Below are 72089 nucleotides of genomic sequence, written 5' to 3' on the forward strand. Positions count from 1 at the left end.
GTAATTTTCAAGTCATTGTTTTATAAATTCTTTATTTCTGTCATTTTCCTACCTGCTTTCATGCATAGATCTTTTTCCTGGTCATGGATGATGTTTATCTATGTTTTCACATGTCTAGGAATTTTTAATCAGATGCTGGCCATTGTGATGCTTATGTTATGCACACACACATACACATATGAAAATCTTTTTTTAAAAAATTGTTGAAATTTATTTTGGCAAAAAGTTACTTACCAATCAACTTGATTCTTCTGGCTAGTTTCAACATTTGTTAGGATGGTTTTATCTTAGTATATTTTTCCAGGATTGGTTTAGCATTAATTACTACTAAGGTCTGACTTTACAAAGTCTCCAATAAATACCCTGACTCTTTACTGAGGATTTTACTCTCTGGCTGATTGAAAGATGAATATCTTGAAAGAAATGGAGCCATGAGGAGCATGACTGACAAATCTCCCCAAAATTTCAAAAAGTTCATCAACCAGAGACAGAAAAATCTATCGTTGGAGCATATGGAAGTTCCACACACTGAAGGCGAAGGTAGGGTCGAGCAAAACATTGACTAAATATATAATCAACCCTGAAGGAAATAAGTCAGACAAAGAAACGTTCTGCCTTCCTCACTAACCTGAGCAATGGCTGCTTTCACTTGGAACTGAGAGTCGGGAGAGAGGGGGAGCTAAGGGTGTGGAGATAGCTAGCCTGCAGCACGGACGTTTGTTCAAGCCAAAGAAAGAGTGTGCCTATGGTGAATCAGCCTACGTGAGCAACCACCCGCATGCCACGAGCAACCACGAGCAGTGGCTGCCAGCGGCGCGTGGGGAGTGTGCCAAAGCGAACTTCCCTACGCCCGAGCTTCTCTAGGTGGGCGGGGTGCCTCACCCAGCCATTCAAACTAACAATCAAGAGTCGGAGAAGGGGAGCGTGGGCTGCTTGCAATCCTTTCTGGAGCAATTCAGTGATCCAATTGCTGAAATTAGCTTAACCCACAGGCTACTCACCTCCCAACTGACCTATGCTGTTCTAATTGACAAGATCTCTCTCAGTTCAGCGATCCAGGACAAGAGGCATGATATTTTTTAGTGCCTCTTGCTAAAGGGGTGGGGGCAACTTCTGATTGGCAGAGCTTTCATACTCAGAGATATACACTAAAAAGAGGGACTTGGCAGATGTTAAGACCTCCTGTACTGCAGGCAGTGACTAGGGCATCTTCTTCCCAGCCAAAATGGGTTACAAAGTGTGGAAAGCCTGGGGAGAGTGGTCCCACAGTGTACTAGGCATGCTGAACAGGCCTGGAGGCTCATAGAAAGTCACCTTGAGAGCAATTGGTTCCCAGTCTCTCTTGATTACGCTGATGGCTTTGACTGCCAGAGCTTTACCCAGAGCCCTGCATTGACTGGGGATTTGCCAGCTCTTTGAGCCTCTTACTCCCAGGCAGAGGCAGCAGGAGCCGCATAGCTGGATCATCAGGCTGCTAATTCCAGAAGGAGAGACTAGGAGAGAGGCTCCAGGAAAATGAACTCTCTCATTGTCGGAGCCTGCAAACGCTAACAAGCCTTGACTACCAATGAGACTGAAGCCAAATATATGACATTGCCGTAGAGTCTCATCAACTGCAAAACCCTACTTAAGCGTGCCACAGGGGCAGAGCCTGGGGTACAGAGTCACCGACCAGGAAGAGGGACAGGAAAGAAAAAGGAAGAAGAAGTTAACTTCTCAAATCAAGAAAAATCCATAGACTTTATAATTTGTTTTACTATTTTTTTTGTTTCTTTCATCTTCTTGCCTTTATTATTATTATTTCTATTTCCTCAACCTTGGTCCTTTTATTCTCTGCCTGTCTTACTCTTTCCTTTTCTTGAACTACACTACCCATAAGTGTTACATTTTATTTCTTTTCTTCTTCCTTACTCTCCATGAGGGTTACATTCCAAAACCCTTAACACTCTCCCTCTCTCTCTCTCTTTTTTTTCTTTTTAGTTCTTTTCCTTTTCCCCTTTTTCTTATTTCTCCCTTTCTATTAGTTTCTTCTTTTCTCCTTTTACTTTTCCTCTAACTCAGTTCTCAACCACGAACAAATTATTTAATTTGGATCCAAGTTTTTTTTTGTGTGTGTGGCATTTTGGGTGCTTTATACTTCACTTTTTAATTCATTAGCATTCCTCCCAACCCAGGATCTTCATTCTATTCAGTATTTGCTCCATTAATACAATAGTTTTTCTTTTTCTTTTCTTTTTTCTGATTCCCTCTTATCCGTCTCATTATATCTCTTAGTTGACCATCACTTACAAGCAAATCAATTTACACTTGACCAAATTTTTTCCATTTTTGCATTTTGTGGGTCCCTACTTCCTTTTTTGCCCCTTGAACACTTTCCCCCCTCTTCAGGCCCTCCGTTATAGGAAGTTTTTGTTCCATTTAGCATAATATAATTCACAATTCATCACAATATTTTCCTAAGGAGGAGGGGATAGGAGGGAAAGAGAAGAAAGAAAAGGGGAGGAAAATAATAAATTATCATTGGGTTTTTTTTTCCTTTTTTTTATTTTTTTACCTTTTTTTTACTTTTTACTCTTTATTAATTCTCATTAGTGCTATCAACAAGACCACCCTCAGATGCCATCAAGAAAAAGGAAATCAAATATCATGGATACAAAAGATAGATAAGTAACACGGATGTGAAAATATCTATGGAGAAAAAATTTAATATATTGGAAACCTGGGTGCTACATGACAGAGAATTTGAAATAGAAATCCTAAAAATACTCAGAGATATACAAGAAAACACAGAAAGGCAATTTAGGGAGCTCAGAAAACAACTCAACGAACACAAAGAATATATTACCAAGGAAATTGAAACTATAAAAACAAATGAAACAGAGATAAAAAAAAAACTCAATTCATGAACGGAGAAACGAGGTAACAAGCTTAGCTAATAGAACAGGCCAGATAGAAGGTAGGATTAGTGAAATAGAAGACAAGCAACTTGAGGAACAACAGAGAGAAGAAGAGAGAGACTCAAAAATTTAAAAAGCGAAAACCCTACAGGAATTGTCTGACTCCATCAAAAAGAATAACATAAGAATGATAGGTATACCAGAGGGAGAAGAGAGAGAAAATGGAATGGAAAATATATTCAAACAAATAATAGACGAGAACTTCCCAAGCCTATGGAAAGAACTAAAGCCTCAAATTCAAGAAGCAAACAGAACACCGAGTTTTCTTAACCACAACAAACCTACTCCAAGGCACATCATAATGAAAATGGCACAAACCAACGACAAAGAAAAAAATCTCAAGGCAGCCAGGGAAAAGAAGAATACAACATATAAAGAAGGCCTATTAGATTATCATCAGATTTTACAGCAGAAATTCTACAAGCTAGAAAAGAGTGGACCCCAATATTTAAAGCCCTGAAAGAGAGGAACTTTCAGCTAAGAATACTATACCCATCAAAGATATCCTTCAAATATGAAGGAGAAAAGGAACGTTCACAAATACAGAAAAGATGAGGCAATTTATCATCAGAAAACCCCCACTTCAGGAAATACTAAAGGGGGTTTTCCAACCAGATTCAAAGAACAAATCACAACAAAACCACAAGTAAAATGTCCAACAAGAACAAAATAAAACCAAATTTAAACTGTGACAACAAAAGCAGGAAAAAAAAGGGGGAGAGGATGGAGAATAACAGTAGCAAAGGACGATGAAGTGCAGAACCACTCATAAGATAGTGTACTACAATGAATACGGTAGGTACCCTTTTCATTACTTAATGATAATCACCATTGAAAAAAACACCACAGAAGCACATGACTTAAAAAAGGTAGGAACAGAGAAAAGGAGTATGGAATACACACAAACAAAAGCAAATGATAGAAAAACAAAAGAGAAGACTCAAACAAGATATAAAACTAACAGAAAGCAATTTATAAAATGGCAATAGGGAACCCACAAGTGTCAATAATTACACTAAATGTAAATGGATTAAACTCATCAATAAAAAGACACAGAGTAGCAGAATGTATTAAAAAAGAAAATCCAACTGTATGCTGCCTACAAGAAACACATCTAAGCAACAAGGATAAAAACAAATTCAAAGTGAAAGGCTGGAAAACAATACTCCAAGCAAATAACATCCAAAAAAAAGCAGGTGTAGCAATACTCATATCTCATAATGCTGACTACAAGACAGAAAAAGTACTCAGAGACAAAAATGGTCATTTCATAATGATTAAGGGGATGCTGAATCAAGAAGACATAACAATCTTTAATATATATGCACCAAACCAAGGAGCACCAAAATATATAAGACAGCTACTTATTGACCTAAAAATAAAAACTGACAAAAATACAATCATATTTGGAGACCTCAATACACTTTAGATCGGTCATCCAAAAAGAGAATCAATAAAGATATATTGGCCTTAAACGAAACACTAGAGCACCTGGATATGATAGACATTTACAGGACAATTCATCCCAAAGCGACAGAGTATACATTTTTCACTAGTGTAAATAGAACATTCTCAAGAATTGACCATATGTTGGGCCACTAAAATAAATCAGCAAATTCAAAAAAATTGAAATTGTACCAAGCATATTTTCTTATCATAAAGCCTTGAAATTAGAATTCAACTGCAAAATGAGGGGAAAAACCACACAAAAATGTGGAAACTAAACAACATACTTTTAAAAAATGAATGGGTCAACGAGGAAATAAGCACAGAGATCAAAAGATATATACAGACTAATGAGAATGACAATACGACATATCAGAATCTCTGGGATGCAGAAAAAGCAGTAATAAGAGGAAAGTTCACATCACTTCAGGCCTATATGAACAAACAAGAGAGCCCAAGAGAACCACTTAACTTCACACCTTAAGGAACTAGAAAAAGAAGAACAAAGACAACCCAAAACCAGCCGAAGAAAGAAATAATAAAATTCAGAGCGGAAATAAATGAAATCGAGAATAGAAAAACTATAGAAAAAATTAATAAAACAAGGAGCTGGTTCTTTGAAAAGATCAACAAAATTGACAAACCCTTGGCAAGACTCACCAAGGAAAAAAGAAAGGACACATATAAACAAAATCCAAAAAGAAAGAGGAGAAATCACCACAGACATCATAGATATACAAAGAATTATTGTAGAATACTAAGAAAAACTATATGCCATCATTTTTAACAATCGAGAAGAAATGATTAATTCCTAGAACAATACAACCTTCCTAGACTGAGTCATGAAGAAGCAGAAAGCCTAAACACACCAATTAGCAGGGAGGAAATAAAAAAAACTATTAAAAACCTCCCCAAAAATAAAAGTACAGGCCCAGACGGTTACACTAGTGAATTCTATCAAACATTGAAAGAAGACTTGGTTCCTATTCTAATCAAAGTCTTCCAAAAAATTGAAGAAGAAGCAATACTTTCAAACACATTTTATGAGGCCAACATAACCCTCATACCAAAACCTGGCAAGGATGGCACAAAAAAAGAAAACTACAGACCAATATCTCTAATGAATACAGATGCTAAAATACTAAACAAAATACTAGCAAATCGAATACAACAACATATTAAAAAAATAATACATCATGATCAAGTGGGATTCATCTCAGAATGTCAAGAATGGTTCAACATACTTAAAACAGTTAACGTAATACACCATATCAACAAAACAAAGAACAAAAACCACATGATCTTATCAATAGATGCAGAAAAGGCATTCGATAAAATACAACACAACTTTATGTTTAAAACACTCAACAAAATGGGTATAGAAGGAAAATATCTTAACATGATAAAGGCCATATATGATAAACCATCAGTCAACATCATATTAAATGGCATAAAACTGAGGACTTTCCACCTTAAATCAGGAACAAGACAGGGTTGTCTACTCTCTGCACTCTTATTTAACGTGGTGCTAGAAGTTCTGGCCAGAGCAATCAGACAAGACAAAGAAATAAAAGGCATCCATATCAGAAAAGAAGAAGTAAAGGTATCACTTTCTGCAGATGATATGATCCTATACATTGAAAACCCCAAAGACTCCACAAAAAGATTACTAGAAACAATAAACCAATACAGTAAGGTCGCAGGATACAAAATTAACATACAAAAGTCCATAGCCTTTCTATATGCCAACAATGAAACATTTGAGAACGAACTAAAAAAATAATCCCCTTCACGACTGCAACAAAAAAATAAAATTCCTAAGACTAAACATAACAAAGAATGTAAAGGACCTATATAATAAAAACTACAAAGCATTGTTAAGGGAAATCAAAAAAGATACAGTAAGATGGAAAAATATTCCTTGTTTGTGGATAAGAAGAATAAATATAATCAAAATCAAAATGGTCATACTTCTCAAAGCAATTTATAAATTTAATGCAATTCCCATCAAAATTCCTATGACATTCTTTAAAGAAATGGAACGAAAAAATCATCATATTTATATGGAACTATAAAAAACCCCAAATAGCCAAAGCAATCCTAAGGAAAAAGAATGAAGCTGGGGGCATTACAATATCTGACTTCAAACTATATTATAGGGCCACGTCAATCAAAACAGCATGGTATTGACAGAAAAATAGATACTCAGACCAATGGAACAGAATAGAAAGTCCAGAAATAAAACCACATATATATGGTCAAATAATTTTTGATAAAGGGGCCAACAACACACAATGGAGAAAAGAAAGCCTCTTCAACAAATGGTGCTGGGAAAACTGGAAAGCCACATGCAAAAGAATGAAACTCGACTACAGCTTGTCCCCTGTACTAAAATTAATTCAAAAGGGATCAAAGACCTAAATATAAGATATGAAACAATAAAGTACATAGAAGAAGACATAGGTACTAAACTCATGGACCTGGGTTTTAAAGAGCATTTTATGAATTTGACTCCAAAGGCAAGAGAAGTGAAGGCAAAGATAAATGAATGGGACTACATCAGACTAAAAAGTTTTTGCTCAGCAAGAGAAATTGACAACAAAATAAACAGCCAACTAAATGGGAAATGATAATTTCAAACAACAGCTTAGATAAGGGCCTAATATCCAAAATTTACAAAGAACTCATAAAACTCAACAACAAACAAACAAACAATCCAATAAAAAAATGGGAAGAGGACATGAACAGACACTTCTCCCAGGAAGAAATACAAATGGCCAACAGATATATGAAAAGATGCTCAGCTTCATTAGTTATTAGAGAAATGCAAATCAAAACTGCAGTGAGATACCACCTCACCCCTGTTAGATTAGCTATTATCAACAGGACAAATAATAGCAAATGCTGGAGAGGCTGTGGAGAAAAAAGAACCCTCATTCACTGTTGGTGGGAATGTAAAGTAGTACAACCATTATGGAAGAAAGTATGGTGGTTCCTCAAAAAACTGAAAATAGAACTACCTTATGACCCAGCAATCCTTCTACTGGGTATATACCCCCAAAACTCAGAAACATCGATATGTAAAGACAGATGTAGCCCCATGTTCATTGCAGCATTGTTCACAGTGGCCAAGACTTGGAAACAACCAAAAAGCCCTTCAATAGAAGACTGGATAAAGAAGATGTGGCACATATACACTATGGAATACTACTCAGCCATAAGAAATGATGACATCAGATCATTTACAACAAAATGGTGGGATCTTGATAACATTATACGGAGTGAAATAAGTAAATCAGAAAAAACCAAGAACTACATTACTCCATATATTGGTGGGACATAAAAATGAGACTCAGGGACATGGACAAGAGTGTGGTAGTTACCGGGGGTGGGGTGGGGTGGGGGGAATGGGGGCCGCGGAAGTTAAGGAGGGAGAGGGGAATGGGGAGGGGGAGGGGCACAAAGAAAACTAGATAGAGGGTTACGGAGGACAATCTGACTTTGGGTGATGGGTATGCAACATAATTGAATAACACGATATCCTGGACATATTTTCTTTGAATATATGTACCCTGATTTATTGATGTCACCCCATTAACATTAATAAAAAATTATTAAAATAAAGAAAGAAAGAAAGAAAGAAAAGATAGAAAGATGAATATTTCCTATCTTTGTATAAACTAGGGAATTATGAGCTTACTACTTTCTGATAGTGTTTTATTTGTTTTTTGCTTACTATCACAGAGTTTTATTTGTGAATATGCAGCTTGGTATTCAAAACAGACCCAGGTAGATTCCTCTACAGATTTTTGGAGAACTTCTTCAGCCTAATTCACTCCTTTCAGTTCACTGGCCTGACAATTCTTCCAGCCTCGACCATTACCACATAAACCACCATTTGCTCAACTCAACAAAACTAACTTGCTCTGCCTCAGTCCCTCCTCTCAACATTGAGGTCTTATAATCACCTACTGAAGTAAAGCCAGGAAAATTATAGGGCTCACCTCATTGGTGCTCTTTCTTTGAGAAATAAGAGTCTCTTGGCTCTTTTTTTTTTCCAGTGCTTGATAATTGTTTCATATATCTATATCATTTTTTTGTGAATAACATAATTTTTTTTAATTTTAAGTTGAGTGTAATATTTGTGGTGCCAATTAAGAAAAGATAAATTTTTTGCATATTTGATTCAAAATTAAAAATTGTATTTGGTCTTAAGGAATTAATAATGCAATATTTTAATAAATCAGTGAAATGCCAAAAATCATGAACAAAGTAAAATATAAAGATTATGCAATTTTTTTCTAATTTTTATGCTCTTTGACTATTAAATCTAGTGTCAGAACAGAATCCCTAAATCACTAGTTCTAATATTTGATAGTGTACAAGAATCAGCTAGAATATTTGCCAAGTAACAGATTTCTGAGTCCCACCTCCAGATAGTTGATTAAATGTTGAGTAAAGTCAAAGTTACACTGTTTTTTACTAACACTTTTGTTGAAAATGATGTAGACAATCAAAGAGAAAATTCAGATAAAATGTCTTTGTGCTGTTATTTTTCTTCTGAGTGACTCTGTAATGACAAGTGACCATATTGTTTCTGAAAGATAAAAGCATAATTTACATTTTTCATTTCTTAGAGGTTATGTGGGTCTTGTGTTCAATCATTCTAAATAAGAGAAAATGAAAAGTGAGAGTTGTGCTTTCCTTCTTATTTGAACTTTTTGCCTCTCAATTAAGAAAACTAAAGAAGATGATATTTAAATTCGGAATGAATTAAATATGATCACATAAGTATCTTGGAAAATGTTTTAAGTGTCTTATAATCACAATAAAGACATACCCTGTGAGTCTTCCAAATCTGGTGTTGACCTGCACTAGAGTTTCTACCTTGATTTTTCTTCCTCATTTTATGTGTTGCTCTAACTAGGCTTCATTTTGACTAAAATCCTACTCTTAATTCCAGGCTGTCATAAGGCTCTGCTTAGATTTTATATTTTAACTTGCTAGGACTAGACTGCTTTTACATTGTCTTTCTCTGAGCTGGATATCTTCCACATATAGACAAACTGTTTAAATGATGACCACTACCTGGATTTCCTGTTAACACTTGATTAGATACCCTTGAACAAATATATATAAACCATTTTCTCTGTGTTGGGCCCTCAAATATATGAAAAGGTATATTTCCTCTCATTGTTGGTCCATAATCCAATGATTCTGTTCTATGTTAGAACTGAGCCAACAATTTACACTGGTCAATTAACCTTATTCAATTTTTCTCTAAAACTGTCTTCCTTTAGTCTTACCTTGCTAGGAATGTCTCTGCTTTATCTGTAATACTGCTTTCTGACCCATATTTACTGAAGACTCACTGTGGCACATGTAAGAGAATCAGGACAATGGTACCTCCTGTTTCTGCTCTTCTCTTTTCTCTTCTAGGTCACTACTGAGACATGACCTGAAGATGACCATTCCATTTGCTTGCTTTCCTCTTCTTAGATACATGCTGCCGTGGTCACCTTGCTCACTCTATATACCATTTGAGATTAAGCAACTTTGAAGTGCCTAGAAAGTGCCTTTGAAAGAAATCTTGGGAGTTAAAGTTGTAGGGAAACAGTTGAAACCTTCTAAGACAAGGATTGCTAAATTGTATCTCATAAACCAAATCCAGCCCACCACCTGTTTTTTTAAATAAAGTTTTATTTGAACAGAGCTATGATCATTCATTTAGTACTTGTCTATGGCTGCTTGCGCAACATGGCACAAAAAGATGAATAGTTGCCAAAGAGAAACAATGGTTCACAAAGCTTAAAGTATTTATTATTTAATAGTTTACAGAACAGTTTACCAACACATTCTGAATCTCCTTAGGAAGCACATTAAATAATAATACATGATTATCTTAAGTGCTTTTATGGTTAAGAGTAAATTGAAGATGGATATATAATGAAAAGGATACACTCTTCAATATACAGATGATATATTATATAATTACATCCTTTTTAATTTTAATTTTAATATTTTATTTTAAAATTAAGTTTAATGGGGTGACATTGATGAATAAGAGTACACAGATTTCAGGTGAACATCTCTATATCATTTGAACTGTTGATTGTGTTGTGTGCCCATCACCTAAATTCAAATCATTTTCCATCACTGTATATTTGTCCTCTTTGCTCCCTCTCATTCCCTACCCCAGGCAACCATTTTGCCTTTATCTATGTCCATGAGTCTCAGTTTTACATCCCACTTATGTGGGATATATATTTGTTTCTCTTTACTTCCCTCTCCCCTGATCCCCCCTCCCTGTTTTTCACTTAACTTTTATCTAAGTCCATAAGTCTCAGTTTTATATCCCGCCTATGTATGAAATCATAATAGTTCTTAGCTTTTTCTGATTTACTTAGTTTGCTTAGCATAATGTTCTCAAGTTTCATCCATGTTGTTGTGAATGACAATATGTCATTTTTTCTTATGGCTAAGTAGTATTTCATTATATATATATATATGATTAGATACCCTTGAACAAATATATATAAACCATTTTCTCTGTGTTGGGCCCTCAAATATATGAAAAGGTATATTTCCTCTCATTGTTGGTCCATAATCCAATGATTCTGCTCTATGTTAGAACTGAGCCAACAATTTACACTGGTCAATTAGCCTTATTCAATTTTTCTCTAAAACTGTCTTCCTCCAGTCTTACCTTGCTAGGAATATATATATATATCTCACATCTTCTTTATCCAATCCTTGATTTAGGCATACTTTGGTTGTTTCCATGTCTTGGTAGAATTATATCTTTGAAACCTATATAATTTTATTAGCAACTGTCACTCCAATCAATTCAATTAAAGAACAAAATGAATAAAATGGATACATTTTTATAATTCTGGTTTCATTGACCACACACACAATAATCTGACTAATAATCAAAGAGGATTTGGCTTGAGCTCTTAGTCATATTTATCAAGTCTCTGGCCACATAAATTATCCTTTATCCTACATTTGATCTTGAATGATTTTTTTATATAGTTTTATGGTCTTTGAAAAGATGGACTTGTTCCTTTAGGTTTGTAACTCCTTCATTTATTAAGCCCACTAAGACTAAGCCAAATTTCTAATGATGATAATAACAATAGCTTTGAATGCTTATTATGGTACAATAGTAATTATTACAATAAGCATTATATTAATATGCTATAATCATTTTGAATGATTATTATATATGTGGAAAATGGTTCCAAGTTCTAATCTAAATTAGCTCATTTATTCTCACAACATTTCAGTCAGTCTGGCACCATAGCCAATGTTTTTAATCACTATGCAAAAGACATATTTCCAGGGACCTTTGTTGGTTCTTCAGTATTAGTGGAACATAAGAAAGTGGCATTACTAGTTGAATATCTTTGAGAAGTTTACTTAACAAAATAAGATATATACACATTGACATAAGAACATCCAAACCTAACCTATAGAAAAATTTCATAAGAGTTTATTTGAGTCAAACCGAGGACATGCCCAGAAGTTAGCTCTCAACAGATTGAGAAAATGTTCAGGAACATGGCAATTTTATAGTTCTTTTTATGCTTTTGGAATCAAATGAGGAAACATAAGGAAGATTATGAGAAATCATTGATGGTTGATTAAGAGAATGGAGGAAAGCAAAACAAGAAAATGTCTATGATTGGATAAAAAGTACAAGGAAAATATACTTCTTTTAAATTGGTGGGTACAGAATAGTTAAAATTTAACATTTTCAACAAATAAGGATGGTATATGGACAACAAAATAATGTGCTCAATGAACATTTATTGCTAGAAGCAGAGAAAATTAAATTTATATATCACAAATACTATTAAATATTATATGGCAGACATTGTTGTAGTTGAGAAGTTCTTCAGTTACTTACCAGATGTATGCATCTCTCTCTTTTTTCTTCTCTAAGTGAGAGGAGGGTAGATAGAGAGAGTGACTCCTGTATGTGGCCTGACCGGGATCTACCTGGCAATTCCCATCTGGGGCCAATGCTCTGTCCATTAGGGGCCGTTTTTAGCACCTCAGGCGGAGGCTCCATGGAGCCATCCTCAGTGCCTGGGCTGATGCTCTTGAGTCAATTGAGCCATGGCTGCAGGAAGAGAAGAGTGAGAGAGAGAGAGAGAAAGAGAGAGAGAGAGAAGGGGGGAAGGGTAGAGAAGCATATGGTCGCTTCTCCTGAGTGCCCTGACTGGGAATCAAACTTGGGACATCCACACTCCAGGCCTATGTTATACCATTAAGCCAATCGGCCAGGGCCACATAAGTGTCATTTTTGTTGAAAGTAACAAACTCGTGTATTGTATTAAAGTAAAGAAGCTCCTCAAAAAATAAATAATTATACTATTACGCTAAGGGTAACTTATGAAAGTTAAGTGCAAGAAGTACAAGCAGAGAGCAGTTTAAAGTCCAATTAATCTTCATCAGTCTCTCTCAGTCTCCCTTTCTCACTCTTCCTTCTCCATCCTGTTCACAAGCACATCTACCATCTAGTCCTTGCCAGCATCTTTCTGATATCTGTCTCCTTTACTTTGCTTTTCTGCAGACAGCCTCTTTCTGTCTCTGAGTGAACATGAAAGGCAGCACACTTTAAGTTCTTATGACACTAACTAAAACTTTTGGATCCAAATCTTGAACCCAATGTTCTTTTCTAAGCCCAATTAACAGTGCCTGGCAGCAGGGTTGGGTGTGTTCAGATAATCAGATAAGGAAACAGAATACCTAAGAGTGGGTCTAGATTAAAGCTTGAAAGCTGAGTAACAAGTTTGCTGTGTATAAAACATGCATTTTTCTGTATCCCTATGTTTGCTTGTAATGCCAATAAAAGTTGCAGTGAAAACAACAAATGCCAGACTTTCTGTTCTGATCTATAGGCTCATCAGTTGCACTTCATCTGTCTTTCCAAATTGCCAGTGGTGTACAATCTTCAAGGGTTAGTCAACAATGTGGAAGGGGAAACTGGAGATATTGTGAGTGGTATTCTCTAGACGTGCAGAAATCATAACACTGGGCAATCCAAGTCAGGTTAGGGACCAGACAATTTGCCACTTCACTGGCGGAATTCCAGCCTTTCATCACAATTCTCCATAGGCAAATGCTGTTTGAAAACTCTATGCAGTGACTACTGAAGGGGAAGCACTGGGAGATGCTCACACAGCCAATTGAAGAGCTAGTCTTTCCAGTGTCAGCTCTCCTGATGTAACATTTAAAAAATAAATAAAAATGCCTCTTTTACTTTTTATAATAATGAGTGACTGGTAGCTACAATTGTTTTTCTGTTTTTACCATATCTATATTGAGAAGATTTATGAATATTGTGGAGATTGAAAATGAGACAGGTGCTACAATTGAGATGTAATTCCTTTAAAAAGTAACAGAAATTAGTCCCTGGCAGGCTGGCTCAGCAGTAGAGGGTCAGCCCGGCTTGTGGAAGTCCCGGGTTTGATTCTCAGCCAGGGCACACAGGAGAAGCGCTCCTCTGCTTCTCCACCCTCTCCTCTCTCTTTTCTCTCTCTCTCTCTCTTCTCTTCCCACAGCCAAGGCTCCACTGGAGCAAAAGTTTGCCCAGGCACTGAGGATGGCTCCATGGCCTCCACCTCAGGCACTAGAATGGCTCCTGTTGCAATGGAGGAACACCCTGGATGGGCAGAACATCGCCCCTTAGTGAGCATGTCGGATGGATCCTGGTCAGGTGCATGCAAGAGCCTGTCTTCCTCCTTGGTTCTTACTTTGGAAAAATACACACACAAAAAAAGTAACAAATTAGAAGAAAAGTTTATGTTTTCAGATATAGACTTTTTAGAAGTATCACAGAGATTTAAATACCCCTCACTTCCACAGGACTTTCCAGGAACAGAGGGCTGTAATGTAATTACCTAAGTTGCCTAACTTCTGTTTGTCACAAAATTCTCCCTGGTCCCACACAACTTTCTCCTACAGAAATTTCAAAAATGATGTAACAGAATTGATGAGATGTGAATGGACCTCAGGGTATGCTCTGGGATGTAATTTTAAAAAGCCATTATATGAATTTATTTCTACCTTTTTAAAAAATTTTTAAGTAGCTAGTACTAACATTTTGCATTTACTTAACCCAAACTGAAAGAGTTGTTTTCTCTAGAAATACAGAAATGGGCAAATTGTTTTAGTACTAACTATTATGCTGACAAAAGTGAAAGTTGGGTTTAGTGGGGAGGTCATTAATTTAGTTCTATCTAAACAAGTGGGCCCTGGCCGGTTGGCTCAGTGGTAGAGCGTCGGCCTGGCGTGCAGAAGTCCCGGGTTCGATTCCCAGCCAGGGCACACAGGAGAGGTGCCCATCTGCTTCTCCACCCCTCCTCTTCTCCTTCCTCTCTGTCTCTCTCTTCCCCTCCCGCAGCTAAGGCTTCATTGGAGCAAAGATGACCCGGGCGCTGGGGATGGCTCTGTGGCCTCTGCCTCAGGCGCTAGTGTGGCTCTGGTCGCAACATAGCGACATCCAGGATGGGCAGAGCATCACCCCCTGGTGGGCAGAGCATCGCCCCTGGTGGGCGTGCCGGGTAGATCCTGGTCGGGCGCATGTGGGAGTCTGTCTGACTGTCTCTCCCCATTTCCAGCTTCAGAAAATTACAAAAAAAAAAGAAAAAAAAACAAAAACCAAGTGGTGCCCAACTATGAGTACACATGAGAAACACTTGGGTACTTAATATGAAAACCCAGGTCACACCCCAGAGAGTAGGATTTAATTTGTCTGCTGTGTTCTCTGGGCATCCACATTTTTACAATAAAGTTAAATTTTTAAATATTTTCAGATTTACAGAAAACTTGCCAAGATATTACAGGGAGATCCTGTATGCCGCTCACCCAGTTTACCCTCTTATTAACATTTTATGTGACCATGACCCATTTGTTACAACTAAGAAACCAGCACTGGTACATTACCATTAATTAAACTCCAGACTTCATTAAGTTTCATTATATTTTTAACTCATGTCTATTTCCAGTTTCAGAATCCTATCCAGAATGCATTACATTTTGTCATCATGTCTCCTTTGCTGTATCTGGCTGTGACAGTTTCTTAGTCTTTTCTTGTTTTTCATGATGTGGAAACTGTTGCTGAGTATCAGCCAAGTATGTTGAAGAATGTTCCTCCGCTGGAGCTTTTCTGATGGTTTTATCAGAGTTGCATTGGGGTTATGGTTTTGAGAAAGAAAACACAGAGGTGAAATGCCTCTTTATGCCATGAACATGTCTTCTCACCTAAGATTAAACGTGTCCAAAGTGGTGTTTGCCAGTTTCTCCCTTGTAAAGTTATTCTCTACCCCCTTGACCTCCCCATACTCTAGTTTTGGAGGCAATTTATTAAATGCGAGTTTGGATTTACGTTTTTCAAGGGAGGGGATATCAACATCAATTATTGGCAATTATTTTATGAGGAATATTTATGTCTTCTCCCACGTCATTTGCTTATTTAATCTTTTCTCTATATCAATACAGATCCATGGATACAAGTTTTATACTTTGGGTTATAACCAAAAACTCTACCATCTATTTTGTTACTCAGATTGTTCCAGCTTTGGTCATGGGGACCTCTTTCAGGTTGGTTGCATAAATATTTTAAAAGCCCACCATGTGCGTTTGAAGTGCAGTTATGATAGGAAACTGATTTATATGCATCAGATGCATATTTCTCAAAGTGTAGTTCCTGAACAAAAAGCATCACCTGGGAATTTGTTAGAAATATGAGTTTGGGGGCCTGTAAAGCCGGTAGCCACGGCCACTATTACAGCTGCCTGGCCCATACAGGTTTGTATTGGATTCAGACAGATGGTAATAAAACAATGGAGCCACAAACTGGTGGGCCATCATCTTTAATTCTATCTTGCAACCAGCGGGCAAGAAATACCCACACTGGGCTCCAAAACCCACTCATTTAGTGCTCACAAAGCTACTGACTTGTCTGAGTTTCCTAGAATCAAAGGTTTCTAGCTCACCACACTTATTCACCTCTGTTCCCCATCTCCTTCCTTCTCCCTGCACAAACTCTGCACAAACTGGCTTCTCACTCAGCACTCCGCCATCTTGGCTGCTTCTCCTGGCCTCCTCCATGTGGCCTTTCTCTGCTCTCTGCTCTCCTCTCTAATGCTAATCTCAGGAACCAAGAGAGAGCAAGCCCCACTTTATAGTGTAGATTCAAAACCTTTAATCCAATATACAAACAAGGAATTCTCTTATACAAAGTCACTTATCTGAGGCATAATGGGATTCCTCGTGAGAGTGCACCACCCCACATCAAAAAGAGTGGGAAAGGCTTAGTCTCGAAACCAAGCCCCAGGCTACAAGGATCCTGTCTGCCCACAGCCAGCCCCTAACACACATTAATATAATCACGCCCATCCCAAGCAAGAAGGGCAACCAATACCATCACCTGGGCAACGGGCTTCCACGTGGGCAGCACCATCTTTAACAAAGTGAGCATAATAATAGATTTTATCTGCCCAACAGGGCCCTACCCCAAAACTACTGAATGAATACCAGTTGGTTGAGTCCAGGTGAATCTGATACGTGCTTACGCTCAAAACTGCTGAAGTCGATAATATCAGGAATACCTTCTCTTCTTTAATGATGTGCTTAAAAAGTCACTACAGCCTCACCCCATAAAATGCCCACATAGTTTAAGATGAGCATCACATTTTAGGTCTAGGGTTGCAAGGCTAGCACTTAGAAGTGGCCTCATTTCTCCCAAGCAATAGGCACTGATTTAGAAAGCCTTGACACAAAATGTCCCTGCCCTGACAGAGCTCTCTCTAATCATGGACAACTGTGAACAAAATATGCACATGATCGAATATTTTCCCCAAATATGCCCCTTTATTGTGATGCTATAAATATCGATGGACTACTAATTACTGTATTAAAATGTGAAAAATACTGTGAAGAAAGGGACCTCATCTCATCCCGGGCTTTTCTTATTATTCTCAAAGCAGAGCCATTAACTTTCTCTAACTTATGCTTCAGGTGTTGAAAAGCTAATTCACAGCTCCCCAGCCGCCTACTTGTGAGGACAGCTTTCTTCTGCTAAGGCAGCTAATTGCCTTACTGCATGTCTAAATTGCCCCAGAGAAGAAAGCATAGCTTTGCTTGCTTTATCTTGTGGATTCAAAGCAGTGCCTATACTTGCTTTGCACAGAAGCGAACTTTTCCTACAGGTATTTTTACTTTAATCCATGTGACTCCTTCCAGTTGGAACATGAGAAACAAAGTTATGAAGACATGCACTAACATACAATTTGTTTGCACTGGTAATGTTTTGAAAACAAGTCAGGGATTATCTTGCTGGGAAAAGGGGGCAGAAAACTGGACCAGGTTTATGGAGATAGCTTTACTGTGGATAAAAAAAAATTCACATTTAATTGGATAGATCACTTGGAAATATTTGAATGAATAAGAGCATTTGATTTGTCACAAAGGCTTGACAAAAAATCAGGAAATTTAAGTACAACCTTTTTTCCCCCAGAACAAGCCATGTTGTAGGTAAAACTAGGTATGTAATAAGATTAGTATAGTAACTAGTGCTTCACTAGTTCTACTCTGGTATAATATAGAGCGGAATGATGAAATTAGACATAAATCTTACCTGATGCCAAACTTTACCATTAATTTAAAAAATATACAGAACACAAAGGCACACAGGAAACAAGGAATGACCTGGGACATCGGGGACAGACAGCCAGGTCTTTTTTTCTTTTCTCTGCATCACACATGTGCCTCTCGATCAGAATAGTAAGTGTGGTCTCTAATTGAAATTCCTGGGGTTACCTCACACAGCAGGGAGCATTTAAATTTTGAAATATCACCATTTTATCTGCCAAGGGAGTTGAGATTCTTGGAAATTCTGTAGAGAGCCATGTCTTACAAATCCACAGACTCTGTTTTGTACATCAGAGATACATCCTTCTCTGGGGATGTCTTACTGAGGACACGTGGAAGTCAAGGGCTCCCTAGTAAAGATAGTAAATGAGTGTAAGACCAGTTGTTATAAACCTCTCTTTCCCATGCCTCAACCTGTTGTTGCAGGAACTCCAACAGCATTCATTAATCTCTACATCACACACACACACACACACACACACACACACACACACACACACACACTCACACTTACAACTGACTCAGTTCTTCAGGTAGACCTAGGAATACAAAGTAGTTTGGCTCCTGTGTAGGGTTTACAATGTTTTTTCCTTTTCTCTGGTTTTCCACAGTGAAGTCTGCTGCTGAACTTCCACGAGGCCAGGCCACTGGCACTGACAGCCAAAGCAGAGCTTCTGCAGTTAGTGATGCCTGAGGCTTGAGACCACTGCTGCCCATATGAAGGCACCTCTCCCTCTGCTGCTCTGAGGGAGCAACGCCTTTGTTCACCCTGTTGTCTTTCTTGGGCTGGGTTCCTGCAAGTTTATTAGCTGGCTTTCCTCTTAGTTCAAGCCCCTAGCTCTATCTCCCACACTGCATGCAGATATTCTTTCTCAAGTGCAAATGTGACTGCCCCCTCCCCACGATGAGAAACTTTCAATGGCTCCTCAGTGACATCAGCATAAAAACCCTAACCTCTTTTCTGTGTCATATTTTGGCACCTGATTAAGAAGTATTTGTCCTGCTTCACAGTTTTCCCCTCCACCTGGATAACTCAGCTTTAGCTCAGCACTTCCTCGCTGTCATGATTCTGAGCCATTGCAATTGCTGCTCGCACTGCACAGGATGGCCTCCCCTCTCCTTTTTATCCGGGTTAGTCTTCCCATCCTGCATGATTTTCTCAGGTATCATCTTCTCTGGAACATTTCTGGCCATAGTATTCTAAATACTCTTCTACCAAAAAGAGGAAAATGACATATATGGTGGTACTTACATATGTCTGTTCTTTGTCTCTTACTATCCTTTGAGCAAGCATCCTGTGCTTTATTTGGTTGCAACTTCAGTGCCTGGCATACAGAAGGAATACAGGGATGGATGCCATGGAGAACAAAGATGGGAGCTTCACCACGATAAAGGGCAAGTTTTCCCTAGGCTGAAGGGAGAGGTGTGTCCACAGAGATTTCTGGGAATGGGGAAGGGAACTTCAAGTGGCTCAGGCTTGATGTTGATGTGGAGGTGGTTATTTGATGAGAGTGAGTATTAGGATAAGGACTTGCAGAGAAATAATGGATGAGCATGGGATATTGCTGACCAATGATAAACAAGAAGGGCTTAAGATAAATAGTATTCCCTTGAGACAAATTGCAGGTGGTAGTTTTGTGGAGCAGCAGGAAAGTTGAGTGACTCTTGGGGTGATATTCAGTTGCCTTTATGGAAACAGGTGACAGTCCCTGGAACTGAAGGGTAGGAATCTGTGGAGTTTGCATGGTGAGAACAAAGGGCTGAGAGAACTGAGGAAGTTGGTAGGACAGTGGTTGAAAGCATGGCCTATGAAGGTTAGCCCTGAGGAGGAAGGGTGGGAGGTCAAGAGAAGGCTGAGAAATTATGAGAAAAGTGCGGACCCACTTTTACATCCTTGGTTTTTACTGTGTTTACACCAAATAAACTTTCACTGCCAACAGGAATGATAAGACTCCCCAATACAGAACATGTGTCCTTAACAGCAGTGTTAGAGGTTGGCCTTGAATGGTATGACAATAGTCCAAGCAGAAGGAATAATAAGACTTTATTCCATGAGCAGCAGTAATGAGGGAGCTGAAACTAAATTAGTTCTCACTAAGAAAATTAGTAACATCCTTAAAACTGAGTTGCTCTTTAGTTCTTTAGGTATTATCTGGAACAGAGAGGTAAGAAAATAATGAAGCTTTTTCTGTTCAGAGTTACCTTTTCTTATTTCAAATATTTTCGGTTCTTTCATCTCTTAGGTTAATTGACATTACAGACAAGGGCTCTAGTTGCTATATTGCTTGCCCAACACACTGTGTAGCAAAAGATTAAAAGATAATTGGATCAAAAATTTCGCAGGAAAAAACACCAAGATGAAACATCTCTCTGTTAGGCATATCCCCGGAAGGAACACTCGGATTAAGTGAGCTGCAAATAGTACATGACGACCTCACCAAATGCCACGTTACCGAGTCTGACTAAGGCAGTTATATAATAAGGAGAAGCTGCTTTACTTGTAATGAAAGAAAAAAAAAAGGAACTGTTCAGACTCTCCCATCTCAGATACCAGACAATCTGAGTTGTTTTGATCATCCTAAATAGGTTGGTTTTGATGTCATCAGTGCTTTTTGTAGGATCTTTATTCATCCATGGTGTTTTTACTGTTGGAGACACCTTTTAACCATTCCACATTACAATAAATAAATTCAAATTTAGAGAGATCCCAGATACATTTAAATTTGCATATTTATTTCTGTAATAATTATTGTAGTTACTAAGTTAATGTATTATATATTATCACAGATTAATCAAGATAGCTATTGCTTTTAGTTTTGCAGCATTCTTTTATTATTTTGTAGCTGGTAATATTTTTCCAGGTTGCAAATATTTTGTTGGCCTATATGAAGCTCATCAATCATAGGTACTGTGCCTGATGTTCCTAATGGATTCGAGACTCTGAGCATAGCGGGAAAGGCTGGATACTTTGAGGAGATACTGTAAAATAAAGTCAATGTTGCTAAGAATGTGTTACAGCCCAAACTTTGCATTTAACCCATATGACCCATGCAAGACTGTCTCTTTTCCAATCTCATTCACCCGTGCCACCACCAATGCTGTTTTTCTCAGTTTTTAGTAGAAAAAGATAAATAACAGAGCAAATAAAATAAAGTGGTAATAGTTATGAAATATCAGATTGTTATGGGAACAAATAGAAAAGGCAGAAAGTTCAAGAAAGTCATTCTCCTCCCATATGTAAAACTATAGATAATGCCTTTTTTAAAGAAAAAAAAAGTTTTATGTGGATAACAAATAAAGCTACATCAGATGCCTTTCATACTTCATGGTACCATAGAAACAACACAGAACTGGGGTCAGAAGACTTGGTTTTAAATTCTAGTTTGCCCCTCTGAATGATATGGGGAAATTGCTTAGCCTATATGAACCTCAGTCTCCACATCTGTAAAAGAGGGATATGCTGAATTAAATAATGCCTGCCTCCAATTCATATCTATTCAGTACCTGTGGATGTGACCTTATTAGGGAATAGGGTCTTTGCAGTGTAATCAAGTTAAGATGAGGTCATACTGGAATAGAGTGAACTTTCATTCAAGAATTGATGTTTTTCTAAGATGAGGAAAATTTGCATGTGGACATACAGGAGAAAAGGAAGAAGACATTGGAATGATACATTTATAAGACCCAGAATGCCGAAGATTGCCAGCAACCAACAGAAACAAGAAGAGGCAAAGGGAGAATTCTTCTTGGAGACTTTGGAGGGAGCATGGCCCTGTCACACGATAAACTGCTAGCCTCTGGAACAGTGAGAAAATCACTGTTGTTGTTTTAGGTCACCTGGGTTTTGGTCATTTATTTTGGCAGCTCTAGGAAACTGATACAATGGTAATAATAGAGCTTAGCTACCTCGCTGTGGTGCATATTATGGTCACATGGTGGTCTGACCGGGTAGAGTAGGAATTAAAAAGGGTTCAGCCACTAGAATCCAACATCCAGGAGATTCATTTTGGAGCAATCAAACCGCATTATAGCACCCTGTCTGCCTTCGTTGCTGTATGTCATCCTCCTCACTTCTAATTTTTTGCTACCAGTTTCCAATCACCTTCTATTCACTGACTCTTGATTTAACTTCCTTTTCTAGCTTAATATTGCATAGGCTAAGATTCAGTGATTTTATTTCTCTGAATTGGCCTTCAGAGTCTCTGCTTATATCTTCCTTCATAGTCCCAGTAGGCAGGATAGTCATCCTAGGTGAGATCATAAGGATGAAAACACAGATGATATTGTGAAGCCCTTTGTAAATGTTATTTGGATAAAAAGTTAGCCACATCTACAGTGGAAAAAGGAAGTGACATGCATCATATACACCCATGCAGAGACACAGTAGAACAGGTACTGGCTTGGATTCTGGCCCCAACAGTGCAAATTGCTAACACCGCCACATTGTATTATCAGTTGCTGCCTGAACTTCCAGGTCTGCACAATAAAGGGAGAAAGGGAAGTTAGAGTATACCAAGGCATTTAAAAAAAGACTATTTAGTAGCTTTCTTGGTCATGTCAACAGGGATTTTTTTCATATTATTTCTCTTTGATTATATCCTGCTTGTATTAATTATTTTGTATAATCATTTTTTGAAGACTTCTTCATTGTATTTATAGTTTAAATGTGATGTTGTTGAATGTGAAATGTGATATATTATTATTCATAATTATCTCTAATAGAGAAGACCTTGAAATCAACTAAAAATACCTTGATTTCAATCTCAAACCTAGCTTTGCTATTTACTGACTTATCTTAGGCTTCTATAAAATGGTAATAAAACACAGTTCCCACATAACCTTATTCAGTATTTATTAATATCCAATAAGCTAATATTTAATGGAATGACTTGCTAACTGTGAATAGCTATGTCTGTATTTCATGGCCAAAAGGTTTACTTCATGCTTGATTCTAGGATAATAATGACAATAATAATTACAGTGGATATGATTTGTCAAATAGCACTTTAGATTCATTTACTTATTTAATGTTCATTGTAGCATGAGGTCATTGTATTTGATAGACAAAGAAACTGAGGCACAGTGGCTTTACAAAGGGCACACACAGCTAGAAAGTGGGCCTTAATGGAGAATGAACCTGGCTCAAGTCAGCACTCTTAATCAGTGCACCAAAGCTGGAGAACTCAAATATCTCTCAACTGTAATTTTATGTGTTTTAAAAACAAATGTGGGATGTCACAGTAATGGTGTCATGAAAGATACTCCTGATCTCTCCCCTTGAAATTTTAACAGATTGAACAACTGTAACACAGTAAAGGGACCCCAGCTGAGTTTGCAGGCATGCCTGAAAGATCCACATACCAAAAGGATGAAAGGTGGGATGGGTTGAAAAGGAGGGGAGAAGATAAAATGCACTCACAGTCAGCTTTGAGGAGGAGACAAACCCAGTGTAATGGTTTTTTTTTTCTCTCTTTTGGACTAGGGGAGAGAGAGAAGCTCAGGAGTTTAGATTCTATCTGAGAGATACAGAGAGGGAAACTTGAAGTGACTAGGTCTTCTTTCAGGAGTAGCAGTGAGACAGAGGGTCAGAGGAAGAAACAAACCAAAGTTGCCAGAGTGTGGGTTCACAGCCAGTGTTCCTACAGTCTGCCTGCAGCCTGCACTTGGCAGAGACTGAGAAAACTAAAGTGCAGCCCCCAGCCTTCCAGATCCTACCTCCCTCACCTTGTGGTACAGACACTGGCAGAAACAAACCCCATAGCTAGCTCTTCAGAGCCACTCTCTCCCCTGAAGAACAGAGATGCTCCATGTTTGGTCCCTAGGTCTGTTGAGACATGAGGAGGAGCTCCCAGAGGTCTGATATCACCATTTCTAGAGCTGGAAAGCTGGAAAGCTGAAGCTGTAAATCCCTCACAACACATTCTACCCACCAATAATACTGCAGCCTTGCTTACATCATTGTGACAGCAACATCTCAGGAGAAGACAGTCCAGAAACTTCCCAGAGCTAAAAGTTGCAATGCAACAACACCTACTGGAAGAAACCTCTCAAAACCAAAATTTATTTTTCCTTTCTTCCCCTTTTTTCTTCTTATTGATTTTTTTCCTCTTTTTCTCTTTTGAATTTCATTTTCTTTAAGTTTTATAATTTTTTTTTGCGTGTGACAGAGAGAGAGAGACAGAGAGGGACAGATAGGGACAGACAGGCAGGAAGGGAGAGAGAAGAGAAACATCAATTCTTCATTGTGACACCTTAGTTGTTCATTGATTGCTTTCTCATATGTGCCTTGACTGAGGGTTACAGCAGACCAAGAGACCCCTTGCTCAAGCCAGCAACCTTGGGTTCAAGCTGGTAAGCCTTGCTCAAACAAGATGTACCCATGTTCAAGCTGGCAACCTTGAGGTGTTGCACCTGGGTCCTCTGCATCCCAGTCTGATGCTCTATCCACTGTACCACCACCTGGTTAGGTTAGGTTTTATAATTTTCATTCTTATTTTTGGTTGGTGTATTATTTTTAATTTATTTGATTTTATCTTTTATCCTATGTTTTTCTTCTTGTTATAATTTTTAAAATTTTTATGTGTTGTATTTTTATTTTCATTTTTTAGTAGTTTTTTGTTGGGGTTCTTAACAATACCAGTCTCAAATGTCTTAAAGGAAGAAGAAATAGAATATCATGGCTACACAAGACAGAGACATAGTTCAGAAAGAAAATGAAAAAAATCTCCGGGAAAAAAATTTCAATCAGATGGAAACCTTGAAGTTAAATGATAAAGAATTCAAAACTGAAGTTCTGAAAATACTCAATGAAAAGACACTACTAGGCAACTTAATGAGCTCAGAAAACAAATTAATGACCAAAACAAATACCTCACCAAGGAGATTAAAACTTTAAAAACAGAGATAAATAACTCAATATGTGAATTGAAGACTGAAGTAGCAAGTTTAGCTAATAAAACAAGCCAGATAGAGGAAAGAATTAGTGACATGCTATAGAGAGAAGAGGAGAGAGACTCACAAATTTAAAAAACTGAGAGCTCTACAAAAATTGTCTGACTCCTTCAGAGAGAGCAATATAAGAACAACAGGTATATCAGGAGAAGAAGAGAAGAAAAAGGCAATGGAAAAGTATTTAAACAAATAACTGATGAGAACTTGCCAAGCCTGTGGAAAGAGGTAGAACCTTGAATCTAGGATGCTAACAAAACACCAAGTTACTGCAACCCAGTCAGACCTACTCCAAGGCACATCATAATAAAATTGTCAAAAATCAATGACAAAGAAAGAAACCTCAAGACAGCTAGAGAAAAGAGAAATATAACATATAAAGGAAAGTCCATTAGGTTGACATCAGACTTCTCAGTAGAAACTCAACAAGCCAGAAGAGAGTGGATCCAAATATTAAAAGCACTAAAAGAGAGGAATTACCAGCCAAAAATACTATACCCATCAAAATTATCCTTCAAATATAAAAGAGAAGGCCCTGGCCAGTTGGCTCAGTGGTAGAGTGTTGGCCTGGTGTGCAGGAGACCCAGGTTTGATTCCTGGCCAGGGCACACAGGAGAGGTGCCCATCTGCTTCTCCACCCCTCCCCCTCTCCTTCCTCTCTGTCTCTCTCTTCCTCTCTCGCAGCCAAGGCTCCATTGGAGCAAAGTTGGCCTGGGCACTGAGGATGGCTCCATGGCCTCTGCCTCAGGCACTAGAATGGCTCTGATCACAACAGAGTAATGCTCCAGATGGGCAGAGCATCGCCCCCTGGTGGGCATGCTGAGTGGATCCTGGTCAGGTGCATGCGGGTGTCTGTCTGACTGCCTCCCCGTTTCCAACTTCAGAAAAATACTAAAAAATATATTAAAAGGAGAAATAAAAACTTTTATAGACATACAGAAGCTGAGAGAATTTATCACCAGAAACTCACCGCAGGAAATACTCAATAGGGTTATTTGACCAGACACAAAGAACAAAACAAATCAAAACTACAAGTGAAAGCTACAACAAGGTCACAATAAAAACAAGGATAATCTGTGACAACAATAACATAAAAAGGAAGAGGATAAAGATCAGCAGTAGCAAAGGAGGATGGAGTGCAGAAACACTCATAAGACTGAAGAGACTTGCAATCTGACAGAGTCCTTGCAATTTAAATTTGTGGGAGACAGAGGTGTGGGAGACAGCAGTAAACTGACAGGGTTCTTGCTGCCTACCCCCTACCTCACTTGCTTGATTAAGTTGCTACAGGCAACTTAACCTCTGATTGTTTAAGTTGGTAAAGGCAACTTACATGCCCTTGTTAGCTGTGATACTATTTGTTTCTACTCCTTCCATCTCCCATGTTCCTTGAAGAGACTGGAGGCAGTTTTCCTTTTACCTTTTGTTTTATGAAGTTAAAATGTTATTCATGGTGGGGGGTTTTCTGCACTTGAGAGAATTCTTGATTTGCCTTGGAAAAGTGACTGTATCAGAGATCTCTTTGATTTGCTAATGGCTTTGCTCTCTTCCCTATAAATAAAGCTTCTGGGGGGGTGAAGACTCACTCTTGCAAGCCAGCAGCTTAGCAATGGGTCCTCCCAATCCTATCTTTTTTCTTTCTGTGTTTATTTTCTAATCCTCCACCTATCCCACCCAAGACCTGCAAAATTATGAGTTGTGCTGGTTTGAGACATAAGACAAAAAACTCTTCTACATATGAACATTTTTCTCTTAATAACCTAATGTCATCCACCAACAAAAAAGCTACTAATGAAATACACAGCTTAAAAAAAGAAAAACAAGGGAAAGAAGTATGGAATACCACCAAACAAAAACAACTGACAGAAATGGAAAAGAGAAGAACTAAACAAGACACAGAACTACCAGAAAACAAAACATAAAATGGCTATAGGAAATCCTCAGGTGTCAATAACTATGATAAATGTAAATGGACTGAACTCACTAATAAAGAGACACAGTGTAGCAGACTGGATCAAAAAGCAAAACCTAACCCTATGCTGCCTTCAGGAGACATATCTAAGCAGCAAAGACAAAAGTAGATTCAAAATGAAAGGTTGGAAAACAATTCTCCAAGAAAATAATACCCAAAGAAAAGTAGGTGTAGCCATACTCATATCTGACAACATGGATTTCAAGAAAACAAAGGTAACCAGGACAAAGATGAACATTTCATAATGATAAAGGGAACATTGCATAAAAAGACATAACACTTCTTAATATATATGCACCTAACCAGGGAGCACCAAAATATATAAGACATCTACTAACTGACCTAAAAATAGAAGCAGACAAAATCACAATGAGACTTGGAGATTTCAACACACAATTGATGGCTTTAGATAGATGATCGAAACAGAAAATCAATATAGAACTATCAGCTTTAAAAGACACACTGGACCAAATGAACATAATAAACATTTATAGGACATTTCATCTTAAAGTGTCAGATTATATATTCTTCTCCAGTGTGCATGAAACATTCTCAAAGATAGCCCATATGTTCAGCCACAAAACTAACATCAACAAATTCAAGAAGCCTAAAATGGTACCAACCATATTTTCTAACCATAAGGCTTTGAAATTAGAATTCAACTCTAAAAAAAGTAAATAAACCCACAAAAATGTGGAAATTAACATACTTCTAAAAAATGACTGGGTCAAAGAATAAATAAAAGCAGAGATCAAAAGATATATACAGATGAATGAAAATGACAACACAACATATCAAAATTTCTGGGGTGCAGCAAAAGCAGTAATAAGTCGGAAGCTTATATCATTACAGGCTTATATCAACAAACAAGAGAGATTCCAAGTAAACAACCTAACATCACATCTTAAGAAACTAGAAAAAGGAGAACAAAGGCAACTCAAAGTCAGCAGAAGGAAGGAAGGAAATTGTAAAAATTACAGCAGAATTAAATGAGAGAGAGAACAAAAATATATAGAAAAAATTAATACAACAAAGAGCTAATTCTTTGAAAAATATTAATAAAGTCAACGAACCATTGGCTAGACTCACTAAGGAAAAAAGAGAAAGAATTCAAGTAAGCAAAATATAAAATAAAAAATGAGAAATTAGCAAAGACATCATAGATATACAAAGGATCATAGTAGATTATTATGAAAGATTATATGCCACCAAATTCAACAACCTACAGGAAATGAATAAATTCCTAGCACTATACAATCTTCTTAGACTGAGTCATGAAGAAGTGGAAAACCTGAATAGATTTATGAGCAGGAAGGAAATAAAAACAATTATCAAAAACATCCCCCAGCCTGACCTGTGGTGGCACAGTGGATAAAGCGTTGACCTGGAAATGCTGAGGTCGCCAGTTCAAAACCTTGGGCTTGCCTGGTCAAGGCACATATGGGTGTTGATGCTTCCAGCTCCTCCTCCCTGTATTTCCTCTCTCTCTCTCTCCTCTCTAAAATGAATAAATAAAATAAAACAAAAAACAAAAAACAAAAAACATTCCCCAAACATCTGTTCCAAGACCAGATGGCTACACTGGTGAATTATACTAAACATTCAAAGATTTGGTACCTGTCCTTCTCAAAGTCTCCCCAAGAATAAAAGAAGCAATACTCCCTAACACATTTTATGAGGCCAACATAAGCCTCAAACCAAAATGTGACAAGGACAACACACAAAAAAGAAAACTACAAATCAATATCTCTAATGAATACAGATTCAAAAATTCTAATCAAAATACTAGCAAATTGAAGACCACAACACATTAAAAATATTAATACATCATGATCAAGTGGGATTTATTTCAGGAACACAAGAATGATTCAATATATGGAAATCAATCAACGTAATACACCACATGAACAAAACAAAGAATGAAACCATACTATTTTATCAATAGATGCAGAAAATGCATTTGCTAAGATGCAATATCCCTTTATGTTTAAAACACTCAATAAAATTGAAATAGAGGGAAAGTACCTCAACATAATAAAGGCTATATATGACAAACTATCAGCTAATATAATAATAAATGGTGAAAAAACAAAGGCTTTTCCTCTAAAATCAGAAACAGGACAAGTCTGCCCACTATTTTCTCTCCTATTCAACATAGTTCTGGAAATTTTAGCCAGACCGATCAGGCAAGAGAAAGAAATAAAAGGCATCCATATTTGGAATGAAGAACTAATGGTATCATTTTTTGCAGATAAAATAGTCCTGTATTAGAAAACCCCAAAGAGTCGACCAAAAAACTCTTAGAAACAATAAAACAATACAGTAAAGTAGCAGGATACAAAGTCAATATACAAAAGTCTACTGCTTTTCTATATGCCAACAATGAAACTTTGGAAAATGAACTCATAAAAACAATTCCTTTTACAATTCCAACAACAATGAAAATCAAATATCATACTTAGGAATATATACTGAAAACTATAGAACATTATTGAAAGAAATTGAAAAAGACACAATGGAATGAAAAAAATATTCCATGTTCATGGATTGGAGGAAGCAACATCATTAAAATGGTCATATTACCCAAAGCAATATACAAATTTCATTCAATCCCCATTAGAATCCTTATGTCATTTTTTAAAGAAAAAAAAATTACCAGGTTTGTATAGAACCTTAAGAAATTCTGAATAGCCAAAGCAATCCTGAGGGAAAAAAATGAACTGGAGTTATCACACTATCTGACCTCAAATTATATTATAGAGCCACGATAATCAAAACAGCCTGGTATTGACAGAAAAACAGACATACAGACCAATAGAACAGAATCAAGAGCCCAGAAATAAAACCACATATATATGGACAAATCATCTTTGACAAAGAAGACAAAAACACACAACGGAGAAAAGAAAGCCTCTCCAAAAAATGGTACTGGGAAAATTGGAAAGCCACATGCAAAAGAATAAAACTTGACTAGTTTGTTCCCCTGCACAAAAAATAATTTAAAATGGGCCAAAGACTTAATATAAGATAGGTACTAAGCTCATGGAAGTTGGCCATAGAGAACAATTTATGAATTTTACCCCAAAGGCAAATGAAGTAAAGGCAAAAATAAATGAATGAGACTATATCAAAATAAAAAGCTTCTGCACAGCAAAAGAAACTGACAACAAATTAAATAGGCTGTCAACGAAATGGGAGATGATATTTTCAAACAACAGCTCTGATAATGGGTTAATATCCAAAATATATAAAATACTCACAGAGCTCATCAACAAATAAGCAAACAATCCAATTAAAAATGGGAAAAGGACCTGAACAGACACTTCTCCTAAAAGGACATACAAATAGCCAACAGATATATGAAAATATGTTCAACTTCACTAGCTACTTGAGAAATACAGATCAAAACTACAATGAGATACCACCTCACACCTGTTAGATTAGCTATTATCAATAAGACAGGTAATAACAAGTGTTGGAGAGGCTGTGGAGAAAAAGGAACCCTCATTCACTGTTGGTGAGAATGTAAAGTAGTACAACCATTATGGAAGAAAGTATGGTGGTTCCTCAAAAAATTAAGAACAGAATTACCATAATACCTGGCAATCCTTCTACTGGATAACTACCCCCCAAAATTGAAAACATTGATACATAATGACACATGCACCCCCATGTTCATCATAGCATTATTCACAGTGGCCAAGACATGGGAACAACCAAAGTGTCCCTTTATCCCTGGATAAAGAAGATGTGGTACATCTATACAATGGAATACTACTCAGCCATAAGAAATGATGACATAGTGACATTTTTGACAACACAGATGGACTTTGAGAACATTATACTGAGTGAAATTAGTAAACAGAAAAAGCTAAGAACTATATGATTTCACACAGATGGGATATAATACTGAGACTCATGGACATAGATAAAAGTGAAATGGTTACCAGGGGAAGGGAGTGTGGGGAATAGGGGTGAAGGAGGAGGTGGAGGGAAGGGGTATAAAGGGAGACAAATATAAGGTGATAGAAAATGATTTGACTTTAGGTGATGTGTATACAACATAATCAACAGTTCAAATGCTATAAAAATTTTTATCTGAAACATATGTACTCTTATTTATCAATGTCACCCTGTTAAAAAGAAATTTTTAAATTAAATAAATAAATATAATAACAAATATGTCCCATTAAGAAAATAAAACAGTGAACCATACAGGAGATCATTTCAAAATGGAAAAGAGAACCCATAGAATGTTACTGTCACTTAGTATTAAAGTATAAATGTTCTTCTTGAAGCAAGTGCATGAACAGACACATCTGAATCTACAGTCGACAATGGATGCATTCACAGGCATGGTAGTCATAAACAGGCCCTACAGCAAAAATGGGTCATAAGGAATTATATCAAAAGTCTATGCCCTGATGCATTCTTTTCCACACAAAGAGAAAAGCAATTGGCACTGGCCAGTTGGCTCAGTGGTAGAGCATCGGCCTGGCGTGCAGAAGTCTCAGGTTCGATTCCTGGCCAGGGCACACAGGAGAAGTGCCCATCTGCACCCCTCCCCCTCTCCTTCCTCTCTGTCTCTCTCTTCCCCTCCTACAGCCAAGACTCCATTGGAGCAAAGTTGGCCGGGGCACTAAAAATGGCTCTGTGGCCTCTGCCTCAGGCGCTAGAATGGCTCTGGTTGCAGCAGAGTGATGCCCCAGATGGGCAGAGCATCACCCCCTGGTGGGCATGCTGAGTGGATCCCAGTCAGGCGCATGCGGGAGTCTGTCTGATTGCCTCCCCGTTTCCAACTTCAGAAAAAAAAAAAAAAAAAAAAGGAAAAAAAGGAAAAGGAAAAGCAATTTAGTGGGAATGACCAGTTTCAATGGTGAAAGTAATTCTGGACCATTTCAAGTCCTCTACTTGCCACCCTCCCTTTTCCCAGAGGAAAACCTTGCAAATATAAAGGCAGAGTGGGGGAAGAAGCACTGTGAAAAAGGGGACTGCTCCAATCCCAGGTAGGAGGGAGGAAAGACAATAAAGACATCCCCCAAATTATGTTATAGAATTATTATCCCTGTATATTATGTCTACCTCCCTTTCTTGCCCCCAGCAACCCCCCTCCCATATATACATGAGCCCCAGGATCAATCACCATTTATTATTATTTCATCTGCATAGATAACTGAACTTGTTGCTGTCATAAAAGTAAAGGAATAGACTTTTAACATTGCTGCATGAAGGAGCTCTTCTATATCAGTGCCATTAAATTAAATTTCTGCTCTGGATAATGCATAAGAATGACTTCTGAAGTTTTTTTTCCCCTTGGGTGACTCACTTTGTTTGAACTCCAAGGCAATTTTCCAGAAATAGGAAGAGGCTATTGAAAAATGAGCTGAGAGACTGTCATTTAAAAATCATTTTTTTTTAAAGTGAGAAGGTATTCTCCACCAGCACCAAAGAACAGAAGAGACATTTGAGAATCCTGAACTCAGTTTTCTCAAAGATGTCACCTTTGAAATAGAAGTCTGAGAAATGTTTAAGGAGTCTTTTAAAAAGCAATTTGAAAAAAAAAAAAGAAAAGCCTTTTGAAGGAAGTGTAGGAATAAGAATTTAAAAGTTTTAAATTTTTTTAAGTGAAAAAAATTATATCTTTTCTTATATGAAAGGTTTCTTTGGTATCTCTGTCTTATATGCCACCTAAGGAATTCTGAGCATTCCACAGCAAAATCAAATATCTCCTTTTTCTAAAAATATTATAGTATAACCCATGTCACTATATCTTTTATAGACAGTATAATAAGAGTTGTAATTTTTTTTTTTTGGCTTTAAGTTTTTTACAATATTCTGATGGCCTATCACAGAAAGGTCAGCAACAGAATTCAAATTATGCAGTTTTTCTTCATCCAAATCTATTCCTCCAAGGAATGTCTCGGACCATTGGGAAGACTTCAGATTCCAGGTTGGACCCTGTGGAGTCCTCTCTTAGCTGCCACCTCCCAGCTCCCTCTCACACGTACCTTTCCAACTTCTCCTACGTGTTCATAAGATCATTTCACAGTGCTGCTACCATTTTATTTCATCTGTGCTAAAATAGAAATCTCTGCACAGAGTCTTTAGGTGAATGAATTTCCAACTGTTTAAAACATTATTTTTTCAGCTGCACAATTCAAAGCTCAAAAGAACTCCTTTCTGCGTTTCCCCCCGGAGCAGACCAGGTGAGAGCAGACTGCAGACTGGGAAGACATAGGAGGGTGGCCTGGTCACCAGCCCTCTGCTTTGAGTTCCGCAGTCCCAGCGAGGGGTTGACAGTCTCTCCCGGTTAGATCCTAGGGTCGCTGAGGTTTCCAGTCTGTGCAGATTAAATCAGAATGTGCTTAAACCCTTCTGTGTTTGTGGCAGAAACCTTTGTTTTTTCCAATCATTCTGGAACTTCTGGAGGAGGTGAAGTTTATATTTCCTTTTTTTCCCCCCTTAATCACCTTTAGCTTCAAAAGCCCATTTCCTCTGAATTTATTCTATTTGTGAATCACTTCGCATTTGTTCACCAGCTGTCCAGATGTACCTCTTGTGACCTAGACCTGCATCTCAGACCTGGTGCCTCCATTCCCCCCACACAGATAAAACACAGAGGCCTTGGTGTGTGTGGCTCTCTGACACAATGACGAGAACAGCTTAAGAATGAGGATTCTCTACGAAGGTCTCATACAGTGCCTCCGTCTCTCTCTCACCTTGGATGCTGGCATTCCTCTAGCCCCCTGCTTTCCTTTTCTCCGCATCCTCATTTCCTCATTCACCACAAAACATCATTTCTTTTGAGAAACAGTTTAATTGTCTTCATCCTACCTATTCCTGCCAGTTTCACCCTTCTTTCTCAAACATTAAACCAAAAATATTATTTTCTCAGAAGGAATATCTGTGGCAGCTTGTGAAAGAATACCCTTTCTGACTTACTACTTAATTCTGTGTTAGCACAAATAAAGCATCACAGAACTTCCGGTGACAAAGAGAAAGGCCCTCGTTGAATGGAAATAGAAGGTGTGGAGATACGGGGAAGACTCAAAGCAGAAGTCCGGAGATGGGGGTGCAGGGACAAGGATGCAGACATACCAATTGGCAAGATATGGCTCAGACTTGTCCCTGCTCCCTACATGGCTCTTCATTTGCTATGTCTCCATTAACTCAAATTCTTGATTCTGAGTTGTTTTTTTTAAAAAAAAAAAACAGAATTGTGGCATTACAAATTTATTTTGTTATTGCCTTCAGACATCCAAATATTGCTTTTCAGAATTAATTTTCTTACCCCCTTTCTACCAGCTAATAATATTTTCTATCTACAGATTCTTGCATTAATGACTCAGGATCATAACCTCTTGTGACTTGTCTATTATTAAATATCTTTTCCAGCAGCTGAGAATAGAATAAAGAAAAGTTAATAAGTTGCATGGAGTCACAAAATGAGTCATTAAAATCAGGAACAGAATTCAGACACTGAAACCCCAAGACCTGCTTCTCAATAGACCTGCCAGCTGCATATTAATTCAACTGACATCCACAAAAGCTGAATTACACTGTCCTCTTCAGTGTCATTCTCCTGCTCAGACAGGATTCTGTGCCTGCAATGCTTCTTTCTCATCCTGTCATCTCTCTCTGTATATATCTAAATGATATTTAAAAGAAAGTTTACAAACATTCTTAAAACATTTAATCTTACATAAAGATTGAATGCCAGTATTCTCAAAGAAGTTGAAATGATCTCATCCCAAATATCAAAGCACTTCATTATTTTTCTCTACAAGCTGCTCACATGTGTTCTTTTCACTTAAGCCCATTCATTATTGGGTGCTTCGTACCTTAGGTTACTCGAGCTATTAGGCCTTTTCTTTTTTTTTTTTTTTTATACTAAATTTTTATTAATGGTAATGGGATGACATTAATAAATCAGGGTACATATATTCAAAGAAAACATGTCTAGGTTATTTTGTCATTAAATTATGTTGCAAACCCCTCGCCCAAAGTCAGACTGTCCTCCGCCACCCTCTATCTAGTTCTCTGTGCCCCTCCCCCTCCCCCTAACTCTCTCCCTCCCTCCCTCCCATGTCCTCCCTCCCCCCACCCTTGGTAACCACCACACTCTTGTCCATGTCTCTTAGTCTCATTTTTATGTTCCACCAATGTATGGAACCATGTAGTTCTTGTTTTTTTCTGATTTACTTATTTCACTCCTTATAATGTTATCAAGATCCCACCATTTTGCTGTAAATGATCTGATGTCATCATTTCTTATGGCTGAGTAGTATTCCATAGTGTATATGTGCCACATCTTCTTTATCCAGTCTTCTATTGAAGGGCTTTTTGGTTGTTTCCATGTCTTGGCCACTGTGAACAGTGCTGCAATGAACATGGGGCTACATGTGTCTTCACGTATCAATGTTTCTGAGGTTTTGGGGTATATACCCAGTAGAGGGATTGCTGGGTCATAAGGTAGTTCTATTTGCAGTATTTTGAGGAACCACCATACTTTCCTCCATAATGGTTGTACTACTTTACAGTCCCACCAACAGTGAATGAGGGTTCCTTTTTCTCCACAGCCTCTCCAACATTTGCTATTACCCGTCTTGTTGATAATAGCTAATCTAACAGGGGTGAGGTGGTATCTCATTGTAGTTTTGATTTGCATTCCTCTAATAACTAATGAAGCTGAGCATCTTTTCATATATCTGTTGGCCATTTGTATCTCTTCCTGGGAGAAGTGTCTGTTCATGTCCTCTTCCCATTTTTTTATTGGATTGTTTGTTTGTTTGTTGTTGAGTTTTATGAGTTCTTTGTAAATTTTGGATATTAGGCCCTTATCTGAGCTGTTGTTTGAAAATATCATTTCCCATTTAGTTGGCTGTCTGTTTATTTTGATATCAGTTTCTCTTGCTGAGCAGAAACTTTTTATTCTGATGTAGTCCCATTCATTTATCTTTGCCTTCACTTCTCTTGCCATTGGAGTCAAGTTCATAAAATATTCTTTAAAACCCAGGTCCATGAGTTTAGTACCTATGTCTTCTTCTATGTACTTTATTGTTTCAGGTCTTATATTTAGGTCTTTGATCCATTTTGAATTAATTTTAGTACACGGGGACAGGCTGTAGTCGAGTTTCATTCTTTTGCATGTGGCTTTCCAGTTTTCCCAACACCATTTGTTGAAGAGGCTTTCTTTTCTCCATTGTGTGTTGTTGGCCCCTTTATCAAAGATTATTTGACCATATATATGTGGTTTTATTTCTGGGCTTTCTATTCTGTTCCATTGGTCTGAGTGTCTATTTTTCTGCCAATACCATGCTGTTTTGATTATCGTGGCCCTATAATATAGTTTAAAGTCAGGTATTGTAATGCCCCCAGCTTCATTCTTTTTCCTTAGGATTGTTTTGGCTATTCGGGGTTTTTTATAGTTCCATATAAACCTGATGATTTTTTGTTCCATTTCTTTAAAAAATCTCATAGGGATTTTGATGGGAATTGCATTAAATTTGTATATTGCTTTGGGTAATATGGCCATTTTGATTATATTTATTCTTCCTATCCAAGAACAAGGAATATTTTTCCATCTCATTGTATCTTTTTCGATTTCTCTTAACAATGCTTTGTAATTTTCATTATATAGGTCCTTTACGTTCTTTGTTATGTTTATTCCTAGGTATTTTATTTTTTTTGTTGCAATCGTGAAGGGGATTATTTTTTTGAGTTCGTTTTCTAGTATTTCATTGTTGGCATATAGAAAGGCTATGGACTTTTGTATGTTAATTTTGTATCCTGCGACCTTACTGTATTGGTTTATTGTTTCTAATAATCTTTTTGTGGAGTCCTTCGGGTTTTCGATGTATAGGATCATATCATCAGCAAAAAGTGATACCTTTACTTCTTCTTTTCCGATATGGATGCCTTTTATTTCTTTGTCTTGTCTGATTGCTCTGGCCAGAACTTCTAGCACCACGTTAAATAAGAGTGGAGAGAGTGGACAACCCTGTCTTTTTCCTGATTTAAGGTAGAAAGTCCTCAGTTTTATGCCGTTTAATAGGATGTTGGCTGATGGTTTATCATATATGGCCTTTATCATGTTGAGATATTTTCCTTCTATACCCATTTTGTTGAGAGTCTTAAACATAAAATTGTGTTGTATTTTATCAAAAGCCTTTTCTGCATCTATTGATAAGATCATGTGGTTTTTGTTCTTTGTTTTGTTGATATGGTGTATTACGTTAACCGTTTTGCGTATGTTGAACCATCCTTGAGATTCTGGGATGAATCCCACTTGATCATGATGTATTATTTTTTTAATATGTTGTTGTATTCGGTTTGCCAGTATTTTGTTTAGTATTTTAGCATCTGTATTCATTAGCGATATTGGTCTGTAGTTTTCTTTCTTTGTGCCATCCTTGCCAGGTTTTGGTATGAGGGTTATGTTGGCCTCATAAAATGTGTTTGGAAGTATTGCTTCTTCTTCAATTTTTGGAAGACTTTGAGTAGAATAGGAACCAAGTCTTCTTTGAATGTTTGATAGAATTCACTAGTATAACCGTCTGGGCCTGTACTTTTATTTTTGGGGAGGTTTTTAATAGTTTTTTCTATTTCCTCCCTGCTGATTGGTCTGTTTAGGCTTTCTGCTTCTTCATGACTCAGTCTAGGAAGGTTGTATTGTTCTAGGAATTTATCCATTTCTTCTAGATTGTTGTATTTGGTGGCATATAATTTTTCATAGTATTCTACAATAATTCTTTGTATATCTTTGATGTCTGTGGTGATCTCTCCTCTTTCATTTTGGATTTTGTTTATTTGAGTCCTGTGTATTAGGCCTTTTCTTGAAAAAAAAAACAGCTTTGTAAAGAAAAATTAGAACAGTCTTGGGACTCTTTAGTACTAAAGGAAAGGTAAGGAGGAAAGAACTTTTGAATAAAAAAATAACCATACTCAAAGGTGCCATAAGCAAGGTTTGCCAAATCCAAAAACTTGCTTGGAAGCTTATTTATTTTAAACCACTATTTTCATTTGCTATATTACCATGAAAAGTATTTTGTATCAACACATATGCTTATTAATCATGAAGGAAATGAAATGACTGGCTTTGGAAAGTGATTTGGGGACAAGTGTTCAAGGTAAGAGTCAAGAGATTAAATGCACATAGCTAAGACAGGGAGGCAGATGGTAAAGAGAGTAGACTAGAAGTCAGAAAGCTTTCTTGTTCTTGTGATGGTCAACACATGGTAGTCATGGAGACCAGGTCTGAAAACTATGTACTGCAAATCTCAAATTAGATAATGGATGGAAAAGAATTATAAGCCCTATAAAGTCCATGGCATAGCTTCACCCTCAGCTTGAGTCCATACTGGTGTGATGCCAAAGATGCCTTGTAAATTACCGTAGGCAAGTTGGCTGTGCCCACACATCTCCTCACCAGATTAGGTTACCAGACAGAGTACAGGGTGCTCAGTGTAGTTTGAAATTTAGATAAACAATGAATAATTTGTTTAGATAGCTATGGTCCAAATTATTTGTTATTTATCTGAAAATCAAACTTAACTGGCATTCTCTATTTTATTTGCTAAAATCTGGCAACCCTATAGACCAGGGAAATGCATTTGGTTCAGAACCGACTGTCAGGATTGCAGCTCAGAAACCTGATGTTGTTGGCACAGACAGAAGACCAAGTCATTTATTACTTGTTAGAAATATAGCTGTCAAGAGTGCCAGATATCCATTATAAACTATCTATGCATTGTTCCCCTGGGGGCAAGTTAAATATGAAGACCTTTTAAACACTCAGTGGTACCTTGGTGAACAAGTTCTCCCCTCCTATGGGGATGCCAACCTAGGAGATGCCAGGTTCAGTGCCCAGGAGGGACACAGCCAACATTTACTTCCACAATTCCTTTTCTCAGTCTCCACGGATGATTAACTCACCTGTCCTCTCCTGACCAACACATTATATTTTATATTTAAAATGACTATTTAATTGAGTATAATCTAGTCTTATCTAACATAGAATGAATCTTTCTCTTTAGTTTGACTCTATATTTCTTTACTCGATCTGCTATATTTTGATTTTAAAGTTTAAACATTCAAATTAACCTTATTTTGCCATATTTCATTTTCATGGTGATAACTTTTCTATTATCCATATACTGAAAACAGATTCCAGATATATGAATAAAAGACACACTAACATGGAATGGCATTTGTTTACAGGTTTGAAGAAAACACAAAGAAGAAAAGGAATATTTTTGATAATTTAAGATTTTTTTTGGCTGACTTACTATGGGAAGTAAAGGAAGATGACCTTTAAGTAGACTAGACAGACCCAGAAAACTAATAAGCAGTTGCATAAAATTGAACCCCTCTTAATAAACCAGTCTGCTGCAGAATCCCTATGACCCCAATTTCAAACTCAGGAAACAGTTCCAGTCATGAGAAAAAAATATAAGTAAGAGTTTCATCAGAAGTCCTGCCAGAGCAAGCCTGTGCCATCACAGCAGAGTAAGTGGTCGCCTCCTGATCAAAAAATCTTTAAAGAAGTGGGTAACAGTGTGTATATTAGGTAATCCTCCCCATCAGAAGAAAGACCTTTGTGTTTCTGTGTATTCCTGACAGGCAATTGACTAAAGGACAAATTCACTCAATAGGCAAAAAACACTTCATTAGAACCTCTGTGTGTGCTGGAGGATAGTTCAGACACATGTGGATAGTTACCTTAGATTTATCCATCTAGACAGTAAGGGTTAGATTTTAAAAAATTGAGACTTAATATTTAGAAACAAAGGCTACCTTACTTCTAAGTTATAATTATATATGACTGGTTTTCTACTTTAACATTCTTCATATGTCCAAAAGTAATTCTTTGTTTATAAAGAAGAAATAATTCTAAATTATTGTCCAATAATAAGACAACTTAAAAAATGCTCTATCTGAAGAAATGAGAAATAAAAGAAATAGAATTTTCTTTAAAGAAAATTCTAATTTAAAGGAAAAAAATAGTTGCCAATAAACCAACTTTTTAATTATAGAGAATCTCAAAATGTATTCTAGGCCACACGTCTCCCTTACAAGGTTTAGGCAATTCAGAACTTCACATGATAAGCTTTTCTTTGTGTTGACAATGTCTGATTTAATTTTCTATAGGGAAAAAAACCAGAGGAAATATTTCTAATGGAAAAAGAAAAAAAAAACTTCAACCCTTTTATAATATTAAAGTTTATGGACATTGGAAGGATTATTCAGTTTACAACTATTTACTGAGCTCATATTTTTTGTCACCACTGTGATAAGAGCTGGGAATGCAGAAGCAAACTGCATTGTCACGATTTTTTGCCTATGGGACTTACAGCCCAGCACTCTGTACTCTAATATGGTAGCTGCTAGTCACCTGTGAATATTAAAATGAAATAAAATTTAAAATTCAATCCTTTGGTTACATCACTCACATTTCAAGTGTTTGATATTGTAAAACTGTTCCATTATCACAGGAAGTTCTAATAAATAGCGCTGGTAATGAGAGAACCAAATACTAATCAAATCATCACAAATAAATATACTATTACAAACATTGATAAATGCTCTGAAATAAAAACTGAAGGTGCTCAAAGAGCGTAAGGCAAGGTGATTCGAACTAATCTGGGACATTAGAGAATGCTTTCCGGAGGAAGTAATGTTGAACTGATAGTGGAAGGATGAGTAAGGGGCAAAGAGGGAACAGCGTGATCAAAGATCCTGAAGCAGGACCCCCAAGGATGAGAAAAAACAGTGGGTCCTAAAAAGGCTGCGAAGCAGGAGAGAGTGTGCAATGAAGCTGACAAGGTTGGTAAGGGCAGGTCACGTGAAAGACTGAGTCTTTCTCCTGGGTGTAGTCAGCAGCCAGGGAAGAATTTTTAGTGTGGCACTTGCTGGTCAGATACCAATTTTAACATAGTGGGACAGAGACAGGCTCTTCCCCTGTCAACCCTTCTGTTCTTCCCATCTTCAGCCTGCTGGAAAGGGGGGGGGGGTTCACAGCAACATTTTGAAGATATTCCTGGGAAGGAAGTCTCTGGTAGCAAGAGAGCAATTTGTGGATCCCTTAGATTCTCTATTCTGAAGAATAAGAAGATCCAGAGGAAAAGGAGCCTGCCCATCTACATGTCCAAAAACACAGACCCCGCCCAGGAGGCTGCAACAGGGAAGGGGACGAGGGTGGCATATCATTGCGGACTTTCCCATGGCCATCCAAGGTCAGTTCAATGCTCTCTCTGATTTGTTTCTAAAGAACAATCCAAATCATAAAAAGTGACATTTCTACAGTGAACATTATGTGCCTGTAGCACTGTGTTAAATGTTTTACTTACTTAAATTTATTGTCTTTAAATACATGTGTGTGTGTATATTTAAAGTTCTGTCCATTTTTGGAATAAAACAAAATACAAATTTTTCTTACCATCAATGAACTTTATTAAATAATATAATTTCCATTATTATTAATGATTTCTTGCCAGCGTGAGGGCAATTTGTATATCCCATTTTTGAAAAATGTTTTATCTTTTGATGCGAAAAATTGAACCAGTGCTTGTTTGATATCTTCTTCATTTTTGAATTTTTTGGCCTTTCAAAAAATTTTATAAGGACAAAAACAAGTGATAGTCGGAGGGTGCTAAGTCTGGGGAATATGGTGGATGCAACAGACATACTTCTGTAGCATTTCTTCCTTGTTGAAATTCGTAAAAATTACAGTGGCGTAAATGAACTTTATCAGTAGCCATGGGTACACTATCGCTTCACACATAAGACTAACGTGAATCAACTTTGTTTTAGTTAATTTGCTACATCAGTATGTATACTTTAAGTGATAAAAATAGGCACACATGAGCCAAATAAACATGTGCTTAAGTGTTGAAACTTTTTGTGATAGAAACGGACAGAACTTTCCGGTAGACCTTATATATAAATATATATATAACTCATTATTCTCATTATCAAAGCCAGTTTTCCTTTTCAAAGCATGGTCCCCAGACTCCCAGAATCAGCATTACCTGGGAACTCATTAGGAGTTCAGAATCTCAGGCCCTACTTAAGGCTGACTCGACCAGAAACTTGGCAGATGAGCCAAACTTCTGAGTTTGAGCAAGACCTCCAGATAACTCTGCTATACACTAAAGTCTGAGAACGACTGATCTGGAGCAAAACTGCCTGGATTAAACTGTTAGCCCTATACCATTCAGCTGTGTAATCTTAGGCCAGTCACTTAATTTTAGAAATAAATTGTTTTAATGGTGTCCCTCTTGCTTTGTTTTATTGTTTGTTTGTTTTATCATTACCAAGTGATTCTCTTTCTCTCAGGTAATTTTTTGCATAAACTATTTTTAATGATAATAAATTAAATAATGGTGAGAGCACATTTAAAATAAGATTGCCTGATATAATCTGTAAATTTATGGATTTCTCAAAAAATATTGAGAAGCACAGGAATGGGAATGGAAAAAAGTAAAAATCAGGGAAGATTTATAGTGCCTGTTTTTAGCTTTGAAGTGAAATTATGCTCACAATATTCTTGTGCCTCTCTGTTTTAGTTCAGAAGTATGCTGTTAAGTGTAGTTGAGGCTTGGTCACTTTTATTGATGTATAACATTCTACTATGTTACAATTTAGTAGTACAATCTGGGGTAGCAGTTTATGACAAATTTTAAAAGTTATTGCTTCTGAAACTTGTATGAACCTGGTTGAACATGTATTTTTCCTCAATGTGCAGGGTTTTCTTGAGGATAAATACCTAGGAGCAGAAGGCAAGGTCATAGGATATACACCCCTTCCAGTTCTACTGGACTCTACCAAAGCATGTTGTACCAGTTATACTCTCTGCCAGCGCATAGTGTCTCTCATTGTTTCAAACCCTCAACCACATTGTATTGGCCTTTTTCTGTCCACCATCTCAATCTCTCGTTAATATGCTTCCATATTTCTGCATCTGCCTAGTTCCTGAAATCTTCTTAGGAGACTTTAGCATCATGTTTTCAGAGATTATTGGCTTTCTCATGTCAGTGACCTTTCTCTTGGTCACAAATCTTCCATTTACTGGTCATATCTTGAATACCACCACTACTCATAATTTCTTCACCTCAAAGCTTTTTTTCATCCTGCCTTTTGCATTTGGAGAGGTAATTACATCCTGTTTCCATCCAAGTTCAAACTCAGGTGAAAAATTGATAAAGATATCAGACAGATGAAGCTTTATTACTGTGGGTGCTGAAGCACTATGGGGTTTCGACTGTGTTTCCACCCAGGAAAGAAGGCCTCCATACAGAAGGATAAGAATTCCTGCTCCCCAGTGACAGACAGAAGTAGAGCCCCCTGGAGATGTTGTTCCCATTGTACTACCCAGGAGGTTGCTGCCTCTCCTTTGAGAGAGGAATAAAAAGTGTTCCTGCTACAATTTTTTCTTCTGTGAAATGAGTTACCTCTATTCCTGGGAAATGCAAGGGATAAGCATGCCTGTAATAATGATAACTTTTTCTCTTCCACTTCTCCACTCTGTCACTATCACAGAACCTTTTCAGAAAATCTTGATGGAATCACAGTCTTCTGTCTATTCCATTTTTTTCCCCCAAGTCATCGTGTCTCCTCTGAGCTTACTCCTTCTCCAGCCCAGTCTATAACTATGTCTACTCAGCTCAACAATTACTTGATATCACCCGAGAATTTCTGTTCCTTGACTTACTTCCAATTCTGCTTTGTCAATCTTCACCTCTGAGTCACCTCAATTTCTGCTTTTCCCATTCCACTCCTGGACTTCATTTTTTTCTCCAAGTGTTATTAAGGTATAATTGACAAAAAAAGTATATATCTTTCAGATATACAACATGATGTTTTGAAATATTTTTACACATTGTGAAATAGTTATCATGATCAAGAAAATTAACATATCCGTCCCCTCAAGTATTGCTTCTTTGTGTGTGTGGTGCGGACTTTAGGTTTGTTTCCTTAATACAGTATTATTAACCACAGACTTAGACTTCTGAGTATTTTTTGAAATACTTATAAATTTACTGATTATAAATTCAAGCCATCTGATTTAAAAAGTTCTCTCATAATTTTTAAATAAGCTTTCAATCTAATTACTATTTTTCACATTTATCACAGTTTTTTTAAAAAAATTCTTTTGCCTTCATTTTTTTTTTTTTTTTTTTTTCCTGAAGCTGGAAAGGAGAGACAGTCAGACAGACTCCTGCATGCGCCCGACCGGGATCCACCCGGCACGCCCACCAGGGGCGACGCTCTGCCCCTCCTGGCCGTCTCTCTGCCGCGACCAGAGCCACTCTAGCGCCTGGGGCAGAGGCCAAGGAGCCATCCCCAGCGCCTGGGCCATCTTTGCTCCAATGGAGCCTTGGCTGCGGGAGGGGAAGAGAGAGACAGAGAGGAAGGAGGGGGGGTGGAGAAGCAAATGGGCGCTTCTCCTGTGTGCCCTGGCCGGGAATGGAACCCTGGTCCCCCGCACGACAGGCTGACGCTTTACCGCTGAGCCAACCGGCCAGGGCCTCCTTTGTCTTCATATTCTGTTTTCTGTCTGCCAATATCACCAAACAGCTGACCTCTCTAACTTAATTATCTAGAGCACTGAAATTCTTTTGTTTTTCTGATTTTGCCCTGCAATTCTGGATTATAAATTTCTTCTGTATATGAAATTCACTACCTCGATTTTTGTGCTCCCTCCTTCCTTGTAAACCCAGCCCATAAAATGTTTTTAATTTTTGAATAAAAGATTTAATGAAGGAAACACTTCCTAAAATGCTGGGTTTTATCAACTTCATTGCGAAGGGCCTGAGTAGCGATATAGAATTTAACTATTCCCATGATATAGCGACGAAGCGGATCCCGAAATAGCAACTTCACTTGCTATTAACTCAGTAGCAGTTTTCTATATTTGACAATCAGTATTATGTCCAACTTATTTAACATCATATTGGTGTCTTGCTCAATGTTGCCCTACTTTCACTCCTCGTCACCTCAGCATGTGTATACTAACTAATGTATGTAGTAAAAGTAAACTTGGTTAACTGTCTATTGAAACCTACCAGTGCATTAGTTTAGAGTTCTGTTGTAAAAAATAAACTGCTGAAGCTTAAGTTATATCTTAGATTTCATTGGGGAAATAAAGAAAGCTATCAGAAGATGATACTTATTCACCTACTAGGAAACATAGAATGACATACAATTTGCATATACTTAGGAAAGGATATCTTCTTATTAACAGGATGCAATAACTTTTTAAGCTCACGGTGTTCGTGATTTAAATTAACACATAATTTTAACTGAAATTAGAAAATAAATGTGAGTCAAATAAGCTTGTTAAGAATGGCTTCTTATTTGTGAACATGAAAAAAAATCCAAATCTTGACTGAAAATTAAAATTATTATCTACCTCTTATCCAGCATTTAGAGACATTTTCTATGGTCTCTGTTAGCCTTAATCATTCTTGCTTCCATTATTTGATATAAAGTGAATTGAGTTGCCAATTATTTCTGAGCACTAATATCACATTTGTTATAAACTGAGTTTATAGTTTAATATAATATATTTTACCCTTTCTGTGCCTTTGATGTCTCAAAAGATAAGAATGAACAATTTTAAAATATTTCCCTCAGTGTATCCTCATTGAACAATATTAGAAAGGCCAAAGATTTGGGAACTTTAATTGTGTCATGCAAATATAGCATAAACCCTACTCTTATGTCAATAGGAACCCATACATAACACAGATGCATGAGAGAAAGTCTATTTCTGAGGCTGGGTCTGGAGTTTCAGACAAATTATAAATCTCCTCACGCCCTTCCTAAAGGCTTAGCACTTTTTTCACTGCAACATTTGACAAATTGAGATCAACAAGATGGACCTCTAGTAATCTTTCAGAGAGCCATTTACTCTGGGTTAAATCTGACAAATGATGGGAGGCACTACAGAGGCTCAGCTGCTCAGTGAAAAAAACAGAATTGCCATTCAAAAGGAGGAATTGTTCTCACTACATATAAATATTAGTCTTGTATTTAAATCCATATAAAATACAACCCTAACTGCAAATTTACTCCTTATTAGTATCTCATAAACATTAACAGAACTGTAGATGATTCATGCTTTGAGATGCTCTTTAAATATGGTACTTAACCAATTAGCATTAAAAAAAGATTTATTACCAAATATCAAATTCAAATCAAATGTTGTAGAGAAAGATTTTATGAGAAACTAGTTAAAATGGTCATTTTCATTACAAATTCAAATTCTCACAGTAGATATCCTGGACTTTCTCTGTATTTTTCCTCCTCTGTTTTTTTTATATCTCTTATCTTATTGAACCAAAAATTAATGTTAGAGTCTTGGAAATCTAGCCATTATAAGTCCAAACAATCAATTAATCTGGCGAAGTTTCAGTTATTGTCTGTCTGTTAAACCTGCTCCCAAGAAAGAGAACACACAATGTAGGGTAGAGCAGGGAGCGAGCCCAGAAGCTGTGAAACAGCTGAGAATTCTGAGGTCTTTCAGTATGCTGGGCCGGGCTTTACCTGGCACCTGATGAACCTGTTGCTCCTCATTTATTCAGGGACTGAACTGGGGTAAGTGCTGGGAATATGGAGGCACATAAAGATACAGTTGGAACGTGTAAGACTAGTCATCCTGTACTACAGACTAATGTGTCACCGTTTAAACATGCTGGCATTGAGCAGGCTGTGAAAGAAAAATGTGTGGTGAACGTAGGGGTTAGGAGGGAAGAGTGTGGTCATTTCCGTGAGGTGAAGGAGAGGGAGGCAGGCAAGCCTTCATAAAAGATATGCATATTTGAGCTGTGTCTTGGTAAATAAAAAGGCATTTATTTTGTGGAAGGAGTAGGAGATATTTCAACTGGTGCCGTAGGATCTTCGTGATTGGGACCAGAGCCTCTAGAGGCATGGGAGACATTCAAAGGACAGTGGAAACCCTAGAAGAGCAATTTAGGAAAGTAGAGAAAGACCCTGCAAGAAACAGATTACCAACCTACTGCGGTCATACCTTACACACAAAACAGAGCAATTAAAACCTCATGTTCTTGCCATTTTACTAGTAGGTTTCAAACTCCAATGAGCTGTGTGACATTAGAACACATTAAATCACTAAAAGCCTCTACTTCTCTGTCTATAAAAATAAGCAAAACTACGTACCCTCCAGAGTGATTGTGATGATTAATTAGGTGCTATATGTAAAAGATTAACAAATCCTAAGTGTTCAAAATGACTGCAAATATGCCATTATAACCAGAATAACATGCTGTGACTCAAATGTCTGGCAGGCAAAAAAGCAGGAATGAATCATATATATATATATTAGAAATTAACTTGAATGAGTGACACTGAGTGTGCAGGAGTCAGAGGGAGGGGAAGCAGCTGGCTGCGGAGGGCCCTGCGGGCTGGGGCTGTGAGAGCGGGGAAGGCGCTGGAGTCATCGCGGGCAAAGCAGAGTTGGCTACATCATTTCCAGAGTTTGCAGCAAAATTAAAACATGGACCCCTTGTTTTAAAAGCAGAAAAAATAGATAAAAACTAGAAAAGGTGCCATTAAAATACTGAAATATAAAACTTACTTTTAAAACTATTTTACTACATATATAATATAAAGGAGTAACAGCATGAATAACAACATAATGTGATATCTTTCTGGATTGTTTTTTGCAAACTTTTTGTTAAACCATCAAAATATATACTTTTAACAATTTTATTTTTAAGTGTTATAATTTATAATTCTATCAGTGGTTTTGTCAAATGTAATCTTCTGACATCAGATGAGATCGGGCACATTCAGGGTACTATGGCCGTAGATAATCAAATGTAATCTTATTAATGATTTTTGATCATTCTTAATTTTTAAAAGATTCTTCTAATGCAAACTTATATTAAAGGTTGTGATGACATTTACATAAATGTGAATTTAATTTTATATATAAATTTATACAATAGCATTTTAGTTTCCTGTAACATTTTTTATAATTTGTTATACAAAAAATAAAAAAATGGAATCGTGATTTTAATAGAATTCAAAATACCTGTTTTGCATTCTATTGTTGTATCTTCAATTATGAGAAAAAATTAATTATAAAATTATCTTTCATGTTAAAATTAGTTCATTCAAAGCTTCCTCTAACAATAGTATTCCTTTCTTTCAAATGCAGCAATTGTACTGTCTTATTTCTAAGCTTCTGGTTATTTCCTTCCCAATATTGCGGCCATTTCAAAGACAAAGACTCTAAACTCTCTGAAGAATTCTAATAACTCCCTGAGTTATTTACCTCCTGAGTAAGTGACACATGCAATATTAATGTATACGTGTTTATTTTGTAATAATTTGCTGACAAAGTTTACAGCCCAAGCATCTGCAGTTTCTGTCACGGTACAGTCTGGAGAGAGAGCACTGGTGGAGGTGCGGCAGGGTGAGCTTCAGCCTCCCTGTGAGTCCCAGCGTTGCCCTTGTGCAGAGTCCCTCCTTTCATCTATGGCCGTGGCTGCTAGCCTGCTTCTACTGCTGCTGCTGCTGCTGTTTCTGCTGCTGTGGCCACTGGTCATGGCCATCAGCTGAGACCCCAGTTTTCCCAGACTGCCCTTAGACGTGTACATATGTGCTGGGCAGCCATATCAATTGCTTGGTGCCTGGCACAACCTGCGATGCCCCCACCCTGAGCCTGCATGTGTCCACAATGTGCATGGCATACCCTCTGCTCATGCTCAAGTCCCATTGTCTCATCGGACTTCACTTATAAAACCCAAGTGCAAAGACAAAATTATTAAGAATTTTCAATGTGTTGGCAGCAGAGCATTCATCCATATGTGGGGCACTCCTGAGAGCAGGGCCCTGTGTGGCTGCACCAGCTCAGCCTATGAAGCTGGAGCTAGTCTAAGGGAGATTCGAAAACCCGCATTCATAACACAGGAACACAAGTCCCTGAAAGAAGGATACAGCAAATAAAGAATCTAACTTTCCATAATTTGGGAAGGAAAGAAGAGGGTGCCATGAGAGAAGACATGTTTGAGTTGCTGTCCAACCTGTCAATGTGGTTGGAAATAGTCTCATTGTTCTGTACCAGGTATATACTGAGCAAGGCTTCTACAAGTTCACTGCCCCTTTGCCAAGCAACCCCAATGCTCATTTAGAAAGAATACTCTTACTTCTCCAACTTAGGTGGTTGATGGCATCAAGGTTGCTAGAAAATCTATTGGATTTTAAGCAGGATCTTGGCAAGGGGTTCAGGCTCTTGAGCAAGGAGGCAGAAGGGCCAGCGAGGTTATTAAAACCCTATGCAATTGGGTGAGTGCTAGGACGAGCTCTCAACCTTAGAGGGGCAGGGATACAACTCTGGAATTTGGGCCAGAGCAGACAGGAGGGCTGGGGACATACTGTGGGGGTGTTGCACTCTGGGAAACTTCTAACTCAGAAGATTGTTGTCTTTGTTGTAGTACCTCAAGGTACTCCTCAGATCAATTTTTTTTAAAGTTGTTTTACCAAAAATTATTTTTAAATTCTCTGCCTAAACTAAACAACATTATTATTTTGTTGAAAAATTGACTTGTGAACTTGGAATTATACCTTTTCCAAGTCTTGAATATTTCTTTTAGTTCTGAGAGGACTCCTTGTCTTCTCTTCACTTTGACATAACCCAAGCTTTATTAATGAAATCATTAAGTGTCTATGTAAATCTCCAAAAATTTTAAAGAGGGACCCTAGGGTATGATATAGGTATGCAAAGTACACATAAAAGATGATCTTAACTTATTACTTGAAAACTTATAAAACACAAATAAATGTCTGTTCTTTTTATATTGCTATAATTATTTTAGCAGAGCTAGAAAAATTTTAATATACTTTTGAATTATTAACTAATGTTTTGCCAACTCAGCATATTTTCACAAAACCTCCTAGTTTTTGTTAAACTTAATTTAAAATAGCAATTTATGATAGGTTGAGAAAAACTAGCTTAATGCAATGATGCAGTAATTTTATTGCTGTGGATATAAATAATCCATTAATGTCTACTTGGAAAAAATATTTCTTTTGAAATGTCACACACAACAAAAATTGCTATAATGCTATCATTAGCATTTAAAAGATACCACTCTCTAAAAAAACTATGTCTGGAAAAGGGTCTGAGTCAGGTTTTCTGTAGAAAGTATAATCAAATTATTCCCTATATAAATTGCTCTTTGAACCTTATAAAAACTAGATTTGCACCCTGCTGTCAGATACTGAGAGACACTGTCAGCAATTCCTATAGGTTTGGGAGACTGAAAATACCTGGATAAGTACATGCTGTTCATTGTCTATCCTAAATTCTTCCACCCTTTCTTCTTCACCAGAAGAACACGAGTTTTGCTTAGAACAGTGTTGAGCACAATAAAATAACCCCTCTTTCACTGTCTTACATTTGGGGGTGTGGAGTAGAAGACAGAGCATAAGATGATAAATTTCTGAGAACATTTTTGACTTTCCTGATTCAGGAGTCCCCCCATGCTCCTCATTTTTTATTCCTTCTGTCTGAGATATAAGACTAGAAAGCAAGAAGAAAAATAGAATATTGGAAACTTCAAATGAAGCTTCTACAATAGCCTTGGAAAGCCTAGCTTTGTCTCAACTTCTTGTTATATAAGAAAAATAATGCCTGTTTATTTTAGCCAAGCAGATGAGTTTCTTTGACACCAGGTTAAAGAACATCATCCTAACTGATCAGAATGTACATGCAGCTAAACTATTCCTGACATGCACATTGGGAAGACAAACTCTGTGAGCCCTGGATGTTTAGTAAATTTATTTGCCATTCAATGCTGTATTAAGATTGTATATTTCAATATCTATTAAAGTAAATAAATCCAAAGTTTTAAAGTAGTCTGGCTAGTCTGCCCTGTTTGGAAATATTTACCAAGAAGAGTATGAACTTCAATTTTCAATTCTTAAAGTGAAGCAGAACTTTCAATATGTGTTGAGAGTTCTAATTCATAATGGACTAGTTCCATACATGAATAAGTAGAATAAATTTGGCTTTAACACAAGTCAAGTAGAAGCATTTCCTGATTCTTCTGTTTTTGGGGGGTTTTTTTTTGTATTTTTCTGAAGCTGGAAATGGGGAGGCAGTCAGACAGACTCCTGCATGCGCCTGACCAGGATCCACCCAGCATGCCCACCAGGGGGCGATGCTCTGCCCATCCAGGGTGTCGCTCTGTTGCGACAAGAGCCAGTCTAGCGCCTGAGGCAGAGGCCATGAAGCCATCCCCAGTGCCTGGGCCATCTTTGCTCCAATGGAGCCTTGGCTGCGGGAGGGGAAGAGAGAGACAGAGAGGAAGGAGAGGGGGAGGGGTGGAGAAGCAGATGGGCGCTTCTCCTGTGTGCCCTGGCCGGGAATCGAACCTGGGACTCCTGCATGCCAGGCCAACGCTCTACCACTGAGCCAACTGGCCAGGGCCTGATTCTTCTATTTTTAATAATCATTCTTATGAATGTACAACGTATGTATGTACAGGTCATAAGTATACAGCTTGATGAATTTTTTCAAAAGAAAGATGCCTGTGTAACCATCATCATGATCAAGAAATAAAATACAAGCAACATCACAGAGGTCCACTTTGGCTTCTGACCTCAATGGGCTCTGATGAGTTACCTTCATAAAAGGTAACCATTATTGCCTGACTGGGCGGTGTTGCAGTAGGTAGAGTGTCGGACTGGGATGCGGAGGACCTAGGTTTGAGACCCCAAGGTCGCCAGCTTGAGCACGGGCTCATCTGGTTTGAGCAAAGCTCACCAGCTTGGACCCAAGGTTGCTGGCTCCATCAATGGGTTACTCGGTCTGCTGAAGGCCCACGGTCAAGGCACATATGAGAGAGTGATCAATGAACAACTAAGGTGTCTCAACGAAAAACTTATGATTGATGCTTCTCATCTCTCTCTGTTCCTGTCTGTCTGTCCCTGTCTATCCCTCTCTCTGACTCTCTCTCTGTCTCTGTAAAAAAAAAAAAAAAAAAAAAAGGTAACCATTATCTTGTCCTGTAACAGGCTAATCTTTTTTTGAAAACTTACTGAATATAATCATAACAGTGTATACTCTTTGTGCCTGGCTCCTTTTGTTCAAAACTACAGTTGTAAAATTTATCCATGTACATTGCATATAACAGTTTATTTTCATTTTTTGACAGTATGCTATTGTTTGAACATACCATAATTTGGTTTTTTTATTCTGCTGTTGGTTGGTTCACATTTGGATTGCTTCGTATTTGGGACAGTTACATTTAGTGCTGCTATGAACATTTTGTTCATGCACTTTGTGTAGAAAATATACATTTCCTTTGGGTATATGCCTAGATATGGAATTAGAGGGTGATAAATTATGTATATATTCAGCTTTAGTAGATATAGCTAAACAATTTCCAAAGTCGTTTTACCAATTTATCTCCATAGCAGTGGATGAAAATTCCAGTCATAACATGTCTATACTCACTAAAAGCTTTTTGTTTTTGTTTTTTATTGAGAGGCGGGGAGGCAGAGACAAACTCCTGCATGCACCCCAACCAAGATCCACCCACCAAACCCCTACCAGGTGATACTATGCCCTGGGCCACAGCTCTGTTGCTCAGCAACCAAACTATTTTAGCTCCTGAGGGGTGAGTGTAAGGACCAGCCTCAGCACCCAGGGCCAACTTTGCTTAAACCATTTGAGCCATTGTTGCAGGAAGGGAATATATATAGAGAAAGATGGAGGGGTGGAGGAAGGAGTAAAGAAGCAGATGGTCATTTCTCCTGTGTGCACTGACCAGGAATCAAACCCAGGACTTCCACATACTGTGCCTATGCTCTACCACTGAGCCAACCAGCCAGGGCCAATTATAACTTTTTTTGTTAACTTTATTTTAAAATAAAAATTTGTTATGGCTAGAGTGTGTAGTGGTATTTTTTTAGCTTTGGTTTGCATTTCCCTGATGACTAATGATACTGAGCACTTTTTATATGTTTCAGTGGTCCCCAACCCCTGGGCTGCAGACTGGTACCAGTCCGTGGGCCATTTGGTACCCGTCCGCAGGAAAAGAATAAATAACTTACATTATTTTCATTTTATTTATATTTAAGTCTGCATGATGTTTTATTTTTAAAAAATGACCAGATTCCCTCTGTTACATCCATCTAAGATTCACTCTTGACGCTGTCTCAGTCACTTGATACATTTATCCATCCAACCCTAAAGGCTGGTCCGTGAAAATATTTTCTGACATTAAATCGGTCCGTGGCCCAATAAAGTTTGGGGACCACTGTGTTTACTGACCGTTTGGATATCTTCATTTATAAAATACATGTCTGAGAAAATACTATTGTCTATATTTCTATTGGCTAACATTTTTTTATTAATTGTATAACTCTTATATGTTCTGAGCAGGGCTTTATTATTTAAATAATGCAAATAACTTCAACTCTGTCACTTACCTATTTATTTATTTATTTTTAACTGACTTTAGCAAAGAGAGAAGAAGGGAGACAGACAGAGAGGCAAGAACATTGATCTGTTCCTGATGTGCCTTGACGGGGATTGAACCAGCAATCTCTGTGCTTTGGGACAATGCTTTAACCAACCAAGTCAAATGGCCAGGGCTATTTTTAAAATTTTGTTGTTAATAAAAATATTTTAATTTTAATGTGTTTTAGTTTATAAAAATTATTTTATAATTACTACTTTTATGTCCTATTCAATTAATCTCTACTTCCTTCCATGTCATTCTTCTGTGATAGTCATCATTCTTCTATGATAGCTATCATTTCTTTATGACATCAACTGAATATTTTATTTTTTCAGCTTTAATATTTAGATTAACAATTCATCTCATATTTATTTTTGGATCCAGTGTGAGATACAGATAATTTTTATGTGGGTAGTCAATTGATCCAATATTATTTATTAATAAAAATACACAAATTGTAACCTTCATATCTATCAGAGTCACCTTTGTCATAAATCACTATGTACACTCAAATATTAGGAATAATTATTTATATTCTTTTCCTAAGATATTATATGATGAGGGAGTATTGAATTACATCAAAAAATTTTCTCTAACTATTCAGATGATCATGATTTTCCTACATTATTTTATCAACTTTAAAGAAAGATATAAATTGTGTTTAGAGAGATATATGTATTTATTTATTAGTAGACCAATTTTCCATTTCTAGAATAAACTCAGTGTTTTTTATATATAGGTAGATATAATATATATCATACATATATCCCATTTATATCATATCATGTGATGTACATATACAAACTATATATAAATATATATGTATATATGTAGACATATATAATATGTATTTATATATACTATATAATAGAATCATATGTATATGAATATTATATGCATGTGTATATATATATGAAACCATAAACATCTATATCACATATATACTACCAATGATACATTTTATGGATATAATATATAACATGCATTATAAATACACGGTTATTAAATATTTTGTATGCATTATATACATATATATTCCATATGATCTCTGGCTTTCATTAAGAGATTCTAAAATATTTTTAGTTCATGTTTATCAGAGAGAGATGTGTAATCTAGAAATTTTAAAGTGTCCTAATTTTCTATAATTGTTTATAATAACATTATATTTTTAGTATCTATACGACCTGTGTGTGTGTGTGTGTGTATATATATACTTTTTTTATATGGTGATATTAATGCATTTTGTGTTTTACAATATCTTTTTCCTGATCTGTCCTGGCTTAATTTTACGACTTTATTAGATTTCTCTTTTTTTAATTGTAATTAATTTTTAATTTATTGTGCTTACTTGGATTCAAATGTCCCACTGAATATAACTTCATCACCCCCTATCCCTGTGTCTTTTTTATACCTCTTTTTCCCCCTCACCTTAAATCCCTCCCCCTTCCCACTAAGATTTGCTGTCCTATTGTCTATATCTCTATGTTATGTATATATAGTTTCACTAATCCCTTTACCTTCTCTGATACCAACACCTCACACCCTTCCCTCTGACTATTGTCCCTCTGGTCCATGTGACCCTGCCTCTGCCTCTATTCTGTTCCTCAGTTCATTTTGTTCATTAGATTCCACATATATGTGAGATCATATAGTATTTTTCTTTCTCTGCCTGGCTTATTTCACTTAGCATAATAATATCCAGATCTGTCCATGCTGTCGCAAAAGGTGAGATTTCCTTCTTTTTCACGGCCACATAGTATTCCATTGTGTATATGTACTACTATTTTTAATCCACTCATCCACAGACAGACACGTGGGCTGTTTTCAGATCTTGTCTATTGTAAACAGTACTGTGATAAACATGGGGGTGCATAACTTCTTTTGAATCAGATTTGGTATTTTTAGGATATATTCCTAAAAGTGGAATAGCTGGGTCAAAAGGCAGTTCCATTTTTTTAATTTTTTGAGGAAACCCCATACAGTTCTCCACAATGGCTGCAGAAGTCTACATTCCCACCAGCAGTGCAGGAGGGTTCCTTTTTCTCCACACCCTCGCCAGCACTTATTTTGTGTTGTTTTCTTAATGAACACCAATCTGACAGGTTTGAGGTGGTATCTCATTGTGGTTTTAATTTTCTTGTCTCTGATGATTAGTGACATTGAACATTTTTTCACATGCCTATTGGCCATTTGTATGTCCTCTTTGGACAAGTGTTTATTCAGTTCTTTCACCCATTTTAATTGGATTATTAACTTTCTAGTGTTGAGTTTTAGAAGCTCTCTATAAATTTTGGTGATTAACCCCTTCTGAGACATATTGGTGAATATGTTCTCCCATTGTATGGGTTGCATTTTTATTTTGTTCATAGTGTCTTTTGCTGTGCAAAACCTTTTCAGTTTGATATAGTCCAATTTGTTCATTCTGTCCTTTATTTTACTTGCCCATGGAGAAAAATCGGCAAAAATATAACAAGAGATATCGGTGAGTTTACTGCCTGTTTTCTTCCAAGTTGTTTATGGTTTCACAACTTACTTTTATCCATTTTGAGTTTATTTTTGAGAATGGTGTAAGCTGGAGGCCTAGTTTTATGTTTTGCATGTACCCGTCCAATTTTCCCAACAGCATTTATGAAAGAGACTGTCTTTATCCTATTGTATACTCTTACATACTTTGTCAAATATCAATTGACCATAAAGGTGTGGGTTTATTTCTGGGTTCTCAGTTCCGTTCCATTGATCTGGATGCCTGTTCTTATGCCAGTAGCCAGCTGGTTTGATATCAGGAAGTGTGATACCTCCCACTTTATTCTTCATTTTCAAGATTGCTGAGATAATTTGTGTTCTTTCAGTTTCATATAAATTTTTTTTTTTGTATTTTTCTGAAGTTGGAAACGGGGAGGCAGTCAGACAGACTCCCGCATGTGCCCGACTGGGATCCACCCGGCACGCCCAACAGGGGGCGATGCTCTGCCCATCTGGGGCATTACTCTGTTGCAACCAGAGCCATTCTAGTGCCTGAGGCAGAGGCCATAGAGCCATCCTCAGCACCCGGGCCAACTTTGCTCCAATGGATACTAGGCTGTGGGAGGAGGAAAGAGAGACAGAGAGGAAGGAGAGGGGGAGGGTTGTGGAGAAGCAGATGGGCGCTTCTCCTGTGTACCCTGGCCGGGAATAAAACCTGGGACTCCTGCATGCTAGGCTGGCACTCTAGCACTGAGCCAACCAGCCAGGGCTCATATAAATTTTTGAAATATTTGTTCTATATCTTTGAAGTATGCCATTGGTATTTTAATAGGAATTGCATTGAATTTATAGATTGTTTTGGGTAATATAGACATTTTAGTGATGTTTATTCCTCCTATTCATAAACACAGTATATGCTTCCAGTTGTTTGTATCATCCTTGATTTCTATTACCAGTGTTTGATAATTTTTTGAGTACAAGTCCTTTATCTCCTTGGTTAAATTTACTCCTAAGTACTTTATTTTTTGTTGCAATAATGAAGGGATTTTTTTCCTCAATTTCTCTTATATACAGTTTATTGTTAGTGTGTGGGTGGAGTGCAAAGCACATTTCTAGCAGCTATGGCTGATGCAATACTGTGAGAATACTCCAGCTCCCAGAACCCTCCTGGGCATACCTAGGAAGGAAGCTCGCCCGCTATAAAGAAATGACTCAGTGCTAACCAGGCAGCTTCCTGATCCTTTTAGCCATTAGCTGTGAAGGACATGCTGTAACACCCTATAGGTTAAACCTGTGTATATAAGCTAGCTTGCTTCCTGAATAAAGTGGATCTGCATCACTGAACCTGGTCTCCAGAGTCGGGTCTCTGCGTTTCCGTCATTCTCACCCCCGGCAGGACTTGTCCACAACTGGTGCCCAACATGTGGCAGGGACCTAACCGGCATCCAAGGGATGGGTGAGTGACCCTCTGCAATGGGAAACCTTCTCTCCCACTCTCAAGCCCCACAGGCTTGAGCCCTACATGCCCTATTGCAGAGTAGACAAGTTAAAGTTAGTGAAAAGGATCTTTGTACTTACTGGGAGATCCTCTCAGGTTTCAATCCTTGGCTCTGGGACACGCCTCTTTGGGACCCAGATACTTGGGCCCAAGCTTTCCGGCAAATCCATTCAGCCAAAGTACATGGGGGACAAACCTTCCCTCTTAACCTCATTCCTGCCCTGCTAGTGATACATGCCTGCCTGACCAATGCTCCTGCTGGGGACTCTCCGCCAGTGCCAAAGATATTGCAGGCTGCCTCTCTCTCTGGGGAGCCCCTACCTCTCTATTCTCCCTCTTCCACAGAGGAGGAAAGTAGTTTAGCCTCTGAGTTTGACAAAATTGTGCAGAAACAAAACCAACCGAATTGCTAACTACACCATCAACTCTGCCACTGAAAAAAGCAGAAGTCACTACTTCAGCATTCCCTGCCAGGGCTCAATGCCCCACCTCAGCCTCTCAGATGCCATTTTCTCCAACATGTGTTCCTGCTGCAGACCCATGGGACAGCTTATATGCCACCATGTGTCTTTTTTCTTTCTGTTTGTCTTATCTCTCACTCTCTCTCTCCCCTGCCCCTCTCTCTGAAATGAAGCTGGAAAAACTCAGCCACAGCACAGTGGTGGGAATCACACCTTCTTCTAATGCAAAGGAGAGGCTATGCTTGTGTTTTTTAGCCAATTTGGATCCCAGGAACCCCCAACCTGCTTGACAGGGTTTCTTGGGCACCAACTGAATGGTTCAGTTTTCACCCATCCAAAGCCACAGCCCTGGCCTTCTGCACACTGACTATGCCTGAGTGGAAGAGGTCCTCAGCACTCCAGAAGAAGACCTCACAGCCGGCGTGTGCACCCCATCACCTGGGGGGATGTGGAGGCTTTGGGGGGCGGGCCCAGAGAATTGCCCCTGATGGACCTCCAAGCCCAGGTGCTCTGTTCTTGCTTATGTGTGCTATAGTGACCCCTGACTACCAGACGCAGGTGGATCCACACATCTGGGAAGCTTTTCCCCACCCTGGCATTATTCTGCCCGTAGAGATAACAGCAAGCTGTCATTCATCAAGTCCAATTGGTATTAATTAAAAGAGAAGGGGAATATATGGTTGGAGTGCAGAGCACATTTCTAGCAGCTGTGGCTGATGCAATGCTGTGAGAATACTCCAGCTCCCAGAACCCTCTTTGGCATACCCAGGAAGGTAGCTCGCCCACTATAAGGTAATGACTCAATGCTAACCAGGCGGCTCCTTGATCTTTTTAGTTATTGGCTGTGAAGGACATGCTATAACACCCTATAGGCTGAACCTGTGAATATAAGCTAGCTTGCTTCCTTAATAAAGCGGATCTATGTCACTGAATCTGGTCCCTGGAGTCAGAATTTTGTGTCTCCATTGTCCTCACCCAGTTGTGGACAAGTCCTGCCAGGGGTGAGGGCAACAAAGACGCAAAGACTCAACTCCAGGGACCAGGTTCAGTGATGCAGATCCTCTTTATTCAGGATGTAAGCTACCTTATATACACAGGTTTAGCCTATAGGGTGTTACAGCATGTCCTTCATAGCCAATGGCTGAAAAGATCAAGGAGCTGCGTGGTTGGTGCTGAGTCACTTCCTTATTATGGGCAAGCTCCCTTCCTGGGTATGCCCTGGAGGGTTCTGGGAGCTGGAGTATTCTCACAGCATTGCATCAGCCACAGCTGCTAGGAATGCACTCTGTGCTCCACCCACATTGGTGTATAAAATGCTAGTTTTCTGAATATTAATTTTATATCCTGCCACTTTGCTGAATTCATTTATCAGGTCTAGTTGTCTTTTTACTGAGATGTTAGGGTTTTCTGTGTACAGTATCATATCATCAGCAATAATGATATTTTTTACTTCTTTTCCAATTTGGATTTCTTTTACTTCTTCTTCTTGTCTGATTGCTGTGGCTAGGACTTCCAGCACTATTTGAATAAGAGTGGTGAAAAGGGGCATCCCTGCCTTGTTCCTGATCTTAAGGGTATTGCTTCTAATTTTTGCCCAATTGAGTATGATGTTGGCCATGGGTTTTTCATAGGTGGCCTTTATTATGTTGAGGTATGTTCCCTGTATTCTCACTTTGCAGAGAGTTTTGATCATAAATGTGTGCTAAATTTTATCAAATGCATTTTTTGCATCTATTGATATTACCATGTGATTTTTATCATTCCTTTGATTTATGTGATGAATCGCATTTATTGATTAGTATATATTGTAACAGCCTTGTCCCCTCCGAATAAATCCCAGTTGATCATGTTGTATAATTTTTTTCATGTATTGTTGGATTAGGTTTGCTAATATTTTGTTGAGAATTTTAGCATCTAAATTCATCAGGGATATTGGGCTATAGTTTTCTTTTTTTGTGGTGTCTTTACCTGGTTTTGGAATTAGGATTATGCTTCCTCATAAAAGAAACTTGGAAGTCTTCCTCCTCTTGAATGTTTTGAAATAGCTTGAGAAGGATAGGTAACGTTCTTCTTTGAATATTTGGTAAAATTCACCTGTGAAGCCATCTGGTCCAAGAGTTTGTTTGCTGGGTGTTTTTTGATAACTGTTTCAATTTCATCTGTTGTAATCAGTCTGTTTAGATTTTCTGATTCTTCCAGACTGAGTTTTGAAAGATTATTTGTATCTAGGAATTTATCCATTTTGCCTAGGTTATTCAATTTTTTGGTATAGAGATCTTCATCATTTGTTTTTGTTTTGTTTTTTACAATGCTTTGTATTTCTGTGGTGTCAGTTGTTACTTCTCCACTTTCATTTCTAATTTTATTTCATTGAATTCTCTCTTTTTCTCTTGATGAGTCTTGTTAAAGGTTCATCACTCTTGTTTACCTTTTCAAGAAACCAGCTCTTTGCTTTTATTTATCTTCTGTATTTTTTTTTTTTTTTTAGCCTCTATATCATTTACTTGCACTCTGGTCTTTTTTATTTTCTTCCTTCTACTTCTTCTGGGCTTTATTTGCTGCTCTTTTTCTATTTCTTTTAGATGCAGGGTTAAGTTGTTTATTTCAGCTTTTTTTTTTTCTTCTTCTTAAGGTATGCCTGTAATGTTATGAACTTCCCCCTCAGGACTGCTTTCTCTGTATCCCATAAATTTTGAGTTGTTTTGTGTTCATTTTCATTTGTTTCAAGAAAATTTTTTATTTCTTCCTTGATCTCATTGTTAAACCATTCATTATTTAATAATATTCTATTTAATCTTCAAGTGTTTGAATGATTTTTTAGTTTTTCTATTGTTGATTATTAGTTTTATGCCATTGTGATCAGAGAAAATGCTTGATATGATTTCAGTCTTCTTAAATTTTTTTAGACTCATTTTATGTCATAACATGAAGTCTGTCCTAGAGAATGTACCATAAGCACTTGAAAAGAATGTATATTGGGGTGAAAGGTTCTGAAGATATCTATTAAATCTAGTTGATCTAGTGTGTCATTTAAAGCCACTGTTCTTTTGTTAATTTTTGGTCTGGATGATCTATCCATTGATGTTAGTGGGGTATTAAAAATCTTTATTATTATAACATTTTTGTTGATCTTTCCCTTTATGTCCATCAAAATCTGCTTTATGTACTTAGGTGCTCCTATATTAGGCACAAAGATATTTACAATGGTTATATTCTCCAGTTGGATTGCTCCATTTTTATTATGTAATTATCTTCTTTATCTCTTACTATAGACTTTGTTCTAAAGTTTATTTTGTAAGCTATAAGTACTGCTATCTAGGTTTTTTATTTTCATTTCCATTTGTGGAAAATACTTTTTTCCATCACTTCATTTTTTTAATCTATGTGTATCTTTTGTTCTGAGGTGGGTCTCTTGTAGACAGCATATGAATGCGTCCTGTTTCTTATACACACAGCTACCCTATATCTTTTAACTGGAGCATTTAATTTTGAGTTGTTTTGTGTTCATTTTCATTTGTTTCAAGAAAACTTTTTATTTCTTCCTTGATCTCATTGTTGAACCATTCATTATTTAATAATATTCTATTTAATCTTCAAGTGTTTGAATGTTATTTTAGTTTTTCTATGGTTACATTTAGGGTTATTACTGATATGTAGTTGTTTATTGCCATTTTATTCTTTAAATCTATAATCCTCTTTTTAAAAATTTTTTTACAGCAGGTCTCTTTACATTTCTTATAGTACTGGTTTCCTTGTAATAAATTCCTTGAGTTTGTGATTTGTTTGTTTTTTGTTTTTGTCTGGGAAGCTTTTCATTTCTCCTTCAATTTTAAACAATAGTAATGCTGGATAAAGAAGTCTTGACTGTAGGTTCTTGCTTTGCAAAACTTTGAATATTTCTTGCCAATGCCTTCTGGCCTCAAGTGTTTTTGTTGAGAAGACGGATATCATCCTTATGGGGGCTCCTCTGTGGGTAATTAACTGCTTTTTTCTTGCAGCTTTTACAGCGTGTCCATAAAGTCATGGTGCACTTTTGACCGGTCACAGAAAACCAACAAAAGATGATAGAAAAGTGAAATCTGTACCAAATAAAAGGAAAACCCTCCCAGTTTCAGTAGGATGGTGAGGCAGCATGTGCGCATGTGCAGATGATGACATAACACTGTGTATACAGCGGAGCAGCCCATGGCCATGCCAGTCAAGATGTGGATGGTACAGAGGAAAGTTCAATGTGTTCTGTGGCTCACTAAATTCGAATCCATGACCAAAGTGCAATGTGAATATTGGCGCATTTATAACAAAGTGCCACCACATAGGAATAACATTACTCGGTGGGATAAGCAGTTAAAGGAAACCAGCAGTTTGGTGAAGAATCCCCATTTTGGTAGGCCATCAGTCAGTGACGAGTCTGTAGAGGCTATACAGGATAGCTACCTAAGGAGCCCTAAAAAATCTGTGCATGAGCTCACATAAAACTGCATTCGATAGGTATGAAATTGGGAGAGTTTTCCTTTTTTTTTGGTGCAGATTTCACATTTCTATCATCTTTTGTTGCTTTCCTGTGACCGGTCAAAAGTGCACCATGACTTTACAGACACACTGTAGTAATCTTTGTCTCTTAACTCTGACACTTTAATTATGATGTGTCTTACTGTAGGCCTCCTTGGGTTCCTCTTTAATGGAACTCTCTGTGCTTCTTGAACTTGTGTGACTTGTTCCTTCATCAATTTAGGAAAATTTGCAGCTATGATTTCCAACAGTTTCTTTATTCCTAGTTCATTCTCTTCTCTTTCAGGAACCCCTATGATGCAAATATTGTTTCTCTCCCTGTTGTCACAGAGTTCTCTTAAAATTTTCGTAGAATTTTTGATATTGTATTTGTCATTTCTGACAGGTTCTTTCTTAAGATTTCAATGTCCTTTTTGATGCTTGCTATCTCTTTATCTAGGTACTCATTATGTCCATCCATTTTTACTCTAAAATCCTCGAGCATCCTAAAAATCATTGTTTTAAACTCTGCATCTTGTATTTTGATTACTTTCATCTCATTCAGTTCTTTTTTCTGGGGATTTCTCTTGTTGATTCCTTTGGGTTGCATTTCTGAGTCTGCCCATTTTGTCTGTGTATTAGGTATCTCACTTTGAAATTTTTGTGTGGTCTTTATGAAAAAGATGGGCTTGGTGGTACTGTCCTAGGCTACTTGTTCTAAAATGCTTCCTGAGAGTACTATTTTCCCTCTTTTTGTATGTGATTATTAGATGCAGTTAGTCCTTTCATGTGTACGGTTGTCCCTTCAGGCTGGCTGGCTGTAAAGGTCAACCTTAATTATGTGTATTACACAGTGTTCAATGTCTGCCTGTTGTACATATTTATTCTCCACAGTGTCTGGTATCTGCTAGACTCCACCTTTGGGTGTGCTGCATGTATAAGTAGTTGAGTCTAAGGTTGGCATTGTGTGCCATCCACTACCAGTAGTGTTGGCTCTAGTTCTTCTTGGTTTGGCATCAGCTGTTGTTTGTAACATACTGTGGTCTACTAGTCTGCAGCTACTGCACTTTCTGCTGTTTGTGTCCTCATTTTCTGTGACTGGGTACTGTGAGTGGGGCCAAAGTTTGTATAAGGGTCAGCTTCCTCCTGCTTAGAGATGACAACAGCTCTGTAAAAGTCCCAAGCTCTGTAAAATTTGTCTCCACTTTTCATCTGCTCCTCTTTTTCTTGTAGCTCCCTGTTCTTCCCACAGAGTCTTCTATATTAAGACTATAGTGTGGGCTCAGATTGGCTTCACCCAACCAACCCTTCTATATGTTGCATGCTTAGTGGGTTAGGGCAAGTGAGGTTGTGAATACAATGTTTGTGGGACCCCCTACTTCAGGAGTCTCTTGGTCAGGAGCTCAGTATAGGGAATGTGACCCCTATTACAGAGCCTAACACCTCAGCCACTGTAGGATACTCAATTTTTTTTCTCCCCAACAAGGTAAGCAGCAGTTTCAGACTGAGTGTGGCTGATAGTCCCCTCTGCATAATTTCTTTTAGCTGCTGAGAGACCAATCTCAGAGAAGGAGACTAAGAGAGTTGTCTCCTGGGGCTGACTGTGCCCCTGCTGAAGGTGGCTAAGCCCCTTGACCAGATCCAGCAATAGATTCACAGGGACCCACACTTTAAATGTCCATGCTCTAAGCCTCTCTCCCTTCCCATATGGAAACTATCTTAGCAGGACAAAATATCCAGATCCCAGGCCAGATGACGACTGTGAATCTCCACTGCTATGCCAGTGCTGATCACAGAGAATGGAACTCACTTCAGCTGGGCCTGGTGTGGGGAGCTTTTATTTAGGATACCACTCTAGCAAGGGTTGTTAGGTCATAAACCAATGCTTTCTGCAACTGGCTCCTGAATGTGCCAGCCCTGGGCCTCCCAAGCAGAAACCCATTGCAGACCAGTGGGAGACACTGCCCGTGACTGGCCCTCAGCAACCTCCTTGGAGCCACAAGCAATTCGATGTTTATGGCTGCCTCTGCTGGGCACAGGTGTACATGGAAATACCCAGCTGCACTCCTAGGCTGGCTTTTACCCACTATATTCCTGGGGGAAAATCTGCTTAATCAGCCAAGTTTCCCTGAGTCTTGCCTCCTGAAGCCTGTCTGCTGGCTGCTTCTTGGGCTCAGCCTCTAAAGAAAACTTCTGCTAGAGTCTAGAGCCTGCAGCAATTCAGTGATTAGAAAAGGTGGTAGGTGTGGTTCCGCCCTTGGCCCCAGGTGTCAGTCTGTCCAGACTTTTTTCACAGCCCTGAGTAGGGTGTGGCCCTAGGGTTTGAGTGGGTGTGGCCTCTGAGACCCAGATGTGGTTTGCCCATCTCTGGGCAGTTTTGGCTGAGTGTCTTATGAGGTGGAAGGACCAATCATAGACTTGGGAGAGTGTGAAGGGGAGATCTGGTCTCAACACTGGAAAACTGAGTCACTGAAGCACCTCCTGCTTCCCAGTCTCTCAGGACAACCCCTCACCATGCTTAGGGAAGGAGAGATTCCTGAGAGTGAAGTAGCTGTTTTTCCCCAGGCTGATGTTGCACAAAGAAGATGCTCAGCCCAAGAAAGATGGAGAATGCAGTACTGGAGAATGATTCAGCACAGGAGTTCTGGTGGACATCCCCCACAGTGTTTCTCCCTGGGCCTCCAACTTTACACTCTCCTCCTGCAACTCCAGTCCTCTCAGCTCTCCCCCCCAGAGCCCCAATTAAGTTGCTATAAACATAGTTTTCTGTGCAGGCCCTTTAAAATGGAGTCTGTGTCTGAGAGTTGTGTCTCTTTCTTGTGGACAGAAACAGTTCTTTTCACAGTTGAATGCTGTCTGGGCTCCTCTTCTAGGTTCTGGGGCTCTAGGCTGAGGCTCTGAGCTTGCAGCTGTGGACCCACACCTCTCAGGGCAACCCACCCCGCCTTGAGAGTCCCTCCAGACCCTCAGCCACTGCTCACTCCTGGGAGCAGGACAGCTCTTTCCAGGTCTCCACCCTTCCTACCAGTCTTGGTGTGGTTTCTTAGGTGATCCTTGGTTGTAGAGTCCTCTTACTTAATCCAAAGTTGGTTTTTCAAGATGATTGTTCTTAAATTAAGTACTAATCCAATTTGGTCCTGGGAGGTGAAAGTTGGATGTCCCCCTATGCCATTGCCATTTTTCTCTAGATTTGTTTTAAAGAAATGATTTTTACTTTATTGAATTTATTCAGTATGCTTTTGTTTTCCCTTTTAGAAACTTCTGCTTTTGTCCTTATTTCTTGCTTATTTCTCTGGATATAATTTATTATGTTTCTTTTTAACTTTCTGAGAACATGGAATTGTTACCCAAACTAACCCTACCTAAAGCAAGTCTCAAAGAATTCCAAGAAGGCTAAAGGTCATTAGTCTAAGTATCTATTTCAAGAAGAAAAAGAAAATTAAAATTTAATGTGTAATTTTTACTTTCATTTAATTAAAATTATTTTGATTTTATATATGTCTTTTTTCTTTAACTTGTTTTTTAGAAGTACATTTCTTAAATTTCAAATATTTAGTGATTTTTTTTGTCAATTATTGATTGTTTTTTCAAACTCTTTTATTAATTATTATTATCTCACATTTTGAGGCATCGCTATTGAGTATACACATATTTAAGATGTTGACATTTTTCTCATTGACCTTTTAGAATTATGAATGTTCCTCTTTACATCTATGAAAATTTCTTGTTTAAGGTGTCCTCCACATATCAATGTGAACTTTCTTTGGGATATATAGTGTTTGTAGGTATAGCTTTTCCCTTTCTTTCCTTTCAATTTTTTAATATCCTTACATGTAATTGATTCTCTAACATGCAAAACACAGATTTTAAAGAATTTTTATTTATTATACTGACAAATAAATGTTGCATATATTTAAGATGTACAACATGATGTTATGATATATGGAATACAGATTTTCAAAATTCAGTCTTAAAATTTCATTATCAATTAAAATAACTTAATTATCTATGCCTTTATCTCTCATTAGTTTTAATCTTCTCAGTATAAAGGCTAGGAGTATACAAAACAATTAATTTCAACTGAATCTGGAGACTTCTGAAAGACAGAGACCTATGAGGACAGGCTACCTGCTGAATAGTAAATAAAGCTAACTATTTAGCTTGCGATCTGTTGAGGCTACTTGTCATCATGGGATAAAGCCTGGACTTTAAATTTAGACTTGGGTTCACACCTTGCCTCTGACACTTTCTAGTCATTTAACATTAGGCAAGTATCTAATCGCTCTGGTATTCAATTCCTTCATTCATCATTGAGGAAAATAAGTAATAGCTAAACCACAGGGACGACATGAGAATTAATACTGTTTATGGAAAACAGCTAACATAGGTCTTGCCACATAGCAGAGGCTGAAAAACAGTAGCTGTCTTTAGAATTATAAGTAAACCCCTCTTGGACTTATCTCTCAGGCTGACAATTAACATTGTTTGTGATGAGAAATAAATATGAATAAATAATTTTCTTTGTATTTCAGGAAAGCTATTTTATGTTGTCATCACAGAAATCTGATGAATAGACAGAGTAAAGTGTTTGATTATTTTACGAAGAAACTTTGATCCAGAAACAACATTGAATAAAGATTAGGCATTACAACTGTCAGGATTAGTGTTCCTAAAATTCTTTGAAAGCATTGTCCTTTACCAAAGCACGAAAGACCTAGTGTAGTTAATCAGAACACACAATATCTGATGTTATATTGCTTAGAACTACCTATTATTCAAACTCCATTTCTATTTTAAGTTTTTTGCATAATCCCAAACATACAAGAATTGGTTTCGTTTCTTTGTTTTTATTATCTCCTGTCATTAACTAATTACTGTTGCTCTTTGCAGTGGTGTACTAGATGTAAACACGTAAGCCTAGAATAATGGTTAAGTTGTCTGGTGTCTAACCTGATTCTGCCAATTATTTAAAGTTATATAAACTGGCCCTGGCCAGTTGGCTCAGCAGTAAAGCATCGGCCCAGTGTGTGAAAGTCCTGGGTTTGATTCCCGGTCAGGGCACACAGGAGAAGTGACCATCCATTTCTCCACCCCTCCCTCTCCTCCTCCTCCTCCTCCTCCTTCTCCTCCTCCTCCTTCTTCTCTCTCTCTCTTCCTCTCTTGCAGCCATGGGTCAAGTGGTTCTGGGCTCGGGCTCTGAGGATGGCTCCATGACCTCACCTCAGGTGTTAAAATACTTCAGTTGCTGAGCAGTGGAGCAGCAGCTCCAGATGGGCATAGTATTGCAGGGTAGGGGGCTTGTCAGGTGAATCTTGATCAGGGGCATGCGGGAATCTGTCTCTCTGTCTCCCCACCTCTCAATAAATAAATAGATAAATAAATAAATAAAGTCACATAAATTGACCTTTCTTGTGTCTGCATTTATAGTCTCTGATGGATAAAATGAAGGGGCTTTAGTATATCTCTAAAGTCTTTTTCATCACCATAATTCTTGATCCTATGGACCCAATGGTTGAAATGTTAACAATAAATTAATAGGAGAATTCTATCATAAATTTTATATTGGTACTATTGAACTTACTGTTAGGCAACTTATATTCAGCATGAATAAAAACACTCTTGCTTTGAGAACTCTGTAAATAACTCATCAGACCACTGCAGAGTTCTCCCTAGTCTACAGAATATTTTCTGCAGGAAGGTTCAATAAATAGTTACATTACTGATATAGCCTTGAGTACAGGTATGTTTCTGAAACCCTGATGCTTCTTTTTATTTCACAGTGGGAACAATCAGGATGGATTCTTGAAATTGCTTTTACAATTTTATGACTTGTTTGGAACTCTTCATTCCACTCTTAAAGAAAAATGGGCGTATTCAAGTTCCCCTAAGATGAACTCCAATAAAATTTCCCACTCAAATGATTGAATGATGTGCAGGAGTATGCACAAGAAACAAACTTTGGCAAGATGTTTGCATTGATTATCCTTGGAGTGTAAATAAGGGTTAAAGTAATGAACACATGAAAGAGAGTTGTGTTAACAGGCCGCAGATAACTCTCACAGCATACAGAACAAGGCTGATGCAGCAAAATACAGTAGACAGTATTAAGTATATGTGAAACCAAGATAAGAATAGTTTCCTATTTTAGTTTTTTAAAATTAGTTTTGTACAGTAAAAAACTGATTTGTGATAAAGCCAACCTAAATAAAGGTGCTTATCAGGTATTTTAAAAAAGGTGTAATATAATATTTTAAGGCTTTTATACTACTTGGAATAACAAGAAAACATAATTTATAATCAAACAAATGTGAAATTTTGGAAAACCATAAAATCACAAGGAAAGTATTTTGACAGTTTCAACTTAAATAGGAACTAAAGTCAGAGTATACTTCTAAAAGAAAGACACAAAGAATTGAAGACCCAAAAGGTAGTTATAAAACATCTATGGTTGCCCTGGCTGAGTAGATTGGTCAGTTAGAGCATTGTCCCAAATTACAGAGGTTGCTGGTTTGATTCCTGGTCAAGGCACATACAGAAACTGCTCAATGTTTTTCTTTCTCTCACACTGAAATCAATAAATAAGAATTTAAAAAAATTTTAAAAACACTTATAATTGTTGTAAAGACATTAAATTGAAAATCTCTAGCAAGAGACTGTAATTTTGTCTAGATTACTAATATGTAAACTTAGGATATTCCTATCAATTCTGTGCCCTTCAATTTTTTCTAAAAAAAACAGGCAAAATACTGTAATAGATCAGCAATTTTTAACTTGTGTGCCATAAGAATTTTTAAAACAGGCTATACCTACACTACTCACAAAAATTAGGGGATCAGGGAATGTGCAGATACTCCAAAACTGTCAGCCTTTTGTATAGTGCATTTTCACCAATGAAATGAAAGTTGATTTTCCATCTTATTTGCATAATCTAACAACTTTCTTTGACTTGTCATTTCCTTTACTGGTGTTCTTGTTTAATAAAACAAGTCAAATACTTCTTTTTTTTTATCGCTCATAATCATTTTGAAATATCCCCTTATTTTTGTGAGCAGTATATTTAGTTAGGGGCCTTGACCTCTTTCTTAGATTGTCAGATTAAAAAATGAGAACAGCCAACACAGTAATAGCTGTCCAGTATGAATGCCCTGTCTTGAACCATAAATATATAGGTTGTATAATAGAGTTGAATCTTATTGGTCATATCCCATAATAAGGTTGTATCTTATTGCTTAATCTTGGTAACAGATCTCTTTATATACAAGTATAGGCACTTGTATATGTTTTTTAAAATATCTGATTTAAAAAAAAATCACTTTGGAGAAAAAAATTTATAACTGCTTATTATTTTTTTTGTAAATCAATAAAATTATACCTATTTTATCAGCTAAACAAAAATTAATTTTTTTTAGTGTGCCACAGAATGTTAGTAGTTAGTTTATATGTGCCACGAGATGAAAAAGGTTGAAAATTGCGATCAGTGGATCTCAAACTGTGATCCATGAAGTTTTTGGAGATCCTGTAGCTATCATGCATGACTGTAAATCTATCAGTATACTGTGCAGTGTAAATAAATAGTATGCTTGTATCTTATGAATTCAAGGTATCGAGTATATTTACTATTTTAATGAATGAAATATGTAATAATTCTTTATTTGTTAGATGATAGTGGGAAAAGTTATATAATCTTGTGCCTTAGTTTCCTCATCTGTAAAATGAAGATGTTAATAACAATATCCCCTTTATAGATATTTTATTAATATAATTCAGAAATGCTCTTGGGAGAACATTTTGCCAGTAAGCAATATTAAATAAGTGTTGCCATAATTATTTTATTGCCATTATCATTGTTATTGCTACATTTTAAAAAAAAGCATTACTGAATGAATAGCATCTTATCATTTTGTATTTTTTAAGTGAATTAGAAATGTCATTGATCTGGTTATTTATTACTGCAAAACAAACCTCTCCAAAACCTACTAGCTTAATATAACTATTCAATATTGTTCATAAGTTTGTGGATCAGGTGTTCAGGAAGGGCATAACTGGGTGGTTTTTCTTGTCCATGTGGCATAGGCTGAAGTAGCTGGGACTGGAGATCCACATCGATTTGTGGGAGGGACTATGCATGGGTGTGAATTCCAGGAGGCACGGTTTGTTGGGGAGAAGAACATTTTTGGAAACTATCTGTCACAGTCATTATTCTCATGGAGGTTGAGCATGACTGGTGAGGTAACCTTTATAACCCCTTTCAAGTCTTCGATCTCTTGAATCTAATTGGCACATGCTTAATGGACAGCAGAAAGCTTTTGTGGATACCAGTGCTTTCACCCTTCAGGTGTTTTCAGCGCTATTTTTGTTGGCACACCTTTATATCTTCCCCAAGATATGAAAGCAGCACGCTCTGCCTACTTCAGACATATTTGCCATTTACAAACCTGTGTTATTTCACCATTTCTTTCCCTCTGTGTATTAGAGTGTGAGCTCTCTTCCTATTTAAAATTTAAATATTGCCCTGGATCTCTCCTTTGATATGTCACATTTTGAAGATGAAAGTCAGCAAAGACTTCTGCTTTTTGAGTTTGTGGCAACAGACATCAAAAATAGTCTACAAAAATTGATGAATGTAATGTTATGTGTTTTTTTTTTTTAAAGATCTTGTAAAGCTAAGCTGAGTTGCTCATCATCTAAAAATATTTTGAGGGTCAACTGGTATCTGTTTAAAGATGCTTAATTAAACATCTTTTATTTAATGTTTTAAATTACATTTATTGGGGTGACATTGGTTAATAAGTCCATATAGGTTTTAAGTGTACATTTCTATGATACATCATCTGTATATTGTATAGTGTGCCCACCACTCACAGTCAGATCAGCTTTGTCACTACATACTTGACTCCTTTACACTTTACTACCACCTGACCCCTACATCATCTTTTAAATGCAATCTAGTCTACCTAAAAAGAAAAGGTGACTTTTAGCATGACACAAACCTTGTTTAATGAATGGCTTCTCAAATGTAGGAATGCAACTTATAATTTTTAGACTAGGAGTTTGCAGGTTTTGCTCCAGAGTTGATTAAGGTCTTGTAGAATGCACTGTGCTCTCAACTGGTAATTCTAAGTTATTGATCATAAAATGCTTTTTTATTTTCAGGCTTGAGTTGTATATTTACACTATTTGTATATATGAAGCATCATTCTTTGGGTTTTCTTTTTCTTATTCATTGATAATTGTCTCATTAATTCTGGTTAGATATCTTATTTTGGCTGGAGCTGGCATTTTGCCTCACTGAATATGCCCATCATGACTGTCCTATAACCCTGGATGTTTATCACAGCACACATATTTGTCATAATTGAAACTTGTAGGTCAGACACAGATGGTTGAGCAGATTTCCTGATTTATTGTTGGCTCACAATTATAGAATTCAAACAAAATAAGCTCTTATAAAGCCTTTTTATTCTGGGAATTCTGAATTATTCTTGCCAATGCATTTTCCTGAAATTCAATTTTCATGATAAGTTTTAGTATCTTGTCTGTAATGTCAGTGAATATTTTAAAAAATACTGTTGTCAGGAACATATACCATTAAATACACTCATTTTGGGCCGGTTTGCACTGTTTTAGATTTAATTTTTGACTCCTTACTAAGTTTATGAAGAGAAATTAAACTATAGAATGTACCCTCTGTTG

This window comes from Saccopteryx leptura, chromosome 8 (genome assembly GCF_036850995.1).
Source record: "Saccopteryx leptura isolate mSacLep1 chromosome 8, mSacLep1_pri_phased_curated, whole genome shotgun sequence".
NCBI classification, from domain to species: Eukaryota; Metazoa; Chordata; class Mammalia; order Chiroptera; family Emballonuridae; genus Saccopteryx; species Saccopteryx leptura.